The sequence below is a fragment of the Homo sapiens genome, chromosome 12 (assembly GCF_000001405.40).
Source record: "Homo sapiens chromosome 12, GRCh38.p14 Primary Assembly".
Taxonomy (NCBI): domain Eukaryota; kingdom Metazoa; phylum Chordata; class Mammalia; order Primates; family Hominidae; genus Homo; species Homo sapiens.
In genome coordinates, this window is record NC_000012.12 from 87,329,268 (window position 1) to 87,401,356 (window position 72,089).

Consider the following 72,089-nt stretch of genomic DNA (forward strand, 5'->3'; position numbering starts at 1 on the left):
AGACGCCAACAGCCTTCCTTATTATGACAACCAAAAATATTTCCAGACATCACCAAAATTCCCCAGAAAGCAAACTCATCCCCTTTTGAATACCACTGACATAAAGAAATATAATCACAATGTGCCTGATATAGTAGTTATTCAAACTGGCAGAACTAGGAATGGGGTGTATTAGTTAACCAAGTGGTATGTTTTATTAAAGTGTTAGTCCTGTTCTCACTGTTTGATATTGATAATTTCATTTTGGTAACATCCGTTCCTCAACTGCTTTTTCTCTCCTAAGGAGATGGAAGCTTCTGGTAGCTGTGTGAGAAGAGATTGTTATGCAGTAAAAGTGTGCAGAAATGGTATTTGGCAGATAAATACATGTTCACATTCACAGAGAGTCAAAGATAAGAAGTTATTAGTTATGTCCTTTCTGAAAACTCCCTTAAAAAGCCTTCTCAACAAGCCAATCCTGGACATTCCAGAAAAATAAAGTAACCAAATGTCTCAGTTTGCTTGTGATACTGGCTTGTTTATGTCTATTACTCCTGTGTTAAGTATTAATAGCAATTCTTTTCACTCTCAAAAGGATCTTAGTTTGGATATCATCACTCTAAAAAACATAGTCCTGGCCGGGCACGGTGGCTCACGCTTGTAATCCCAGCACTCTGGGAGGCCAAGGCGGGCGGATCACGAGGTCAGGAGATCAAGACCATCCCGGCTAACATGGTGAAACCCTGTGTCTACTAAAAATACAAAAAATTTAGTCGGGCGTGGTGTTGAGAGGTGACAGCGTGCTGGCAGTCCTCAGAGCCCTCGCTTGCCCTCGGCACCTCTTCTGCCTGGGCTCCCACTTTGGCGGCACTTGAGGAGCCCTTCAGCCCACCACTGCACTGTGGGAGCCCCTTTCTGGGCTGGCCAAGGCTGGAGCCCACTCCTTCAGCTTGCAGGGAGGTGTGGAGGGAGAGGCGCGAGCGGGAACCGGGGCTGCGTGCGGCACTTGCGGGCCAGCTGGAGTTCGGGGTGGGCGTGGGCTTGGCGGGCCCAGCACTCGCAGCAGCCGGCCAGCCCTGCTGGCCCCGGGCAGTGAGGGACTTAGCACCCGGGCCAGCGGCTGCGGAGGATGTACTGGGTCCCCCAGCAGTGCCAGCCCACCGGCGCTGCGCTCGATTTCTCACCGAGCCTTAGCTGCCTTCCCGCGGGGCAGGGCTCGGGACCTGCAGCCCGCCATGCCTGAGCCTCCTACCCACTCCAAGGGCTCCTGTGCGGCCGGAGCCTCCCCGTACTAGCCCACCAGGAGGAACGAACAACTCCAGAGATGCTGCCTTAAGAGCTGTAACACTCACGGCAAAGTTCTGCAGCTTCACTCCTGAGCCAGCGAGACCACGAACCCACCAGAAGGAAGAAACTCCGAACACATCAGAATATCAGAAGGAACAAACTCCAGACGCGCCACCTTAAGAGCTGTAACACTCACCGCAAGGGTCCACGGCTTCATTCTTGAAGTCAGTGAGACCAAGAACCCACCAATTCCGGACACAGTGTCAGGCGCCTGTAGTCCCAGCTCCTCGGGAGGCTGAGGCAGGAGAATGGCGTCAACCTGGGAGGCGGAGCTTGCAGTGAGCCGAGATCACGCCACTGCACTCCAGCCTGGGCGACTGAGCAAGACTCCGTCTCAAAAGAACAGCAACAACAACAACAACAACAAACCATAGTCCTTTGTCAGTCTTTAGTCTACTACTTCTGACCTATTAACAGCTCCTGGCCTTCCATTTCTAGTTATCCCAGAAGGACATACTGGAACACCTTGCAGGTAACTACTGGGCAGGCAATTTCACCTGGTATTTAAAAACACGGATTCTCACTTGAACCTGGGAGGCGGAGGTTGCAGTGAGCTGAGATCGCGCCACGGCACTCCAGACTGGCTACAGAGCGAGACTCCATCTTAAATAAATAAATAAATAAATATGTAAATACCTGGATGCTGAGATCAGAAAACATAAGTTCAAATTCTAATTAACTCCATAAATTATTAGGTATGATATTTTGGGTGAGTTTTTTCATCTTTAAAATGGGGTTTTCAATAGCAATTGCTTACTCATAAGATAACATACATAAAATACTTACAGTATTCCTTGATACAATATAAATACCATTTCATTCCTGGTTGATTATCTTGGTCTTTCTCTTTCCATATTTTGCATATTGAAAAAGGGTAATGGAAACTATACATGTTTTTGTTTATAATCTGAAATTATAGCACCAACCTATTATACAGTTCTGATGTTTTCTATCTACTATTTCAATAAAATCTGAATCATATCGTACATGGTGATCATAAACTTTTTGCATTTTGTTTATTTATGTTTATATACTTTCAATACTACATTTAGATGATGATTGTGATAATTACATTATATGTATTATTTCTGGGTAATTATGTTTGTCATTTACATAGTCAGTACTTGAGAAACTGAGTGCAGATAGATGTCTAAGACAGCCCGCAATGATCCCACCTCCTAATAGTCACATCTATTTGTAATCCTTTCCTTCCCTTGAAAATGGGAAGTAACTTGCTTCTAATATGGCAAAGGTGATGGACTATTACTTCTGACATTAGATTACTAAAAATTGTGGCCTTCATGTTGTCAGTAGACTCTGTGTATTGCTTTTTCAGGTTACACACTTTGATGGCACTAACTGCATGTTAGAATTGTGTGGCAAAGAACTGAAGGCATCAGTCCAAAAGCCCAAAGAACTAAATACCGCCAACAACCCCATGAACTTGGAAGTGGGTCCTTTCCCAGTGAGCTCTGGAGATGACAAAAGACAGACAACACCTTGATTGTAGTCTGTGAGAAAACCTGAAGCAGAAGACCCAGCTAACTTGTGCTCAGATTCCTGACCAATACAAATTGTGAGACAAATGTGTAATTTTTTAAGCCAAGTTTTTGATAATGTAATATGAAGTGATAGATAACTAATACAAAATAGAGAACTGGATACATATGTTCACGAGCTATTCTGGCATAAAAATACATTCAATAAAAAACTTGTTGCTACTCTGTATTTCCCTCATCTCATTGACATCATCCTATCCTTTATCTTTCATATAAATATCTGTGTAAAATTTGTCAACAAATGGTGTGAAAATGAAGAGAAAGCAGAACAGTAGAAATAAAAGAGGACTTGTTTAGGTGTTTGCTTTGTTTGTTTTTGAAATAGGAGATTGTTATTGTCTGAATGTTTATGTTCCTCCAAAATTTATATGTAGAAATTCTAACACCCAAGGTGATGGTATTAAGAGGTGGGGATTTGTGGAAATGACTAGTTAATAAGGGTAAGATATTAATGTGATTAGTGCACTTATGGAAGAGGCCCTAGAGAGAACCCCTGTCCCTTCCACCATGTGAAGATGAAGCAATAAGCCACTGTCTATGAGCCAGAAAGCAGGCTCTGACCAGACTGAGCCTGCCTTGATCTCAAACTTCTCATCCTCCAGAACTGTAAATAATGATTGTTTTTTATAAGCTACCTACTTTGTGCTATTTTGTTGTAGCAGTCCAAATGGACTAAGACAGAGTTTCTATTAAACAGTATTAAGCTTAAGTGAAAATTCCAGGGAGAGGAAGAGGTAGATAACAATAAAGGTGGAAGAGATTACCTGCAGAGGACAAGTTCCTGAGAAAGTCAGCTGGGGTGGCATCCAAAGGATCACAGAGGAAGGGGTTCATCTTTGACAGGAGAAACATTTTATTCTTCACTTCTCAGAAGGCAGGAAATGGGGTAATTCAAGTATGCTAATATAATTGCTGGGGAATCAGAAAAGTGAATTCATGAATCAGAGTAGGTTATCTCTGCATTAGCAAGATGAAATCATCTAAGTGTAATAAAATGTAACTGATGAACTATATAGAACATAATTATACCCATTTCTAAGGAAATAGGAAATAGTCTCACTTCCTTTGTTTGCTTTGAGAGAACACAAATATACTACACATGGGTGCTATCTTCCATGCTCCACTTTGTAAGCGTTTTAACATTTGAGGAAATATGAGGAAATGGTGTTTTTATCTGCTATCAGAAATAAGTACTGAAACTGATTCAATGCTGAATCTGCTGCTAAAGAGAAAGATAAAATTGAACCGGTCGTTTGAAGAAATAGTCATGTCTTAACATAGCCTCAAACATAGCTATTTATTCATACTACTATAAATTTGTGTCACCCAGTTATAACGAATCAGCTTTATCCTCGCCTTTGATCCCTGAGGGCACTAAAAAATACCTTCTTGCATATGAACTCAAGAGGATTTTATCCTAGTCTAATTTTCTAATGCTCCTGGCTTCCTGCCCAGATACCCTGAAATGCAGGACAGCTGGGGAAATGACCATACTCTCATCTCCACAAGGAGCAAATGATGCCCTTTTGCAATGTATAGGCTCCTAGGGCACATTAAAATCTGTTCTAGGTATAAGGGGACAAATGGAAACAGAAAGGTTCATGGCAAAAGTGCATAGTATACATACAGAAAAGGTTCCCCAATGCCAGTGTATTTGCCATTGCCGTCTATGAAAGCATTGTTATCAGGGAGCAGTGAAATGAAAACATGAGAACAGCACACTGATTAGTTCATGTTTTTGTCAACCTAAATAATTGTCCTTTATTATGCTATGTATTGTAATTTCTATTTTTGTCCTAAAATATATTTTATTGCACACAGTTTAGGTAATAGTAACTTTGTTCCTACCATTTTTGACAAAATTAGAGTTGTCCACCCTATCATTAAATCCAAATATCTGGGTAATACTAATCTTGGCTAAACTAGATGGTCAGTTTTTATTTTATAACAGAGTTGTTAAGAAAGTGTGCTCTGAAATTAGATTGTTGGATTGATATTTTAGCCCTATGAATGGCTTTGTGATCTTAGGCAAATCACTAAACCAGTCTATTCCTTAATTTCTTCAACTGTAGATAAATTAAATAAATTTCTCATAGGTGCGCAATTATTCCATTCATACATGTATAGTGCCAGGCAAACAGTAAGCAGGCTCAGCCAGGAGTTGTTTATAATCATCTCAAAGCACTGAAACATCCCTAGTATAATGGAACATTTAATTATAATATTCAATGTTATACTAACAATACTAACAATACTAACAGCAATGAAGATCTGAAACATCGAATTGTTTATTAAACCAATATTCATTGTGCAACTATTATGTTCAGATACTGTGCTATAATTTTGAAGTACAAAAGTAAACAAGACCCTCAAAGAGTCTATAAACTAAGATTATTTTTAAATTTTCATCGAAGAGTTTCACTTCAGTTTAAGCCCCTCATCAGGTTAAACTGTAACTTGTGTTTGGAAGTAAGCAATGCTGTAAGATAGAAGTTGAAGAAGGTGAAAAGTTACAGACTGGAGGACACCTGGAGGATTGCTAATGACAAGACTGGCAAGAATTAATCACAGCAAAGCAGAAACAGAGACATAAGTTAAAAGTAACTGATAGATGAAGAGTTTGTTAATTTCCCCACTTGCAACCCTTCCGCATGGAAGTATATTATAGAAAAAGCAGTCTTTCTGCAATTGTTCTTCTAATAGAGTAAATGGTGTCATTCTCACTAGTATTCACATGATGTCTTGGCTTTAAAAAATGGGTAACTGGTAAGGTTCGTACATTCTTTGGTTAAGATTTGGTGCAAATACAATCATGCATTATGCACTCGATCTGCATAGCAGCAATCATCAAAGATTTTAGCCAGTTAATGCAAGCATTTTCTATTTATGAAAAGTGAAGTGAGTACTATAGTATGGTTCCATCATTACCTGAAATATCTCCATCATCCACTGCTCCACACCTAACAATCCATCTTCAGTCTCATTTGGTACTAAAGTTGCTGTACAAAGACACCCATCCACTTTACAAAGTACATAGCTCTTTCTATTGTGCCCAATCACTTTCTTGGGCTCGATTTGGTAAATTGGTACACTGATAAATTTAAAATAAATCTAATACAATTCCTAAAATTCAGGAAAAATGGAAGATTTACTTTTTCTCTCATTCCAATTCCTATAAAAACCACAGTGTTTAGTGCCCTCAGTATGCATTAAATAATTCTGGAAGAACAAATAATCCATGCTTTCTATGGCAAGGAATCTACCTGTGCCAAAGTTAGAGGGCCTTAATGCACTTCTGCCCTACCGTGAACACCTTGGCATTAAATGAGAGGTAATCATATTCAGTTGATCCTGCACTTATTGATTTATGAGTAAGTTTGATCACCTAATTGAGCATGAACTTATTTAATGCCTAATGAATGAAGACAGAACCTAAGGCCTAATTAACCATTTAAAGATATATCTGTGAAATCACATTAGGTAGACAGTAGGTACACATCTTAGGGGCTCATGAGCATGTTGAGAGAAAAATGGAATTAGTTGTAAAAAGTCAAACTTGAAGTTTAGATTGGATTTTTAACAGTAAAAATGATGAAGACAAATGCCTCGGTCAAACCAATTTACTAGAATATACTATTCCTGCCATGTGGGACGAAGACACAATTGAGGTTTGCACTATGCCAAAAGTCTTTATCAGGGAAGGATCCAAAAAGAAAAAGAAAGAATGGATACACTCCCAAAAAGTCCTAGTCTATGATTGAATTGATGCAGTTATTGGAACCTAGCTGATATTGAAGAATCTATCAAACAAAACATTCTCTCTCTGCTTCCTCGTGTCTGGATAAATTTCTTCGTCTATACTTCACTTAGGTCGTTCTGAAAGTATGTAAGTTTTTCCTATCAAAGTTTCTTCTTAAAGAAATTAATGATTAGAGAACTGTATTTAAAAATTCACGCTTGTTAATATTTTTTAAAGTATTTTTTCATATGCGTTACTTGTTTACATGGAATCATTTCTAGGGTTGGCTTTATTTCAACTTCATTATAATTTTAAGCAAAATGTAAACTCAAGGGGATTTTCGTTTCTGTTTTCTGGTATGCAGTATCAATCTAAAAATCACGCAATTTAAAAACAAATTAGTTTGTCCAGGGTGTTAAAGTTGGCAGACACTGGGGAAAAAGCTAACCAACGAATATTCTGAAATAACCCCACCCATTCTGCAAAAGGATTAAAGCAAAGGTCATCAATCTGTTTTTACACTCAATAAGAATGGGTGTCAATAAATACAACTTTAAATCACAACTATGAATTCTTTAATCTTTGGGATCAATTTATGCAAAGAGAATAAAAAGTTTTCAGAGACATAGTGGGATACTCCAGCCTGTAAGAAAGCATTACCTTTGGATAAAAACCAATTATTCATTAGCAGAAAACAGAATGCAGTCCCAGAGGTAGAGTATTATTTCAGATCCAATTTCTAGTTATCTAGATATCGGTGAATATCTTTACTGTCACTGAAAAATATGTTGGCAAATTCACAACATTGATCCAATGTTTGAGTACATTTTTCAGAATCTCTCTTAACAAAAAAGAGTATAAAAAAACTCTATGAAATGCCATAATACTATTCCCCAACTAATATATTTTTAGATGTTTGTAAACATTATTGCTCACAGACAGGTTTCAGTGTGATTTAATGCTACAATGCACAACTGGCTCCTTTTCATAAAAATATCTTTGAACTCTTCATATATAAAGTCTATCTTTTAAAATGCTTATAGTTAGAAAAAATGTTCTCAAACCCAAACTCTTCTCTTCTAAACTCCTATTTAGTCTTTCTGCCCCCCATTTCTCACTATCACCGTGCAAATTCACTATTACAAGCAAAAGAGCTCTTTTGTTTAAAAACAGATCTGTTTTTCATACACTACACAGGATGTGTTCAATCACCAAAGGTATTTATTGAATGCCAGCTATGAATCATGTACTGCGTAGGCTTGGGGACATTGGGGATAGATAAATATCAGTAAGGTTTAAAAGCCTAAATAGGCTTCATGGTTTTCTATTGACTACTCACTCTTTAGTTTGAAACACATAAATCCAATTCCTAACACAGACAACTTCTGCAACTTGATTTCTTTCTTGATTCTACTTCATGCCCTCAATTCTCCATTTACACTAAACTTCTACCATTCACTTGAATATTTCAAGCCCTTTTATTCCTCTGGGCTTTTGTCCACAATATATTCCTGTCTTCCAAAATAAATTATTTCCTTCTAAACCTGTCAGATACTCACGTACTGCAAGACCAAGACAAATTTATATTCTAGTCAATAAAATATTTCCTATATCTTCTAGTAAGAGCCATTCACTTCCTTCTCTGAACTCCTAAAGTGCTTCATTCTTTTCTCATTCAGATTATTATTAAAATTATACTGCAGTTATATTTTTACAGAAAATTAGGAATGAAAATAACTAACCTGCACATTGTGCACATGTACCTTAAAACTTAAAGTATAATAATAATAAAATTTAAAAAAAAGAATATTTAAAATCTTAATGTTATAAAAATAATGTAGAATAAATATATTGTTGTTCATTCAGCAAATATGTTAATAGAAAGAAATGTGGTTGTTTTGTCTTTTCACAACAAAGTAAACTAGAGGGGTAGGGGAAAGATAATGGTTTACCTTGTGATAATATTGAAAAACTCGTGCACCAAATGTAAAAGTAAGAAATAAAATAGCTTCGTACATTCAAATATATAAATATGCATTTTTTCAAACAGTTATTTTTACAGAACATTGAAATTCCTGATACCCAGAGAGGCTAATATTAGCATATCAAAGAGGTAGAGACTTGTTTTTTCAAATTATACTAGAGCATTCAGAAAGTGCTGTCACTCTTGTAGGCAAAAGTACTGGGGAAAAAAAGTCCATTAAAATAAGTAAAGAGAAAGTTTAAAAGCAGGTATTTTTAAGTACATACATGTTAAAATAAATATATAGAAAGAGTTAATGGAAATGGACCACTAATGTATTTGATTATATTAAAATCTCTGCCTGATGTGAGCAAAGAAAAATTAAAACTTAACAAAATTAAAGAATCATATATATTGAAGTATAAAAGGAGGTTTAATGTATCAGCTTGGCTATGCTGTAGCCCCCAGTTATTCAACCAAATACTAGTCGAGGTGTTAGTGTGAAGGCATTTTGTATATGAGATTCAAGTCTGCAAACAGTTGACCTTCAGTGGCTTATTTTAGTTAATCTGTGTGGGCCTGATTCAATCAGTTGAAAGACTTTAAGAGTAAAACTGAGGATTCCCTGAGGAGGAAGAAACTGCCTGTGAATAGCCCATGCCCCAGCATTCCCAGTTTTACCTTCTGCTCATGCCCCAGCATTCCAGTCTGCCCCTCCTAAAGGCAAGCTTAGGGGTTTCAAACTTGCATTGTCACCTCCCAAAATCATGTTAGCCAATTTCTTACAGTATGTATTTCCTACTGGTTCTGTTTTTCTGGTTGATCCCTGACTGATATATGGAGCATAGCGTCTTGATATGTCAGATTTATAATCTCTTTCAGTCAGTACATAGTTATCAAGCAGTTATTTCAGTGTTATTGGCAAGTAATTGAATTCAGCTAATCTCTTGTCAGTATTTGAGAAATCAATCTGTTCAGTTAAAATAGTTTTGTCTCCTGGATGAGTACTTTACCAAGGCCAAATTTCAACTCTCCATCTGGCCTCCTAACAACTTCCTCTTGTAGTATTTCTACTTTGAGCTGGCACATCTAGGTTCATCACAGAACCTGTGATCTCTAACGTATCTCTTCTTCTCATCTTCCACATTAAATTTATCACTGCTTATCAGTTTCAGAAGCCTATTTACAAAGGACTTAGGAAGCCCATATACAAAGGACTTAGAGGAGATTGTGGGCATAATTGTTGCGAGATGAGAAACTTGGTAGACAGTATGTTACATAGAAGTGAGAAAATAGCAGTGGTGTAATTCCAAAAACAGCACACTAGTTCACTTCTTCCTGTTTGCATTGCCATTTTCTTAGTCTATGTGCTCATGCTTTAAGTGATATCTTTGGTCTTACTTCCTCAGAGGAATCTTCACAGACTCTCCAATCCTCAGGTTCATTATAGTGTCTTTCTAATTCATTACAGTGGCTTAACCCTCTTTGAAAGACCTGCAATTATCCTTTAATCTGCTTGGCAAAACTCATATTAACACAGTTATGCTTGTGATTACTGTTTAATATCTCTCCTGTTAGTCAACTTTGATGAGTTCCATGTCAGAGCTGTTTGATTTGTCTTTTCTTTCTTTTTTTATTTTAAACTTTTAAAAATCGAAGGATAATGTTCAGAAAGAAAAGTAAATATACTATAAATGTGGGGCATGATGCATTCTCTCACATAGAACAGCTGTGTAAAGATCACCAATATTTTTATTTTGGTTTATTACTAGCACTGAGAAAGTTCCCTTTATTCTCCATTCCTGTTTAAGGCCTAACTACCATTCTGAGTTTAACTGCATAGGTTACTTTGGCCTCTTTTTGTGCTTTATATAAATAAAATGCTCTATATTAATTAGTCCATTTTCATGCTGCTGATAAAGACATACCCAAGACTGGGTAATTTATAAAGAAAAAGAAGTTTAATGGACCCACAGTTCCACGTGGCTGGGGAGGCCTCACCGATCATGGTGGAAGCCAAAAGGCGTATCTTACACGGTGGCAGGCAAGAGAGAATGAGAACCAAACAAAAGGGGAAACCTCTTAAAAAACCATCAGATCTCGTGAGATTTATTCACTACCATGAGAACAATGTGGGGGAAACTGGCCCCATGACTCAGTTATCTCTCACCAGGACCCTCCTACAACACGTGGGAATTATGGTAGTTACAATTCAAGATGAGATTTGGGTGGGGCCACAGCCAAACCATATCATGCTCTAAAGCTGTTTCACCTTTCAACACATATTTATAAGATTCATCCACACTACTGCATGCAATTATTAACTTGTTTATTTTCATTACAGAATAATATTCCACTGTATAAATAAAAAATAATTTATGTATCCATTCTACCAATGATAGACCTTTGGGTTATTTCCAGGGTTGGTTGTGATCAATAATATTGCTATAAACATTATTGCATGTCTATTCATGGGCATAGGTCTGGATTTATTTTGGAAATATACCTAAGATTGGAAATGCTAGTCCATAAAGTGCATATATTTAGTCATAGTCAATATTGTCCCAAACAAGTTTTAAAAGTGGTTGTACCAATTTGAACTCTCACTAAAGAGTTTCAGTTTCTCCAAACAAGATTTCTTTACAAACACTTGAGATTTTCAGTCTTTTTCACTGTAGCTATTCTGATATGTAGCTATTCTGATATGTAGTAGGATCTGATTATTGCTTTAATTTGAATTCTTTGATGATTAATATATTTAAACACCTTTTCACATGTTTATAGACATTTACATATTCTTTTTATCAAATATTTATTCACATTTTGCATTTTCAGTTGACTTGTGTATATATAGCTATATAAGAAGAGATTAATATCTTTAAGAAATCTTTGCTTACTCCAAGATTAAAAGATTATTCTATCTTTACTTCAAAAAGCTTTTTCCATTTGCTTTTACAATTAGACTTGAAATTCATCTGTAATTGACTTTGCTTATTTAAGATAGATGCTGTCTTTTTAATCACAGATGTATTTAAAGCACCCAGCAATAAATACTGAATTAATATATCTTAAATAACTGAATGAAGAGGTGAATGAAAACATAAGTTTGGGTTAGTTCCAAGAAAAAAAAAAAGGTATGTAGGATAATGTGTGTATAGTATACATTATAGATGGGATGTTCAAAATTCTCTTTCCAAACACATTATCCCTTCTCTAATACAAATATTAAATGTTTATATCCTAGCTTCCATTGCAGCCAGAGAGGGGCATGTGACACTTTTTAAGCCAGTGAAATGTAAGAAGTCGTCCACCGTTGGCATCCCTTTATTTTCCTCTTCCACTGGCCTGTAACAGGCACACGGATATGATGCCTGAGGGTACAGTAGCCATATTATTACCATGAGGTTACAAAAGTGAGGACAAAAATAACATCTAAGAAAAAAAATCTAAGCAAAAATATAACAAGAATCCTGGTCCCAATGATAACTGAACATCTATGCTAATCAATCCCTAAACTTTTTCTTATGTATTACAAATAAATCCCACTTGTGTCATTTGGTGATGCATGTGTGAGATTAATTTTCTTATTTGCAACCGAAGGCATTCCTAAATGGAGCAGACTAAGGAATCCGTATATATTTCTGGTTTGACAATGCCATAATGTTTTAAAGGTGCATTTCCTCATCCACCATGAATGAAGGATAGTGGAAGAAATGTCCTTTCTCTCAGCTTATGTTGTACTCTTGTGAGTCAGAAAATCCTGGCCTGAAACATGAATCCTGGATCTGCAGTCTACTAGCTGTCTCTCTTTTGAGAAATTTACTTAACATCCACTGGTTAATTTGCTTTCTGTAAAAGAATAAAACAATATAGAAAAAACATCTTCTTTGAGAGTGGTTTTGGAGAAAGGCTTATGATAATTTATGAAAGATACCTGACATAAGGCAAGTATTTGATATGTGTTAGGTATTTCCCCTCATTTTTAATTATAAGTACATTTACAGTATGTACTTGAGAAAAGCATCAAGTAAACAACAGGTGAAAACCAAGACTATTTTTGTCTTGGATAAGCTGTCATATTAATAAAGATATGCACTAGTAAAACATACTTTACCTTGTAGAAAAAAAAAGGGGCAGGAATGTTTTCTGCTATTTACGATGTTACATATTGTTATTGGTAACCACAAACTTGAGTTATTATTTTGTGGCAATAATTTTATAAATTATCATGGCCTAAGAAAGTTTATGATGCTTTCAAATATATACAAGTTATTTTCAGAGAGTTGCATGTCTGATATTACCAAGAAATGTTTTCGATATTAACAGGAAAGCAACTCTAATTGTTTGATGGGAAGATAAGTTATTTGCCCAAATATCTATAATCTTATGGGAAATGTTTTTTAAGAATACTTTAATATTGTTTCTGAAGAAGGTAACAAGCATAACTTTGAGATTTATAATCTCATATCTGTAATTTGTGTATGTGCCAATGCATTAATAAAAGCAAATTTATCTTTTTCAGGAAAAAAAATTGAGTCATAACTTAAATAGGTTTATACTAATAAGGTACTCCATTGATTCAAATATTTGATTTCTTTTTCAGGCAAGACAGACAAGTTAAGCAACAAAGAAAAATAGGAGTGATTTTCTAAAAAGACAAAAATGCACTTGAAATTGATAAAGCACCAATTTTAGATGGCATACAAAGCATTAAGAAGATTAAGGGAAAAGAGCAAAGAAATCAGTAAACCTTTACTCGACCTTTTAAAAATTTCATTAGGCTTAGAAATGTTCCCAAGGAAAGAAAAATAACAGATCCTTCTGCCTGTTGTTGTTGATGTTGTTTGAGAATAAATCAAGAAATTATATCCTAATCAGTTGAAGGTTTGCATTTCAGAAAATCAGTGGGCTCTAAGGGAGAAAATCCTGACAAAGCTTATTACTACACAGCCCAATGATTTCAATATTGAAATAAGAAAGTCATACCAAATTTTAGTAGTTTTTAGAGAATATTACAGCAATCATACGCAAGAGACTTCAGAAGCTGTTTAAAAAGTATTATTAGTTTCCTACAGAAAATTCTGTCAGAAACTTTGAAAACTGAAAGTAAAGCCAAAACTTTATAGTAGCCTATCAAGTGGTACAATAGATATATATAATTCCTTAAAGCAAGCTGAGGTACCTGTAGAAATAACAGGGAATAAAAATAATACTTCACTTGGCCGGGCGCAGTGGCTCACGCCTGTAATCCCAGCACTTTGGGAGGCCGAGGCAGGCAAATCACGAGGTCAGGAGATCGAGACCATCCTGGCTAACATAGTGAAACCCTGTCTCTACTAAAAATATGAAAAAATTAGCCGGGCGTGGTGGCGGGCGCCTGTAGTCCCAGCTCCTCGGGAGGCTGAGGCAGGAGAATGGCGTGAACCCAGGAGGCGGAGCTTGCAGTGAGCCCAGATAGCGCCACTGCACTCCAGCCTGGGCGACAGAGCGAGACTCCGTCTCAAAAAAAAAAAAAAAATTCACATTTAGTACTTGCTCCTGTTGAGGCACAGCTGGGTAATTACTTGGGTAAAACATGGAATAAAATGTCTTCTTTTCTTTATTTTTTTTCTTTTTTTGAGATGGAGTCTTGCTCTGTCGCCAGGTTGGAGTGCAGTGGCGCAATCTTAGCTCACTGAAACCTCTGCCTCCTCTGTGCAAGTGATTCTCCTGCCTCGGCCTCCCAAGTAGCTGGGACTACAGGTACGTGCCACCACAGCCAGCTAAATTTGTATTTTTAGTAGAGACGCGGTTTCACCATGTTGGCTGGCATGGTCTTGATCTCTTGACCTTGTGATCCACCCGCCTCGATACAATGCAATTTCTATAAAAATCTTAATATGAGGTCAGCTTATAGACAACAGACACACATCACACAAATGAACTGATAATGTCTTGGGACATGTAAAAACTTCCTGAAAATGTAAAAGGATGAGATCTAGCAATAAGCAGTTATTTTCAAGGAGAATCACAACACTAGGAGATGCACATGTAAAAACAATTACAGGTATAAATAAGAAGTACAAATAAGGTATGTAAAAAATAAGTATACTTTATTTGGTTATATAAATAATTTAAAATCCAAATTCTTCTATGTGTTCCATTATCCCAACGCTCTTCCCCAGCCTCCTTGGCTGATAATAAAAGAAACATCAGTTATTATAAGGCTTCCCTTTTCCTAGTGTTTCATGAATACAAATTCAAGAGACATCTGCGTGCCACTGCATCACATTTCTGTAAAAATCTTCTCAGCCAGTATGTCAACCTCATTACTTAGGAACCAGGACCATTAGATGTACCCATTGACCTCATGAGATGCTGCCAGGGATAGAAGCAAAATCTTTACAGGAAACTGAGTGCATTCATCCTAGATTCAGCCTGGACATGCACTAGTCTAGTTGCCTGCAGAAGCACTGGCTCCTTTACCTTTTCCTTCAAAAACAGCATTTAGATTGACCTGAGTGATGAAATAACCTGGACAACTAACTCCCATGACACAAGTTTACCTATATAACAAATCCTGCACTTGTACCCCTAAACTTAATACAAGAAGAATAATAAGAATAATAAAAATAATTTTTTAATTCAAAAAACCCACAAAAACAATGAGCAGAGGTTATAAGATGGTATAGCTTTTAAAAAAACTTGAGAGGAGAACAAAAGACTGCCTTCATTCTTTTTTTGATTTCGACTGTGAAAACTCTTTGACAAATAAAAACACAAACTCCCCAGTTTTACCTTTGGATTGGCAGAGGAAAAAAAATAAGAGAGAAAAACAAAAGTCCAAGAATTAAGCTTCTAGTATTTCCCTGGTAGCTTCTGACTAGCCCAGCTGACCTAAAGTTTATAGATTAATTGGTTCTATGCAAGATATAGACGATACCATCAAATAATAATTCAAGTGAAAGAGAACATTGGAGACCTCTGTTTAAATCAGGAGATCTAGAAGCCGTTTTTATCAGTGGGTAAATTAGAAAAATATAACTTCACCTGTAGAGGGAGATGTTGGAGATGTCTTGACCCTCATTTTGGCTCTGCACTGAGAGAAAATAAATCAGAAATAAAGAAAGAGATAAAAGAAATAGGAAAGAAAGACGGAAGGAAGTCTCTTCTAAGAATACCTAACCACAAGCTAGAGTTGCAGCATGTGACCGTAAATCCAAGCATGTAATTTACTTTTAAAAAGCTCCAGTGAGGTAGTGCATCACGAGGATTTAACAAAAATGAGAAATATTCTCTTCGAAAAAAGGATGTTAAACCCATCATCCAAATTATTCCTACATATAAAGTTCCAAGAAATATTAGCTTATAATGACAAATTTTCCAAAAAAAAATTAAGATGACAAATGATCCAGAATGATCTAAAATAGAAAACAGGTGTGGAATCAAACTCAAGGACATTAGAGATAGCAAAGCTATCAAATAAATAATGTAAAGGTAAGCATGCTAAAAATGTTTTAAATTATAAAAAGAGAATAGACTATAAGATTAATTGACAACATAATTGTCATAGTTGACAAGAAAGACTGAAAAAAAATAATTCTCATATAATTAAAAAATACATAGTAATTTTAATTAGAAACTCAATAGATGATTTAAATAGACAAAGATGAAGAGAGAACATTAGAAAATGGATATAGATCTGTTTGAAGAAATTACCCCTAATAAAGCACAGAAAAATAAAGACATGCAAAAATAAGAAGATTAAGACAAAGAACAAAAAGGTCTAACATATATCAAAATTGAGTTTAATATGAAATAATAGGAGAAAGTGGAGGGAAGGATTAGTAAAGAAGATGTTTGAGTCAGCATGTTCCAAAATTCAGGAAAGATAGCAATGTTTAAATAGAGAAGCTAAAGAGTTCTCAAGAAGGATAAGTTAAAAGAAGCTGAGATAAATGCATTGTAATGAATATACGTAATTCTAAAATCAAGAGAAGATGGTTAAAATAGTTAGAAAGAAAAGATAGCTTTTTCCAAAGGAAAAGCTATAAAACTGTGACTTTCCAACAGAACAAGAGAAGCTGGAAGACAATAGAATTATTTGTTTTCAAGGTGCCAGGAGGAAAAACTGTCATATTTGTATATACTCAAAGTAAGTATCTCAAGAATGAAGATACAATAAAGATATTAACTGACTTACATTGAAGAAATTCCTTAAAAACAAAATTCAGGATACAAAATATGAAAGATAATTGCTTAAAATGTATGAAAAATGTTAAGAAAATATTTGGGCAAATTAAAGCAAACACCAAGTTAATAAAATATAAACAATGTCTAATTTGTAGGGCTAAAGAAAAACAACAAATAAGAATGCTGTGTAACAATTAAGACACTGAAATTAAGATTCTAAGGTTCTTGGATTTTTCATGAGGTAGATAAAGATACATGATTAGGGCCGGCCGCGGTGACTCATGCCTGTAATCCCAGCACTTTGGGAGGCCAAGGCGAACGGATCACGAAGTCAGGAGATCGAGACCATCCTGGCTAACATGGTGAAACCCTGTCTCTACTAAAAATACAAAAAATTAGCCGAGCGTGGTGGTGGGCGCCTGTAGCGCCAGCTACTCGGGGGGCTGAGAAACGAGAATGGCGTGAACCCGGGAGGCGGAGCTTGCAGTGAGCCGAGATCTACGATTAACTTTAGTCTTTTGAAAGTTAGGCAAGCATATAACCACAAAACGAATGTAAATAGTTTCTATAACTTTCAATCTTCTTGGAGACAAAATAGAATGAGGTAATAAAACAAAGCAAACCACACAAAACTCAATTGAAATAAAGCAAGAAAATAAGAAAATGAAAGCATAGAAAAAGCTTAATAAATAGAGGCATTGAAATAAGGTGGCAGAAATAAAATCAAATATACCAACATATTCATATCAATATACTTATATACAATAAATATAAATACATTATTTAGTTAAAAGACCAAAATAATCTGGACTTGTTTATAGAAGACATGTATGAAGTATAAGATAACAAAATGGTTGAAAGCAAAAGGATTGAAAAGATGTGGCAGGAAAATGCTAACCAAAAATCTCATGTGACTATAACATAAGACAGAATATAAATTAAGGTTAAAGCATTATAGGACACAAACATACAACCATACATGCACAGTTTCTATATAATGTCTAGGAGCTAAATTCAACTGGATCATATAACAATTCTAAACTTATTTTTATCTAGCTTAAAGCTATGCAAAACAAAAAGTATGAGAAGAATCAAACAGACACATCTACTGTCGTAGCAGATAATTTGAACATGCTTTTTTAATTAATAAATGAACTAAACAGAAAAATCAGGAACTGTAATGAAGATCTGAGTAAAATAATTACATCAGATAAGGTAACAAGTCTCCAAATCTCACTGATTCCTAATTGGTGAACTACTCTTCTCCAAGCAGTGATTCCAGGGTGCAGCCTTCCTTCTTGTGGCTCCACCACTCTGTCGGTCAGTACTGCTCAACTGGGGGCAATTTTGACCCCTATGGGAAATTTGACAAGACCTGGAGAAAGTTCAGGTTGTCACACTTGGTCTCTATTGACATCTAATATATTGAAGACAGAGATGCTCAAAACATCCACAGAACACTGTTTCCTGTTGAGGCATAGGGCAGCTCCCACAATAAGAATTATCAGGCACCAAATGTCAGTGCTGAGGTTGGAAACCCTGGTCTATAACCTTGGAGTCCTCTATTGGATCTTCCGCATCTGGCCAGCAGATGGGGAAGAATAAGCAACCTCCATTGGGGAAGTTTTTGTGAATCAGATCTAGTGTCCAGAATTCCTTACAATAAATAAAAAAGGACACAAAAATAAAAAAAAAAAGGCATAAGGAATTAAAGTGTATCACTAAAAGTGGCCAGTATATATGAATATGTACCCAAATTCATTAGTAAACAGGAAACTGAAAATTTTAACTACAATGGGTTTTCACCTGACATTCACCAGGCTGACACTGATGACTGAGTATGCCAGTTATGGCAAGGATGTGGAGAAACAGGAATCTCATATATTTTAGTCCAATTGGAAATGTCTGCATCTGATATAGGTATCAATTTAATGTTACCTATTAATGTGAAAATGCACATTCTTTATTACCAAGATTCTCTATTCCTAGATATTGATTGTTTTGGGTAGTGCTTTTCAACATTGCCTGCAGATTAAAATTGCCTGGGAAATGTTTATTAGATGTCGGTGCATGAGTACCACTACCAAAGTTACTAATTCAACTGAGCCCAGAACAGGTCCTCAAGCAACAGATTGTTGAGTGTACAGTTGAAGTTAAAATACACTGCCTTGGGAATTCTCCTCTCCATGTACACAACAGCATCATTTATAATAGCAAATAAGCAAACAAAAACTCTTATATACACAAGCTAGTAACTCCTGTCTATAAAAATTGAAACAGGCAAACACTGTGGTTTAGTCATACAATAAAATATGAATCACAAAAATGAATCCACAGCTAAACCTGCCTCGAATTGAATTTTAAACCATAATGAGATCTTAAAAGACACAAAATTCAACAAAAAATTGTAAAACGCACTGTAAACACATACCATATAGTTCTCTTTTCTCTCTCTATATATGTATATCTGTTTGTTTACATATATATCATTATACACACATGTACAAACATATACACACACAACATAACCTGTAGTAAAAATTGTAATAAAAAGCAATGAAATAACTTCACAATTCAGGATATGGGAATCTTTGGAGGAAAGGAGGGTAAGAGTTTACAGAAAGGCACACTGGGAGCTACAATAGTTCTTTTCATGCATTTTATGTTCTCTTTTTAAGCTGTACTTTGGGCATACGGTGTCATTTTTACTATCGTCCTTTAAATCAAAGATATAACTTATATAAACCCTTATTTTTTATATATTTTGAAATAATTTTAAATAACAAAAAACATAATACCTCAAGAAAGCATTCTACCACATCCTTTTTCAAGTCCTTTTTTAGTCCACACAAGAAAAGAAACCAAACAAAGTGTTTTCAATCCTTTATTGCACCTACCTCTCCCAAGAAGTGGAACGCAGATTAACTTTTTTGTTCCATGGTGAGTTTCTCAGACATAAATTATTTCTCCCCTCAACATGCAAAGGAGAATCTATCTGTCTGTGAGGACTGTATTTACCTGTGATCTTGAAGAGCTAGGTATTTTACTTTGATTTACGGCAACTTTGTTCCTTTCAAAATAGCACCATCCAATCTAGAAGTCAGAATGGGAGGTTGGTAATTAGCCATATTTGGCGTGAAGGTACCTACATAATGATTGCATTTTAACAGGAAGTGTGGGCTGCTTCTCAACCTCGATCTTTCTCATCCATAAAATCACTAAGATCTTCCAGATTTCTAGTCTGTAGCAATGGAAATGTAGCCCCTCTACTCAGCACTCACTAGTTGACAGGGGAATATTGTAATATAAGCCACTCTCCTCACTGAGGCCTGGGATGTATCCTGGTTTTCAAGTAGCTTTATTTGTCCCTTCCTGACCCTGGCTGCCTGAGGAGACAAAGCTTTGGGTACAGACTGACCTTGACTCTTGGAGGACAAGTGAAGCTTGTCTTTTTGACCTCTTTCTGTCTTCCTGAGTGCAAGCAGGCCACATTTCCCATTACTAATTCTATGTTCTCCTCATGAGTAAAATATACAATAAGTCCATCTTTCCCCAAAGGACAAATAAAAAAACAAGGGCTTAAGGACTGCTTTAAAGTATTTGCAGCTATTTTGGAAATGTTCCTCCTCTGAGGCTGAGAAGAGTTCTCTTCAACTTTCAGGATGACTCCTAGATTCTGCATCAAGTCAGCAGTCAGTTACAAGTTTACTGGGTGTGCACACTTGGCAGTATATCTGCATCCCTGCACCTTTTTAGCCCTGTCTCAGGAAAGGCTGCTCAAACCTGACTTCCAAAAAGCCTCCAGAGTGGCAACTGCTATAAAAAGTTTCAAAATCCTCAAATTGGCAGGGTCTAGTCTGGTGACACAGAAATCACCATCTGTGCCTGGCTTTCCTCCTGCATGGAGAAAGGGACTCTCTTTCTCCTCCTCCTTTTTCTTTACCCTATCTTCTGAGCGACGTTAAGTTCTGACAGGGTGGGCTTGGTGACTAGCATGCTACTCACTTTTGTTCCTGCTCTCACGTGTTGAAAATGAACCTGAACCATGCCTCCTAAATCTAAAACCCCTGAGATGGGGGTTCTCTGGGCTGTGGGATCTAATTTAGTTTTAAATTGAGAACTTTTTCCCCAGCCTTCTGGCAGTGTTCTCTGGTTTTTACTACGCCTCAAACCCTAGACTCAGATAGCCAATCACAATTCCTGAAGTTGTTTGCTTGATAAACAATATGTCTTAGTCTTAGTCTGTCCCAGCTGCTATAACAAACTACCATAAACTGAATGGCTTATAAAAAAGGATATTTATTTCTCACAGTTCTGGAGGCTGGGAAGTCCAAGATCAAGGTTCTGGGGGATTCAGTGTCTGGGTAAGGGCCAGTCCCCTTGATCCCAGATGGCACCTTCTCATTACATTCTCACATGGCAAAAGTACAAAGGAGCTTTCTGGAGCATCTTTTATTAAGACACTAATTCCGCATGTCCTTTTATTAGGACAAAGCCCTCATGACCTAATCACCCCGCAAAGGCCCCACCTCCTAATACCATCATGTTGAGGGTTAGGATTTCAACATAAGAATTTGGCGAGAAAAGAAACACTCAGTCCATTGTACACAAATACTTTTTTTTTTTTTTTTGAGACAGAGTCTCACTCTGTCACCAAGGCTGGGGTACAGTGGTACAATCTCAGCTCACTGCAACATCTGCCTCCCAGGCTCAAGCAATTCTCCAGCCTCAGTCTCCCAAGCAGCTGGGATTACAGGCGTGTGCCACCACGCCCAGCTAATTTTTGTATTTTTAGTAGAGATGGGATTTTGCCATGTTGGCCAGGCTGATCTCAAACTCCTCACCTCAGTTAATCTGCCCGCCTCGAGCTCCCAAAGTGTTGGGATTACAAGCGTGAGCCACCATGCCCGGCCAACATTATATTAAAGACTGCCTCTTTAGCACTCATTTCCTAAGTGTTTGTCAATTTTTGGTTTCCAGTGTCTGTTATTGCTGTACCATATTAGTAGTGAATCCTGGCTAAGATTCCAATGCTTTTCTCCTGCTGTGGCATTTTCTTCTGACTTGAAACCATTCATTTCTAGCAAGACATGGCTTGTGCAGAGGTGAAACAGCCTATATAACTGCTTGACAGTACATCCAGGCTTGGGGCATGAGCATGATTATACCCCCAGAGTTTTGGCAATATTGTTCACTACATGTTTGTCCCTCTCCAGGACAGAGATCATTTTTTGAACATTCAAGGTTTCTATCTTTTTCTTTGGTTTTCCTCTCTGTGTTATGTTTGAGACTCACAGAGAAATTAATCTTCTCAGAAGCCTTTTTAAGTTTACATTATTTAGTTGCTTAATTTCCCTGACTCTTCTGTTGCCTATGCTTTACCCGCTCAGGTTTTTTTTTTTAAACTACCTAAACTATACCTTCGAAGTTAATCTCATCATAGTTCACTTTTATTTGCCAAATCAGTAGTAACTTTGGAAATTCCACATACAACCTGCGCACTAATTTTCCAAAAGGTTCACAGATGGCCTAAAATTGAGGTTAGCTTCAAATTCAAGGATTGTAATCAGCACATAGTGCACGTAGGTACGCTGCACAAGCATTCTTAGCAATTCTAGAAACGATACCACATTTAGTAGGTCTAAATCTTACTTCCTAGAAACCTGGTATAAAATAAATTTATTTTATAGAACGAGAAATTACCAGCACATCATGATCATTAGTCTACAGGCAAAGTCTTTATTCCTGTAATATTGTAGGAAACTGTTGACCATATTTTTAAGTGTGAAATCTGCCTCTGACTTCAATAAATTTAAGACACAGTTGATACTTCAAAACAAATAATTTCCTATTTCAAACTATTACCTGTTATATGAATTTGTGAAAGACTACAGACATTCTGCAGCATAGACTATTTTCTCTGGTTATATAAATAAAACAGAACTTGCATGACCTTATATACTTGCTTGACTTTTTTTGTGTTTAGTTACATATCTTTATCAATCCATTAATTTATACATTTAAAGGGTATGTGTGTGCATACCAGATAGAAATATACAGAGATAAACTGTCTGAATTTGTATAGTTGCCTTATAGCAATAGCAGAGGCATATAATACTTAAAAGTTTGGAAAAGTGATGACCACTAGCTAAAATCACATTTCAAACTATATTTAAGTTAACACTACTTAAATAGGTTTCCACAGTACTTTATCCACAGGGTGGGTGAAAATTTAATTTCAAATAATACGGAGGTCCCCTCTTTTTCTTTGGGTTAGGCGATTGGAGCAGCTTACCTGAGGCTCAGAGTAAAGGTGGAAGGGCTTTTAGTCTTTAACCCATGATGGTTGCACACTGTCCACATAGTTAAAACCCATATCCATCTTTCAGTAGTCAGTGGCTTTGTCTCTTCTGTGCAAGACTGGTGCAGGAGAATCTTTTCAAAGGCTGTAACTTTATTTTCTCGTGTGCATTCTCATTCGATGAACCATATCATGGAGCCCTTGATGCTCCTCTGAGTGCTGTGGGGGATAAGGGTGGTAGATGTTGGCACAAGTATCCAATATTCAACGTAACTTACCATTCCCATCCCTTTCTATTATAAGACAATTTCTCTTCAGTTTTGTTGCCCTAAAACAAAAACAAAACAGTACTCTTACACTATCTCTCCTCTGTAGACACTGAATAATCACAGAGTTGTCTCTTTACATGGGATTAGCCTTTTTAGGAAAGCACTTTTTAAAAATCTAGCACTTTCTTTTGTGTCTCTGTAAATGCATTAATTAATCCATTCAAAATGCATTAATTAATCCATTCCACAATAGCTATCAGATACTGTTCTAGGAACTGAAAACACTATAGTAATCAAAACAAAGTCTCTCATGGAATGCACATTTTATCAGAAAGAACTTAAGCATCAAGTAAATGAATATATAAACATATCATATGTCAGGTAATATAAGTGCTATGAAAACGAGTAAAGTGAGTTAGGGTGTTTTGTTGTTAGAGTGAGTAGTGGAAGCTCTTTCTTTTAGGTCAAGAGATCAGGGAAAGTGCTTGTGATAAGGTATTAATATTTGGTCAGAGAGCTGATGATGGGAAGAGTCAAGCCATATGACTATTTCTGGGAGGATATTTTAGCAAAGGGAAGAGTATTTGTAAAGACCCTGAGATAAGTGTGTGATTAATTGATTCCAGAAAGAGCCAGGGCCACTTTGTCTGGGATTTACTCGTAAATGAAGGGTGGGAAAAGCTCAAAGCAGGACATAATGATAAACCTGTGTCCTTATGCATTGGATTCTCTCCATAAAAGTGAGATTTAAGTTGGCTATAGGTGCTCATTGACAGGTCTGGCTTCGAGAGTTAGCTGGCTATCTCTTCAAGGGAAAGAAAGAAATGTAGCTGATAGTCTTCTCTCCACATCTTACAAATCAATTGCCAATGATTATGGGTTGTAATAGGAATTTTTTTACAAGAACAATACAATGGAAATACAAGATCTGCCATTTAATCAAATCCATTTTGTAATGCAACTTACTTTCTAGTTCTTGTTCAAGTGTTTATTAAAATTTAATACAACTTTCACTTAACATTATACAATATTTATTTTTTCTTTTTTTTTTCCTCCATGTTTCCCAGCTCCTCTCCAACCTGAATCTCAACATCAGGTAACCTATAGCTTAGTGTAAATCTTTACATATGTTTCTCCATGTTACACAAATACAAACATACATATAAAAAAGTATTAATTTTCTGTTTTAAGTCATTTATTTGTAGAAAGATAGCATTACAGGGCATCTAATATTTTGGTAAGAATTTTTCTTCATTGACATTGCACCGTGGAAATCTATCCAGGTCTTTTTAATAGCTGCATTATAGTTATGTCAGTTTCCATATTTGTGGTACTTTGAATGATGAAAAAAACATAATACGTATGTTCTTCTGTACTGGCACCTTCACTCCTTTTGTATATGTATTACAGTAATATAAAGGAAATGTTTAGTTTTTATCTTGGAAGATATTGTTAGCTTATCTTTCAAGTGGACCATGGTAATTTATGTCCTTGCCAGCACTGGATTTTTAACATGTGTTTGTCTGTGCCAACAAGACAGGTAAAAATTGATACATCATTGTTGCATTTTATTTTTACGTTTTTGTATGTTTGGTTATTTGAACTTTGCTCCTTTATATATTGCCTCTTTATCTCTTTTGAGCATTTTTGTGTTTGGGGTATTATTCCTTCTTATCAATTTGAAATAGGTTTTTGTATATTTTGGCCCATTAATTCTTAGGTGATTGCATTATATTGCAAATATTTTACTCTGTTTACCACTTGCTGATGATATCTTTTGCTATGAAAATATGTAAAATTTTGTTCATTTATATTTATATATTTTCTTTTATAGATTCTGATTTAAATTTTTTAAAATGTTACTGCGTTAGCTGTTACAAGAATAATTAAGTATTCATTGCAAAATACATGAAAGTATAGAAAAATATTATGAAGGAAATAATTACAAATCATGATACCAGCCCTCCAGAAAGTCAACATTTTAATGCATAATGTCCCAAAATATGTAAAGATAAATGTCTACATATAAGTATAAGCATTTTACATGTATATCTGTTTTTGAACAAAAATGAAATTAGACTTCATGTTTTGTAAGTGTGCATTTTATTCTTTTAATGTGTTATAATGACAATTCCTTATCCATGCCATTAAATATTTACCAGTGCAATCCGTCAACATGTTATTTAACCTTAGGAATAGTATATCATACACTAAAAAACACAAAATTCATGTGCATGAAGAAGGCTTCTGTTATTGCGGCATTTTTAAGATGTGCAACTATTATTCCTTTAGCAAAAAATGTTGTGCTTGCTCTTATTTATCTTCTTAGGATGAAACCCTAAAAAGATAATTATCATATTTAAGGTTAAGGGCAATTTTAATGATTTTGAAAGATTTTGATACCTAATGAAAAACTGACTTTCAGAAAGGCTATAGTGGTGTATACCAAAGTAGCAATAAATGGCATACGCTTAGATCCACATACTCATTAATACTGACTTAAAACAATGTTATTCTATTTATCTAGTGATGAACAAAATTCAGGTGAAACTTGCAGTGAAGCGTACAGAATTGTTCTTATTTTATTAAAAAGATTATGCTAACAAAATAAAAGAACACAAATAATATACTAACGATGTCATTGGTGCTGCTGTGGTTGATGTTGTTAATGTAGAGGCTAAGAAAGGATCAAGAAAAAAAATGAAACCTGTTAAATATCTCACCATCATACATTTTACTGTTGTTTTCCTTATCTGAATGAAGAAAGAGAATTCAAATACCTTTCAATTATTTAAAGAAAAATACAAGGAGGTTAAAAATAAAATACGTAAATTCCAACTTACTTGGGTAGAACATAATTTTTTAAATGTTGATAACTCCAGCAAAAGTCGTAAAAGAAAAAAAAAACAGGATTATGACTAGGAAGCAAATAAAAACTACAAATAAGAAAGGACAACATGAATTCAATAAGTATCAATGTGAAAATTTCCTCCTTTAAAAAATTCTCATTATGTGTAAAAAGTATCCAGCTATATTTCCTTTTCTTTCTGAAAAGTATACTGAGGCAATGTATTTCTTACTGTCTCTTGCTCTTGCTCTCTTTGGTTAATAGAACTTCCCTCAATGCCTGAGTTTCTACAGACCTTGGTAAATTATGTGCCATAGACCTGCGACTCTTTAACGCTCATTCTCACAGTTTTATCTTTCTTAGGAGGTGGGAAAAATATGAATACAACAAAGTGTAAGTGTTAGCTATTTTTCTCAAGAAAGCTTTGCCAAAATAAGTATATACTTTTCTCAGAAATATAAGTTTCATATAATTACAGTAAAATGGAGCACGCAGTGATTACAAAGTTCCAGTGAGAAAACTTGGTTCAAAAATTCGATCGGCTTGCTTTTATTGCTTATATTGAAAGACACGGAAGTACCTACTATGAAACCTGTTTTAATTAGGTAATAGAGTTATAATGAAATGCTTTTCGGGAGAGGTTTTAAAATATTTTGAACGTTGCTTCCCTTTGAGGAGGTGATATATTTGGTGGTAAAACCCTCTCTCTACTGCTCCGTAAAATGTGGAGGAACCAATTAGCAGAGTTTTGAAAGAGTCCCTTGCATAAGAAGATAACAGAAACCAAAATGATAATATATGAAAATTATGAAATCGTGTTTTAAGAAGAAAACAGTAATAGAAAAGTGTTTTATTTTATCTCTAGGTATATTTTATCTTAAAATTTCTGCCTCAGAAATTAGGCCCAACCTGAAGAAGAAATCTACTCTTGACTTGGCATACACATGAACTACTTGGTGAGAAGGATATGGCAAAGAAGTTCACACATTCAGGACCTCTTTATGAAACTGAGTTGTTCGGCTCATATTGCTAGGATTTGTTGGAGCTAAAGAGCAGTCCAAAATGAAGTGAAGAGAGAGAAAAATATTGTAGTGAAGAGAATCTAAGAATTTATCATTTCTTTTACCTGTCCATTCTCTGCTTGTCCTAGGAAACAAAGGGGTTGTCCCTCCTGACGGATAGCGGGAGCTGTAGAAAGGTTGTCATGAATGTCTAAGCAATAAAGGATCCTTGGCATTTTGTCATTTCCAATTCTTTTTGTCTCACATTTCCTGGGATGCGAGAGATATTGCAGAGTGGGGTAAGGGTGCGGATAACAGCTTGAAATTTTTTCCTTCCACCCTTGCTTCTGTTACAGAAAATTCTTGAAGTTGTTCAGCATTTAGGGATCATCTAGGTGGCATGCAGAAGCAAATCAAATAGACTGAGAGTAGGAGACAACTTTTCTACATTCGTGATAGAAAACAAAACCTGGCATGGGGAAGGTTATGAGCCATCTACAATGGAAGATTCTCAATTGACTTGGTAATCAAAAAGATAACTACCTAAAGTATCAATGAATAGAGAAAGCCCTCTACATTTCAACTTGGAAATGATAAAGAATTCTAATCCAGAAAGAGGATAAAAGTCGATATGTTAGATATGGGTTAGAAGTGGGAGAGTGAGAGAATAGAACCAAGACAAACAAACAAAAAATGCCCTGACTCCCTGAAATCTTCCTCTCTCTGTAGGGATAGCTAATAAAAAGAAGCCTACAGACAATAAAAGTTAAAATTCTATGCTTACACACATCTTGTTATCACTTTCAACCATGAGCAACTGTTTAATATGTGTGACTTAATCTTTCTGTTTTTACAGATAAGGACGTGTAATTTCTGAAATAGGGCAGGGAACTTGAAACTGTGAGTTGAACAAATGCATAAACTAATTAAGTTAAAATTAGTGCTGTGAGGCTCAGTCTCAAAAAATTATTGTCTATGTGTTAAAGTCACCTTCTAAATATATAATTAAAAATAATTAATTCGAACATGAAACTCTCATTGATAAAAGAGAAGGAAAAATCTTTGTGAAACTTTCTTTTCAAGGTTGCATTATGATTTTCCAGGAATAGTTACGTGTTTGTATAAAACCGTTTTCATATTCGTTTATTCCAAGATGATTTCCAACCTAATAAAACTAAAATGCAGTTAAACATTCGACTGGATATTAAAGCATGATTTGTTTTTCAAAAGAAACATGTACCTTTTGAGCTCCCAACCGAAAATTGTAGCATGCCAACAATTAGAAAAAAAATGTAATTTTTTTCTTTTTATTTGTTCTAAAATAAATAAATAAATAAGGATACATATGCAGAACGTGCAGGTTTGTTACAAAGGTATACATGTACCATGGTGGTTTGCTGCACCTATTGACCCATCCTCTAAGTTCCCTTCCCTCACCCCCAACCCAGCAACAGGCCCTGGTGTGTATTGTTCCCCTCTCTGTGTCCATGTGTTCTCAATGTTCATCGACAACTTATGAGTGAGAACATGTGGTGTTTGGTTTTCTGTTCCTGTGTTAGTTTGCTGAGGATGATGGCTTCAAGCTTCATCCATGTCCCTGCAAAGGACATAATCTCATTCCTTTTTATGGCTGCATAGTATTCCATGGTGTATGTAGAACACATTTTCTTTATCCGGTCTACCGTTAATGGGCATTTGGATTAGTTCCATGTTTTTGCTATTGTAAATAATGCTGGCAATCCTGTAAATAGGTTACATGTGCATGTGTCTTTATAGTAGAATGATTTATATACCCAGTAATGGGATTGCTGGGTCAAATGATATTTCTGTCTCTAGATCCTTGAGGAATCACCATACTGTCTTTCACACGGTTGAACTAATTTACATTCCCACCAACAGTTTAAAAGCATTCCTGTTTCTCCACAGCCTCACCAGCATCTATGGCTTCCTGACTTTTTAATGATAGCCATTCTGACTGGCTTGAGATGGTATCTCACTGTGGTTTTGATTTGCAGTTCTCTGATGATCAGTGATGTTGAGCTATTTTTTACATGTTTGTTGGTCACATAAATGTCTTCTTTTGAGAAGTGTCTGTTCATACACTTTGCCCAATTTTGATGGGGTTGCTTTTCTTTTTTTGTAAGTATCTTTAAGTTCCTGGTAAATTCTGGATTTTAGACCTTTGTCAGATGGGTAGATTGCAAAAAATTTTCCCAATCTGTAGGCTGTCTATTTACTCTGATGATAGTTTCTTTTCCTGTGCTGAAACTCTTTAGTTTAATTAAATACCATTGGCTTTAGTGGCAATTGCTTTTGGCATCTCTGCCATGATGTCTTTGCCAATACCTATGTCCTAAATGGTAATGCCTAGATTTTCTTCAAGGGTTTTTATGGTTTTGGGATTTACATTTAAGTCTTTAATCCATCTTGAGTTAATTTGTGTATAAGGTGTAAGGAAGGGGTCCAGTTTCAGTTTTCTCCATATGGCTAGCCAGTTTTCCCAGCACCATTTACTGAATAGGAGATCCTTTCCCCATTGCTTGTTTTTATCAGGTTTGTCAAAAATCAGATGGTTGTAGATGTGTTGTGCTATTTCTGAGGTCTCTGTTCTTCTCCATTGGTCTATATGTCTATTTTCATACCAGTACCATGCTGTTTTGGTTACTGTAGCCTTGCAGTATAGTTTGAAGTCAGGTAGCATGATGCCTGCAGCTTTGTTCTTTTTGCTTAGGATTATCTTGCGTATACAGGGTCTTCTTTGATTCCATATGAAATTTAAAATAGTTTTTTCTAATTCGGTGAAGAATGTCAATAGTAGTTTGATGGGAATAGCATTGAATCTATAAATTACTTTGGGTAGTATGGCCATTTTCATGATATTGATTCTTCCTATCCATGAGCATGGAATGTTTTTCTATTTGTTTGTGTCCTCTTTTATTTCCTTGAGCAGTGGTTTGTAGTTCTCCTTAAAGAGGTCCTTCACATCCCTTGTTAGATGTATTCCTATGTATTTTATTTTGTTTGTAGCAATTGTGAATGGGAGTTCATTCATGATTTGGCTCTCTACTTGCCTATTGTTGGCATAAAAGAATGGTTGTGCTTTTTGCACATTGATTTTGTATCCTGAGACTGCTGAAGTTGCTTATCAGTTCAAGAAATTTTTGGGCTGAGATGATAGGGTTTTCTAAATATAAAGTCATGTCATCTGCAAACAGAGACAACTTGACTTCCTCTCTTCCTATTTGAATACCTTTATTTATTTATTTTGCCTGATTGCCCTGGCCAGAACTTCCAATACTATGTTGAATAGGAGTGGTGAGAGAGGGCATACTTTTCTTGTACCAGTTTTCGAAGGGAATGCTTCTAGCTTTTGCCCATTCAATATTAATTGGCTGTGGATTTGTCATATATAGCTCTCATTATTTTGAGATATGTTCCATCAATATATAGTTTATTGAGAGTTTTTAACACTAAGGGATGTTGACTTTTATCAAAGGCTTTTCTTAATCTATTGAGATAATCATGTGGTTTTTGACTTTGGTTCTGTTTATGTGATGGATTATTTATTGATTTGTGTATGTTGAACCAGCCTTGCATCCTAGGGATGAAGTTGACTTGAATGCGGTGGATAAGCTTTTTGATGTGCTGCTGGATTCAGTTTGCCAGTATTTTATTGAAGATTTTTGCATTGATATTCATCAGGGGTATGGGTCTGAAGTTTTCTCTTTTTTGTTTTGTCTCTTCCTGGTTTTGGTATCAGAATGATGCTGGCTTCATAAAATGAATTAGGGAGGACTCCCTCCTTTTCAATTGTTTGGAATAGTTTCAGAAGGAATAGTACCAGCTCCTCTTTGTATTTCTGGTAGAATTCAGATGTGAGTCCATCTGATCCTGGGCTTTTTTTTGTTGGTAGGCTATTAATTATTGCCTCAATTTCAGAGCTTGTTATTGGTCTATTCAGGGATTCAACTTCTTCCTGGTTTAGTCTTCGTAGAGTGTAGGCATCCAGGAATTTATCCATTTTTTTCTAGATTTTCTAGTTTATTTGCATAGAGGTGTTTATGGTATTCTTGATGGTAGTTTGTATTTCTGTGTGGTCACTGGTGATATCCCCTTTAACATTTTTTATTATGTCTACTTGATTCTGCTCTCTCTCTCTCTTCTTATTAGTCGAGCTAGAAGTCTATCTATTTTGTTAATCTTTTCAAAAAACCAGCTTCTGGATTAATTGATTTTTAGGAGGGTTTTTCATGTCTCTATCATCTTCAATTCTTCTCTGATTTTAGTTATTTCTTGTCTTCTGCTAACTTTTGGATTCGTTTGCTCTTGCCTCTCTAGCTCTTTTAATTGTGATGTTATAGTGTCAATTTGAGATCTTTCCAGCTTTCTAATGTGGGCATTTAGTGCTATAAATTTCCCTCTTAACACTGCTTTAGCTGTGTCCCAGAGATTCTGGTATGTTGTCTCTTGTTATTCAATTTCCCTGTAATGGTGCGGTTTTGAGTGAGTTTCTTAATCCTGAGTACTAATTTGATTGCACTGTGGTCCAAGAGACTATTTATATGGTTTCAGTTCTTTTGCATTTGCTGAGGAGTCTTTTACTTCCAATTATGTGGTCGATTTTAGAATAAATGCCATGTGGCACTGAGAAGAATGTACTTTCTGTTGATTTGGGGTAGAGAGTTCTGTAGATGTCTACTAGGTCCACTTGATCCAGACCTGAGTTCAAGTCCTGAATATCCTTGTTAATTTTCTATCTCATTGATCTGTCCAAAACTGACAGTGGGGTGATAAAAGTCTCCCACTATTATTGTGTAGGAATCTAATTCTCTTTGTAGGTCTCTAAGAACTTATTTTATGAATCTGGGTGCTCCTGTATTGGGTGCACATATATTCAGAATAGTTAGCTCTTCTTGTTGAATTGTTACCTTTACCATTATGTAATTCTCTTCTTTGCCTTTTTTGATCTTTGTTGGTTTAAAGTCTGTTTTGTCAGAGAGTAGGATTGCAACCCCTGCTTTTTTTTTTTTCTGTTTTTGCTTTCCATTTGCTTGGTAAATTTTCCTGCATCCCTTTATTTTGAGCCTGTGTGTGTCTTTGCAAGTAAGATGGGTCTCCTGAATACAGCACACCAATGGGTCTTGACTCCTTTTCCAATTTTTCAGTCTGTGTCTTTTAATTGGGGCATTTAGTCCATTTGGCCCATGTGTGAATTTGATCCTGTCATCATGATGCTGTTTGGTTATTTTGCACACTAGTTGATGCAGTTTCTTCATAGTGTCATTGGTCTTTATATTTTAGTGTGTTTTTGCAGTGGCTGGTACTGGTTTTTCCTTTCCATATTTAGTGATTCTTTCAGGAGCGATTGCAGGGCTAATGAAATGGTGGTAACAAAATCCGTCAGCATTTGCTTGTCTGGAAAGGCTTTTATTTCTCCTTCACTTATGAAGCTTAGTTTGACTGGATATGAAATTCTGGATTGAAAATTCTTTTCTTTAATAATGTTGAATATGGCTCCTGATCTCTTCTGGCTTTAGAGATTCCATTGAGAGGTCTGCTGTTAGTCTAATGGGCTTCCCTTCATAGGCGACCTGGCCTTTCTCTCTGGCTGCCCTTAACAGTTTTTCCTGCATTTCGACCTTGGAGAATCTGATGATTATATGTCTTGGGGATGATCTTCTTGTGGAGTATCTTAATGGTGTTCTCTGTAGCTCCTGAATTTTCATGTTGGCCTGTTTTGTTCTCTGTATTTCCTGAATTTGCATGTTGGTCTGTTTTACTAGGTTGGGGAATTTCTAGATAATATCCTGAAATGTGTTTTCCAGCTTGTTCCCAGCTGGTACTCCAATCAATCATAGGTTTAGTCTTTTTATGAAGGCCCATATTTCTTGGAGGCTTTGTTCATTCCTTTTCATTCTTTTTTCTCTCTTCTTGTCTGCATATGTTATTTCATTAAGGTGGTCTCTAAACTCTGATATCCTTTCTTCTACTTGGTCAATTTGGCTGTTGGTACTTGTGTATGCTTCATGAAGTTCTTGTGCTGTGTTTTTCAGCTCCATCACATCATTTATATTCCTCTGTAAACTGGTTATTCTAGTTCGCAATTACTCTAACCTTTTATCAAAGTTCTTAACTTCTTTGCATTGGGTTAGAACATGCTCCTTTAGCTCATATAGTTTTTTATTACTCATCTTCTGAAGCCTACTTCTGTCAATTCATCCATCTGACGCTCCGTCCAGTTCTGCACCCTTAATGGAGAGATGTTGCGATCATTTGGAGGAGAAGAGGCACTCTGACTTTTTGGGTTTTCAGCATTTTTTCATTGATTATTTCTCACATTCGTGAGTTTGTCTAGTTTTGCTCTTTGAAGCTGCTGACCCTTGGATGGGGTTTTTGTGGGGGCCTTTTGTTGTTGTTGTTGATGATGATGATGTTGTTGTTGCTTTATGCTTGTTTGTTTTTCTCTCAATAGTGTCCCTCTTCTGTAGGTCTGCTGCAGTTTTCTGGGGTTTCGCTTCAGGCCTTGTTCATCTGATTTGCTCCCATGCCTGGAGATGTCATTCAAGGAGGCTGGAGAGCAGCAAAAATGGGCACCTGCTCCTTCTTCTGGGGACTTCTGACCTCTAGGGGCACCAGCCTGATACCAGTAGGATCGCTCCTGTATAGGGTGTCTGACAAGCCCTGTTGGGGGAGGTCTCACCCAGTTGGGTGGCATGGGGAGCAGGACCTGTTTAACTAAGTATTTTGTCCCTTGGTGGAGAGGGTGTGTTTCACTGGGGCAAAACCCACTTGTCTGGGCTGCCTGGATTCCTCAGAACTACCAGGAGGAGAGGCTAAGTCTGCTGGTCCACAGAGACTGCGGCCACACCTCCCCCTAGGAACTCAGGGCAAGGGAGATCCGAATCATGAACCTGAGCCTCTAGCCGAAGTTATTGGAGATCCTGCCAAGAAAGTCCCACCCACTGAGGAAGGATGGGTCAGGGTTAGACCTACAGAGGCACACTGGCTGCAGACTGCCACAGCCAGTGTTGGGCTGTGGGGACAAGTCTTGGGACCAAGCTGTCCAGCCTCCCTGGCTTCAGCAGGGGAAAAGCACAGACCAGAGCTATAGCAATGGGTGCCCTCCTTCCCCCACCCAGGGAGCTTAGCATGTTAGGCAGTTGCGAGTCCCAGTGCTGGCTGCTGCCCCTCGCCCAAGAAGCTCAAATGGTTTAGACAGCAGATAGGGGCAGCTGGTGCTGGTCACCCCTCCCCAGAGGAGTTCAGTAGGCTTAAGCAGATTCCACCTGAGAGGGGGTAAGGATCTGCGCATTCCGGGGTTGGGATGCTAGGCCCTGGTGGCAGCGTGGGTTCACGAATGGGATCTTCCAATCTGTGGCTTGCACAGTTCCATAGAAAAAGCACAGTTTGCCCCGCTGGGTGGCACTCTCACTCACTGCCTCCCTTGGATGGGGGAAGGGGTTTCCCCTTCCCCATGTGATTCTCATGTAGGTCACCACACCACACTGCTCTTCCTTCTCTCCGTGGGTCACATCAGCATTCTAGTCAATTTTGATGAGAGAACCTGGATACCTTGGGTGCTGGTGAAAGATTCACATACATATTATGGTTTTTTTCTATGGGAGCCTCCAAAAGACACTGTTTCTAGTCAGCCATCTTGGCTCCACCCCTCCAAAATTGTAATTTTTATCCCAAGCCCTCATGCTACAAATCAAAACAATATAACCTTACCAATTGAGAATGAACTTGTAAATTCAAATTTTTTCCCCAGATTTTCCTTTCATTCTCTAATTCCCAGGTCCCAGTTTTTAGAAGTCTTAAAGTTAAATGAGGATGGGAAATAAGACGAGATTGGATCTGGTCCTCTGTCTACACCAGTTACTCATCCTGCCATATGCTGTGGAACTCTCTGTATCCCTCATCTCCAGTCTTAGGTCCAAGCCTCGTCGTCTTATCTGCTCAGCCTTTTCAATCCCATAAGGCCCAAGCACTGCATCTGTAGCACCCCAGGTTATAACAATCCTTGTAGCTTTATTTACACACAAAAGATGTGTGGCCGGGTGTGGTGGCTCACGCCTGTAATCCTAGCACTTTGGGAGGTCAAAGTGGGCAGATCACCAGGGATCAGGAGTTCAAGACCAGCCTGGCCAACCTGGTGAAAAACCATCTCTACTGAAATACAAAAATTAGCTCAGCATGGTGACAGGCGCTTGTAATCACAGCTACTCGGGAGGCTGAGACGGGAGAATCGCTTGAACCCAGGTGGTTGCAGTGAGCCAAGATGGCACCACTGCACTCTGGCCTGGGCGGCTAGATATGCTAGCAGATTGAATTAGCAGAATTTCAAATGTTATGTATTTGAACCAAGAAAAGACTAAGATAAAAGAATTTCCAAATTCTCGGTAAAATAATTTCTAAACTTAAACTAATTGCAATAGTTTCTCCAGATAATTGTTTGCAATTTGTAAAAATTACTCTGAAATGTATTTGGATAACTAATAGGCTGCAATAAATATTTGAATTTTAAATTTGGAGCAATGAGGAGCTTAATGACTCCTTTAGATAATAATACAAATAAATTAGCCATGGCATAATCACTGAAGTTATTGATGAAAAAATTGAGATTGATGAGGAAATTGACAATCAAAAATAAAACACAGGTCTATTTAATAATCTAATCTTTGATAAAGTATCAAAGTTAGCGAGGAAAGAAGAAATGGTTTAATAATATGTTAGAATAGTTGATTGACAATTTGGAAAAAAAATCTCAAACCACATATCAGGCATAAAATGAATTAATTATTCAAACATAAAATGCCAAATAAAATATGAATTTAGCATTAAATGAGGATATTCCAATCCTAAAATACAACAACATTTCCCATAAAAATATTAATAGAAAATACATATGAGGTTAAGGAGAATATTAAATATCTTGGGGAGGGTGGAATGTGAGGATGAGACTGATGTGGGAGTGCAATGCCTTTCAAGTTAGTGGCAGATGTTAATGCAAGTGATTCACCAATTTGGCTCAAAAAGACAGAGATCATGGAAGAGTGACAATTTAGTGAGCTAACTTGTTTCCTTAATGAGCTTCCAAAAAGTCTGTTAGTTTGTAATTAATAAGGTCTAAGTCAGATTAGTCAGGAATCTATAGGCTTAACATGTATACAATTGCATGCCTCTTTCAAGAATAGGCAGGTGAAAGGTTAGAGAGCTTAACATGTGTACAGTTGCATGCCTCTTTCAAGAATAGGCAGGTGGAGGGTTAGAGAGCTTAAACCACTAACTATTCATATAGCTAGTCAAGCAGAACTATTATAGTTTTGAAATTAGGCGACTTTAAATTGACAACAGTTTTTTCTTTCTATGAGATGCTATATATTGTAAAACAATGGTGAAGACATTTTAGTACACCTAAAGACCTGGGAACAAATTAAAATATTTTTCCTAATGCCCATTTATTCTCTAAGCAATTTCACAACACATTCACATATTACCATGTTTTTTATTTGTATTTTTTGTTTTTGCTTTTGTTTTTTAAACCAATTGCTTTTAGTTTTTTTCTTGTGTGGGCTATCTGTCTGCTTTTTGGGAGAACCCTATGAAAAGTTTGATCTGCTAAATACCACTATAGTTTTGTAAATAAATACAAATAAAATATTTTGTTTGTAAATAAATACAAATAAAATATTTTGTCACATTTAGCCAGTGGTCTTGATGTTATGCTAACATCTTCAATGCTTTAAAGAGTGTGTTTGGTAATTATATTCAGACAAGACTTGAGATGTAGATTCTTAGGTCCATTGCATATTTAAGCTAGAGAAGATAATATCACTAAAGGAAAGGGCATGAGACAGAGCCTTAAAGAAAAAGATTTATGAAGTGTTTATCCAAATGTGATCCATGAATCATCCACATGAAAATTCTCTTGGTGCTTACAAAAATGTTACACCTGAAGTGGGGGGCAAACCTACTAAATCAGAATTTGTTAGTCAAGTCTAGGAGACTACATTTTAAAAAAAAACACGCTCTTATTATTTTATATATTGAAATATGGGAAACACTCAGTTATAGGGTTGCTAAAGGAAGAGGAGCCTGTGATGAGGAACTTAAAAGACGTCATCAGAGGAGTGGAAAAAGTATTTCAGAAGAGAATTCATTTCATGTGTTGAATCAAGTAATTAAAGATAGTAGAAGTGAAGGAAGAAATGGAATAATGAAATCATGCTGACATACTAACATTCATAAAAAAGTCAAGCACTGTTGGAATAGGAAATTGTGTTGAGAAAGTCAATATCAATTCAAAGATAGAGCAGTTTCTAACTTTCATTGAAGTCATGTTGTAATGTGGAAAACCATGCATACATATAGTGATAATGACAGGAAATAACCATTAAGAGCAATTCAGGGGTTACTTAATAACATGGCAATAATTATCATAGCATAATCTAATAGGTTATAAAGCAATTGACCAGAAAAAAGGAATAAATAGATTCAATGATGAACTGGACCCTTCTATGAACTCTCAAAGGCCAAATGTATATCTCTTAGGTTGAAATAATGCTGGGAAAAATATATACACCACAGAATCAGAAAAAAGGCTATACATCAAGCTCTTTCTAACACCACTATCCCTGAAATGGCAAAAATCTTTCCCTAAAGAGGAACTCTTAAGATGTCTGGACAAGCCAGAGTAATGTTCTTAGGAGGGAATATAAACTTAAAAGGATTGAGTATGTAAAGTTTAGCCAAGAAAAATTTAAGGGGGAAATGTAATAATTATCTGGAATATAATAATTATGCAGATAGATTAAATATCATTGAGAGAAATAATTATAGCACAGTTTCATGAATAAAACAATGACCAAAGTAAGCAGTGTTAGTATAATTCAGCAAAACATACTAAATGTGAAATATTTTAAAATGTATATTATTAAAAGCTTATTGTTGCAATGATATCTGAATATTAAAAATACTTTTACCTCACCACAGAAATTAGAAGAACAAAACACATAGAAAAACTTTTTTTCTTTTCTATTAGTATTCTGATTATCATTATTGTTACTAATTGACAAAATTTTAGGTATTTTTCTATACGAATAAAGATTTTATTAGTATAAATTTGATATAATAAATATGAAGCTGAAGGATGTAAATATTCTGTGTTCTGCTTAAGTGAAAAAATTTCAATTATTTCTAATGTATGATATTTTTCTTTTGAATAGTAAAATATTCAGAAATCAAAAAGAAAAGAAAAGAAAGCACATTTTCACAACTATAATTAGGAAGGAAAAACTAATTACTGGAATACCTTCACCATTAAGGTTCATGTTTCTAGTAAGCTTAAATTGAATTATCTCCAAATCTTCTCACTTCTTAGAAGGGACATATAATTTTAAAATACAGGAAAATCCCATTTCAGGTTTCATAAGGCCTATTTTGTATTCATTCTCATGCTTGAATTTCTATGACTATGTCAAAGGAATAGATATATTTAGGGCTGAATGAAATTTCTTTATAATGTTTTCCATGGACTGAGCTATTTTCAGAACAATTGGGAACCATTATGCAGCTATATACAGAGGTTTTATAGGCCTTTTGTTGAAACTTTAAAAATGTGATGTTACATATGGGAATATAATATGCCATTTTTGATATAAATTCTTTGCATTTTAATGTTGAGTAAGTATTATGCATAACTTGGCTAGTTCATGCTCAAGGCTGTCACCTCTAAATAACTCAGATTTTTTTAAAAGAAAACACAGTACCATGCATTTAGAAATTTATAATCAGTTCAGTCTGAAGAGTATATCTATTTTAGTACAAGTTCTAGTGTTATTACATTTCATAAGATAGCCTTTATTTAAGACTTTGTTGTTCCTCCATTCTTTTCAGTAATAACTGGTTTCAATGAAGAGTGTATTATGGTATATTATTAACCCATTTACTCTTGGACTTTCCTCCCACCTACCTTTCTTTCTGCCACTTTAAGCTGTCAGTCCATTGTATTCAATGGAGCATCAGAAAATACCAAGTTCTTTCAGCAGCACAGCAGGTGCACATTTATGAAGCGTATCTGATATATTCAGCAACAGTCAACAGATTAATGTCACTGCTCACAATCCTTGTTAAGAGAAAAGGGGAAACAGTGATATAAAAATGAAAGTGCTATTTCCTTCATATATTTAAAGACAATTTTAGAAAATGTGGTGAAATTGTCTCTCCAGATTCCTAAATGATAGCCTGTATCACTTTTTTTCCAACCTAATTCCTAGACCCATTTGACTTTAAATCTATTAATCATGTGTTCATTTATTTAAAGTAACCTGGACTATATAAGAGGCTAAAGATGAAGGGATATGAAATATGGATTTTAAAGATAACAATCATCGTCTCAGTCTATCTAAATGGGCTTCTATAATTCCCAAACTAATTATAATATTGAATACTTCTTTCCTTATTTCATTAATTACAATAACAATATATAATATTTAGAAACATATATATGGATATATATACACACACAGGAAATGTACGGAAGAGATTCTTAAATATCTTCTAATTTCTCTTCCTTTTTATTTTCCTAACATTCATAGTAATCGTGCGTGTGTATGTGGAGGGCGGGGGGTGTTAAGCTTGGCATTTCACTGCTCAGGACAGCTTATATTTCCTAAACTTTCTTTCAGCTTGATGTCACCTTGTGACTAATTTCTGGCCAATAAAATATAAGCAAAAAACTTGTGAGGCAGCTTCTGGACCTTTCTTAAAGAAAATTTCATGTGTTCTTTGACTATAATTCTACATTCCTATCTTCATTCTATTGCCTGTAACATTCAGATTGTTATCTTACACCACGAGGTCAAAAAGGCATGATATGTACAATAAGATAAAACAAGTAAATGGATAGATGAGGCTGACAGCGATTTTTTTACTGTCAGAGAGGTAAATTACACATAAGCAAGAAAGGAATGTTATAAAAATAATATGGTACTCAATTAGAGGCAGTGACATAAGAATGAATTTAAGTTTGGTTTAGGTGTGTGTGTGTGTTTGTGTGTATATATATACATGTATGCATATATATGTGTGTATGTCCACACAGAGAAGATACTTAGAATTATTATTCTAAGTATTTGTTATTATTACCTAGTTCTACTTGCTAAAAGAGCCTAGAATCAGTGACACCTCAGAAGCAACAAGCACACCTAATGCGCAAGTCTTGATTTCTAAGTATGTTTTTCATAAAAGGAACTAAAGCTTATTGGAGAAACGACTTATTCTAATTGGGACAAGAAAAATGTAATTCTGGAGCATCTTTGAATGTAAGGACTTTCTAAAAAATACAAAAGGATGGTAACATGTTAAGAGAAATTGAAGGCAATCTGAAGTAGCTCCCAATTGTCATAACTGGGAAATCTGAGCAACAAAATGAGGAATGTAATAATGAATTACAACTCAAAGTGTAAAATAAATACCAATGAGCCATAATGATAAAAATAAGTAATTAAATGATGAATAAAATTAGATAGAAGAGGTAAATATTCCTTACTTCCTTACAGACTTCCTCTTAACATATGTAATGTCTCCCCACTCCAAAAGGAGCTTAATCTCTTCCCCCTTAAGGATGTGCTAAACCTAGTGACATGCTTCCAAAAAATAGAATACAGTATATGAAAAAGGAAACAAAGTAATTTAAGAGTGAAGAAATCTAAAAAACACGGTACCATAACCAAGTGATGATTGATATCATCAATAATAATGTGTATCCACTCATGTGATGTGATGAGAAGGGCACTTCACCTCTGTAGTATTCTTGCCAAAAATCAATAACCCGAGTTTAATTATGAAAAAATATCAAGCAAACCCAGATTGGGAGGCAGTCTGCTGGCTATCTGACCAGTATACCTCAAGGTCATGGGAAAGATGTGAAGATTGAAACATTGTCACAGACCAGAGGAGACTTCATAGACATGACAAATAAGTGTTTATTGTACCCTTGATTGGATCTTGGAACAGAAAGAGACATTAATAGACAAGCTGGTAAAATGTAAACATAGTCTGAATTTTAGTTAATAGCAATGTACTGATATTGGTTTCTTACACGGTTAACCGTCAGGGAAACGTGGTGAGGGGTATACTTTAAATTTCCATATTATCTTTGTAACTTTTATTGAAATCTAAATGTACTCTGAAATTAAAATTTTATTAAGAAACAAACAAAAAGTTATGAGGTAATGGTGCAACAAAAAGAAAGAAGCCTAGATCCTGACCCCATGGAATGTCTTACAGCCCTGGCCTCTGACTCTGAATTCTAGATAACAGAAATAAACTTGTATGAATAATTGCTACTTTGGGTATTTAATTCCCAGCCAAACTGAAACTCACATTCGTCTAGTAAACAAGCATGAAAATGACAAAAAAATCACCAAAAAATTTCCAGAAATTACAATGCAAATGCAATGTGTTTTAGTTTTTTTTTAAACAAAGTAAATTATATTATGTATATTTAGGTATACAACATGATGTTATGGGATACATATAGATGGTAACAGGGTTACTATGGTGGGGAAAATCTATCATCTTATGAAATTACCCATTTTTCTTGTTTTTGTGGCAATAAAAGCTAAAATCTACTCATTGGGCATGAATTCCATATACTGTACAATTTTATTACCTTTAATCCTCATGTTGTACATTAGAATTCTATACTTGTTCATCCTACATATCTACTACTTTGTATCCTCTGGCCTACATATGCCTATTTCCTCCCCAGTCCCTGGTGCTCATAACCAGTTTGGTTCTCTATCTCTGTGTATTTGATTTTTTTTTTTGATTTCACGTATAAGTGAGATCATGCAGTAATTTTCTTTCTGTATCTGGCTTATTTCATATAGAATAATATCCTCCAGGTTTATTCATGTTGGGGCAAGTGGCAATAGCTTGTTCTTTGTCAGGACTGAATAGTATTCCATTATATGTTTGTAGAACAGTTTCTTTATCCATTTATCCATCCATCAATGGACGCTAGGATTGTTTCCACATTTTGGCTATTGGAAATAATGCTGCAATTTACATGAGAGTGCAGATATTTTACAAGGCATTAATTGAATTTCATTTGGATATAGTATATACACAGAACGGAAAATGCCATGTCATATGGTAGTTTTATTTGTAATTTTTTAGAAACCTCTATTTTCTTTTTCATAATGGTGGTACTAATCTACATTTCCACAAACGGTGTACAATAGTTCCTTTTTTCCCCACACTCTCACTAACATTTAAAATTTGGCTTTTGATAACAGCCATCCTAAAGGGTGTGTGGTGACATTTTATAGTGGTTTTGATTTGCAGTTCCCTGATGATTAATGATGTGGAGCACCTTTTCATATACCTGTTTAATATACCATTTTTATGTCTTCTTTGAAGAAATGTCTACTCAAGTCTTTTGTTCATTTTTTTAATTGGGTTTTCTTTTCATTGAGTTGCATGAGTTCCTTATAAAGTTTAGATATTAACCCCTTATCAAATATATGGTTTGCAATTTTTTTTTCCCAATCCATAGGCTGCTGTTTCATTTTGTTGATTCTTCCCTGTGCTGTGCAGAAAAATTTTAGTTCGATCTAGCCGTATTTATTTTTGTTTTTGTGGCCGATATTTTGTGGTATAATATCCAAAAAAATCATTATTAAGGACAATGTCCAGGAGCTTTGACCCTATGTTGTCATCTAGGATGTTTTGTGTATGGTGCAAGGTAAGGGTCCAATTTTATTCTTTTTTTGTTTTTTTTTTTTGTTGTTGTTTGTTTGTTTTGTTGTTTTAATAGAGAAAACATCTCATTATGTTGCCCAGGCTGGTCTCAAACTCCGGGGCTCAAGCAACCCTCCTGCCTCGGCCTCCCAAAATGCATGAATTACAGGCATGAACCACTGCACCCAGTCCAATTTCATGACTTTATTCATGCAGAAATCCAGTTTTCCCAGAACCATTTAGTAAAGAGAATATTTTTTTTCTCATTGTGTCTTCTTGGTGCTCTTGTTGCAAATTAGTTGCTCATATATGTTTGCATCTATTTCTGGGCTCTCTATTCTGTTCCACTAGTCTATGTGTCCATTGTTATGCTAGTATCATACTGTTTTAATTGACATAGACTTGTAATATAATTTTAAATCAGGAAGTGTGGTATCTCCAAATTTGTTTTCCTTTCAGAGAATTGTTTTAACTATTTGGGGTTTTTTATTATTCCAAATAAATTTTGGAATTTTTGTTTTCTATTTCTATGAAGAATGCCCTTGAGATTTTGCTATGGATTACACTGAACCAGTATGTTGCTTTGGGTAGTTTAGGCATTTTAACAATTTTAATTCTTCTATTCCATGAGCATAAGATATCTTTCCATTACTTGTGCCTTCTTCAGTTTTTGTCATCAATATTTTATAGTTTTCAGTGAGCAGATCTTTGAACTCTTTTGTTAAATTTATTCCTAATTATTTTATTTTTATGTTATAATAAATAGGATTATTTTATTGATTTCTTTTCCGTATGTTAACTTTTGCATGTTAATTTTTTATTCTGCAACTTTATTGAATTCATTTATTATTTCTAACGTTTTTCATGGAATCTTTGGAATATACATATAGAATAATATAATCTGAAAATATAAATAATTTTAGTTCTCCAATTCTGATTTGGATGCTTTATTTTTTCTAATCTGATTGCTTCTGTCAGTACTTCCATTACTATGATAAATAAAAGTGGCAAGAGTGGGCATCCTTACCTTGAACCCAATCTTACTGGAAATGCTTTTCATTTTTTCCTATTGATTATAATGTTAGTTGTGGGTGTTTCATAAATGACATTTATTAAGTCAAAAAACTTTTTTCTATACCAAAACAGTTGAGAATATATTTCAAGAAGAAATGTTGGACTTTGTTGAATGCTGTTTCCATATTAAATAAAATAATCTTGTGGCTTTTAACTTTTACTCTATTAATGTGATGTAGTACATTGGTTGATTTGCATTTGTTAAACCTGCTTCACATGACAGAATGAATCTCACTTGATTATAATGTATAATCTTTTTGATGTGCTATTGGAATTGTTTTACTAATATTTCATTGAGGATATTTGCATCAATATTCATCAGAGACCTTGATTTGTAGATAATTTTTGTCTTGTGATGTCTTTGGCTTAAGTATCAAAGTGATTTTGGCCTCATAAAATGTGTTTGTAAGTATTCCCTCTAGTTCTATTTTCCAGAAGAATTTAAGAAGTATAGGTATTAATTTTTTTGAATGTATGTTAGAATTCAGCTGTGAAGCCATCTGGTTGTGAAGATGTTTTGCAGGTAGGTTTTTTAGTACTTCTTCAATCTCTTCATCTGTTATTGGTCTGTTCAGTCTTTCTAATTCTCTTTGACTCAATCTTGGAAGGTGTGTATTTTCCTAGGAACTTATTTATTTACTCTAGGTTATCTAATTTGTTGTTATATAATTATTATTCAGAGTCTCTTACGATCATTTTTTTATTTCTGAGGCATCCATTGTAATTTATTCACTTCCATTTTTCATTATTTTTGCATTTTCTCTTTTTATATTAAACTTGCTAAGCATTTGTCAAATATTTATTTTTAAAACTCTTAGTTTTTTCTTTTTATGATTCTTCTGTTCTCAATTTATTTATATTCTGATTTTTATTATTTCCTTCCTTCTGCTAATTCTAAATTTAGTTTGTTCTACTTTTTCTGGCTTCTAAATGTGTAATGTTGGACTATGTGCTTTGAACATCTTTTTAATGAGGCATTTATTGATATAAATTTTCTTTTTGAACTGCTTTTTCTGCATCCCATAGGTTTTGGTATGTTGTATTTTCATTGTCATTTTTCTCAAGATATTTTTAAATTTCTCTTTTGATTTATTCTTTGACATTTTGATGGCTCAGGAGCATATTGTTTAATTTCAACATATTTGTGAACTTTGCAAGCTTCTTCCCATTATTGGTTTCCAGCTTCATAACCTTCTGGTCTGAAATGATACTAGATAATATTTAAATCTTCTTAAATTTGTTAAGACTTTTTTGTGGCCTAACTTATGGTCTGTCCTGGAGCATTTTCCATGTACATTGGAAGAAAATGTGTATTCTGCTACTGTTAGATGAAATAATCTGTATATATCTATTAAGTCTATTTGATAAATAATTGAATTCAAGTCCGGTATTTCCTTATTGACTTTCCGTTTGGTTTATCTATTTATTGTTCAAAGTGGAATACTGAAGTTCCCTATTATTAACATATTGCTATCTATTTCTCCCTTCACCCTCATTATAATTTGCTTTATGTACTTAGGTGCTCCAATGTTGGATACAGAAACATTTGCAGTGGTTACATCTTTTTTACAAACTTACCACTTTATTGTTAAATAATAACCTTCTTTGTCTCTTGTGACAGCTTTTGTTTTGAAGTCTATTTTATCAGATATAAGAATAGCCACCCCTGCTCTCTTTTGGTCACTATTTACATGGAATATCTATTGTCCTTTCATTTTCCACTATGTTATCCACAAAGCTTAAGTGGGTCATTTGTAGTCAGCATATAGTTGGATATTGTTTCCTTTTTTATTAATTCAGCTATTTTACGTCTTTTGAGAAATTAATCCATTTACATTTAGTGTTCTTATTGATAGCTAAGGACTTACACTACCATTTTGTTATTTTCTAGTTGGATTGTAGCAGATTTCTTCCTCTCTTGTTGTCTACCTTTGTGATATTATATTTTTCTATGGTGCTAAGCTTTGATTTCTTTTTCTTTATCATTTGTATATCTGCTGTAGCTTTTTGTTTTGTGGTTAATATCCAGCTTACATAAAACATTTTATAGTTATAATCTACTCATTTAAACTGATAACTTCTGTCACATAAAAAATGTTATACATTTACCATCCCCACAGTTGATGTTCAGATGTAATAATTTGCATCCTTTTATATTGCATATTCCTTAACAACTTATAATACCTTTAGTTATTTTTGACTATTGTGCCTTTAACTTTTATGCTGGAGATATGTATAATTTATAATTCATCTTTACAGTATTGGAATATTTTGGATTTCACTATGTACTTTTCTCTATCAGTGAGTTTTATATTTTCATATGTATTGATGATGGTAAGTATCATCCTTTTGGTTCTGCTTGAAGAACTTCCTTAAGCGTTTCCAGTGAAGCACGTCTGGCCATAATGAATTTCTTCAGCTTTCGCTTATCTGTGAAAGACTATTTCTCCTTCATTTCTGAAGAATTTTTTTGGCATAGTAGTAGTATTGGCAAGCATTTTTGTTTTGGTTTAGTTTAGCTTGGTTTTTGATATTTTCTTTCAGAACTTTGAATATATCATCCCATTTTCTCATGGTCTGCAAGACTTCTTCTGAGAAATCCACCGATAGTCTAATGAAGATTTCTTCATCTCTGACATGATGCTTTTCTCTTGCTTCTTTTAAGATTTATCTATTTGTCTTTGACTTTGACAGTTTGATTATCATGTGCGTTGAAAAGAAAAAACCTCTTTGGGTTGAATCTATTTGAGAACCTTTGAACTTCATGGATTCAGGTATCCCTATCTTTCCTAAGACATGGAAAGTTCTTTTTTTTTTTTTTTTTTTTTTTTTTGTGAGATGGAGTCTTACTCTGTCACCCAGACTGAAATGCAGTGGTGCAATCTTGGCTCACTGCAGCTTGCATCTCCCAGGTTCAAGTGATTCTCCTGCCTCAGCCTGCCAAGTAGCTTGGATTACAGGTGCCCACTACCATGCCCAGCTAATTTTTGTACTTTTAGTAGAGACAGGATTTCACCATGTTAGCCAGGCTGAACTCGAACTCCTGACCTCAAGTGATCTGCCCGTCTCAGCCTTCCGAAGTGCTGGGATTACAGGCTTTAGGTATTCTTTTTTTCTTGTCTTCCTCAATGTACTTTAGTTTTAAATCTTATTTTTAGCAACCCATAAAACCCTATCAGTTAAAAACATTTTATGCTTAACTTTGTTCATTTTAATTCACATGTCCTAATGAGCAATAAGCTAAGATTACATATCAAATGTCCCTCTATTAATAAAGGAAACATAGATGCTTCAAACATGAGAATTTGGAAAATTGAAGCTCTTCTGAGATTCTCACATTTTTAGAATAACATTTACAAAATTAAGCCTGAAATTATGTTAGATATTGTACTAGATTTATTTAATTTATGGTCCCAGCCAATAACTTTCCTGTCCTTATATCCTGTGGAATGTGAATTCTCAAGTTCCTTACTTCAAGAGGTAAAGTTTCTTTTTTCTTTTTTTCATCATCTCTTGAATATGAGCTGAGCATAGTATATACTTTGACTAATGAAATGCAGCAAAAGTGAGTTGTGTTATTTTAAGATCCAGGTCTCAGAAACCTTGTGTGCTACTGTTTCCATTGGATTTCTGCCTCAGGCCTGAGACCAAGTCTGGACTAGCCTGTAGGAGGATGAAAGAATATATGGAGGAAAGCTAAATCTCGAGCATACAAGCCCCAGTCAAGATCAGCAGAGCCTGTTCTACAGAAGGAAAACTGCCTAGTTAACCAATAGGCTGGTGATAAATAATAAATTGTTTTATTTCTAGAGTGATTCGTTATTCAATGACAACTTACCAATACAAAGCTCTATTCTTACATGTTGACTGCATATAAATCTCTCATTCAAATAGTCCACTCCCAGAGCAGTGTCTAGGTCAAAAGATCATATAGAAAAATAAAAAATAATGTAAAAATAGCTATAATAATGTGAATGGATCTATAAAGCAGTATTTTTTAATCTACATTTGTCACCCAGTCACCAAACTTAAATACCATGAGGCCCCACTCACTCCAAACTTCAATCCAATTCCAATTTACACACATTCTTCAATTTTTACTCCTATTAATTCTGCATTATACATTCTAAAACAACTCTACAAAAAATACAAAAATTAGCAGGGTGTGGTGGCCGCACGCCTGTAGTCCGAGCTACTGGGGAGAGTTAAGGTTGAAGGATCACTTGAGTGCAGGAGGTTGAGGCTGTGGTGTGCTGAGATCACACCATTGCATTCCAGCCTTGCACTCCAGCCTGGGTGACAGGGAAAGACCACGTCTCAAAACAATAAAAAATATAAAATAAACTAACTAATAAGTTCAGCAAGGTTGACAGATTCAAAATCAAAATACAAATATCAATTATATTTCTATACACACACTGAACAATCTGAAAATGAAATTAAGAAAGTAATTCAGTTTATACTAGTATGAAAATATAAAATAGAAATAATATAAAAAAAGAAGTGCAAAACTTACACTCTGAAATCTACAAAACATTGTTAAAACAAGTTAAACCTCTAAATAATTAGAGAAACATTCTGTATTTATGGAATCAAAACACTTAACATTGTTAAGACAGCAACACTCCCAAACTGTCTACTGCTCAACAGATTCAATGCAATCCCTATCAGTACCCCAAAAGATTCTTTGTCGAAATTGACATGCTGCATCTAAAATTCATATAAAATTGCAAGGGACCCAAAATAGTCAAAATAATTTTGAAAATGAATAACAGGGTAGAAAGCTTCACACTTTCATATTTCAAAATCTAAGACAAAGCAACAATAATCACCACAGTGCAGAATTGGCACAAGGATGTAAACAAATGGAATACAATTGAGAGTCCATAAGTAAAGCCACACATCTTTGGTCAATTGATTTTTAATCAGGGTGTCAAGATCATGCAATGAGAAAAAGAATGGTGTTTTCAACAAATGATGTTTCGTCAACTGTGTAGCTACATGCAAAGGAATGAAGTCAGACCCTTAACTAACACATACACAAAAATTTTCTCAAAATAGTCAAAGACCCAAATAGAAGAGCTAAAGCTATAAAACTATTACAAGAAGTCATGTGGTAAGCCTATATGATGTTGGGTTCAGCAATGGATTATTAGATATGACACAAAAGGCAGAAAAAAAAGATAAGTTGGACTTCATCCAAGTGAAAAAACCTTTTTGCTTCACAAGACACCATTAAGACAGTAAAAAATACAACCCATAGACTGGGAGAAATATTTGTAATTCATACATCCGATAAGGGACTTGTATCCAGAATATATAAATAACTCTGATAACTCAGTAACAAAAGGACAATCCAAATAAAAATGGGAAAAGTATTTAAATAGACATTTTTCCAAGTAAAGTATACAAATAACCAGTAAGCATGTGAAAACATGCTCTATTAGACATCAGGGAAATGTAAATCAACCCACAATGAAATACCACTTCACACCCGCTAGAATGGCTAGTATAAAAAAGTCATACAATAACAAGCATTGGCTAGTGGTAATGTAAAAAATGTTGCAGTCACCTTGGAAAACAGCCTGCACTTTCTTAAATTATTAAACAGAGAGTTACTATATGGTCTATCTATTCTAAGTTACATGACACTTAAAAATCATATCACTAGTTATATACCTCTATAATTCTTACATAACTAAGAATTATATACCTAAAAGTAATGAAAACATATATCCACATACAAATGTGAACACAAATGTATATAGCAGCTTTATTTATAATAGCCAAATTGTGGAAACAGCCCAAGTGTCTATCAGTTGATGAATGAATAAACAAATGGTTGTATATTCATATGATGAAGTGTAATTTGGGCATCAAAAAGGAATAAAGTAATCTTGGGTGCTGGGGCAGAATGCTATATATTTGAAATCAAAACTCATGTGTTGAAACCTAATCCCTAAGTTGATGGTATTAGAAGGTAGAGCCTTTCGGTGGTGATTAAGTCATGAGGCCTCAAACCTCATGAATGGGATCAGTGCCCTTATAAAAGAGACCTCAGAGAGCTAGCTAAATCTCTCTACCATGGTAGGACACAGCAAGAAGGCACACTCTGTAAGCCAGAAAGAAGAGCATCACCAGACACCAAATCTGCTGCTGCCTTGATCTTGGACTTCCCAACCTTCAGAACTGTGAGAAATAAATGTCTGTTGTTTACAAATAATCTAATTTACAGTACTTAGTTATAAAAGCCTGTATTGACCAAGAATATTGCCTATTATATAATTTTATTCAGATGAAATGCCCAGAAAAGGTAAATCTGTAGAAACAAAATCAGATTACAGTTTTCCTGAGACTGGGTAGAGGTTGATAGCTAAACGGTACAGGCTTTCTTTTCAAAGTGACAAAAATGTTACACAGTTGACAATGGTGATCACAGTTGCACACATCTGTGATTATGCTAAAATTCACTGTGCACTTGAATGGTCAAATCATATAGCATGTACTATATTTCAATAAAATTGTCAAAAAATAAATGATGACTTGGGTTTTTTTTAAATTGCATCATTTATTCTTGTGTGATTTTTCTTTGTAACTCCAAAGAGCAGAGTTTGAGAGTTTCTATTGATTCCACTTGGTATTTTGTGTTTTTCTTTTTAAATATTCCTAGTGACTGTGCAGTATTATTACATTGTGATTTAAACTTCCATTTTTCTGATGGCAAATAAAATAAGCATCTCTTATGTTTACTGTGTAATTTTGACACTCTCCTTTTGTGAAGTGCCTGTTTAAGGCCTTTATCCATTTTTCTGTTGTGTTTTTTGCCTTTCTCTTAAAGATTCATAGAAGTTCTTTATATATTCTGAAGGCAAGACCTTTGTTTGAAATACATACTGCAAATATCTGCTTCCATTTTCTTGCTTGCTTTTACACCCTTTAATAATGTCTTTTACTAAACAGAAATTATTATTTTAATATAGTCCACATCACAACTTTTTTTATAGTTAACGCTGTTGATAGCCTAAAGAAATTTTGCCTAGGCCAAGGTCATGAAGATACTCTCCCGTGTTTTCTCTTTGAAACATGAATGATTTTTTTTCATATTTTCATGCAAGTAAATATATAGCTTGAAATAGACATCAATATTTTGTTTCCTTTTTCCATATGGGTATCCAATTAGCCCAGAATTAATTGTGAAAAAAAGTATGTCTTTTCCTCATTAAATTGCTGTGATACCTTAATCATAAATTAAATAACAATATATCTTCAGGTCTATTTCCTGGCTTCTGTTATTTTTGACTTGTAAGAATTGTATATTTGGCAGTTGTTGGAAGCAGTAGTGTCAAACAAATATTGTTTTGGGCAATATAGTATTGATCAGGTTATTTATGTCTTTACAGATTTTTTAAACTATATGTTTTATTAATTGCTCAGAAAACAATGTTAAACTATCTGTGAAGATTAGAATTATTCTATTTTTCCATTTATTTTTTGAAAATTTCCACTTTGTGTATTTTGATGTTATTTATTTTTCAAGTGTAAAAAATAATAAGTAGATTATCTGGGATTTTCTTCACATGCAAGTATTAAATTTTAGATTTTATTTTTAAAAACCACTACAGGACTATTATTTTCTTTTTTTTTTTTCAATTTATTCTTGGGTGATTTTTTGTAACTTGTATACATAAGATAACTGTCCATTTTATCTAAGTTGTCAAATTAATTGAAATTATTTCTTTTTATTATTACATTATGATTTTATCATCTTTAAGTTGATAATTAAGTTGTTTATAAGTGTATTGCATAATTTTGCAAGTTTGGAGATTTTCTAGGTTATTTCAATGTGGTCAGAAACTATAATTTAAATTATATCAATTCATTGCAATTGTTAAGGCTTATTTTATAAAGCAGCATATTGTCAGTCTTGATGACTTTCTTATGTGCATTTAAATAAAATGTACTTTTTGTCATTGTTGGATGCAGTGTTCCATACATTCCAATTAGAACAAGTTTGATTTCAGTGCCCTTGTTTCACTTTTCCATTCTTATGGATGTTTGTTTCTTTTGTTCACTTTCATCTATCAGCTACTGAAGGAGATATGTTAAAGTGTCAAACTGTGAATGCGACTATCTACCCCATTTGCTTTTACAAAATGTTGCTTTACATATTTTGAAGCTCTGTTATGGGGTATATGCAGGTTTTGAATCAAAACATGTTCTTCATGGGTTGATATCTTCATCTTCCTGAAATGTTCCTTTTTAGGTCTAGTGATGCTTTTTGCATAAAAATTTGAGGCAACCAATAGCACTAATAAGTATATACAGTCAGGGAGAGAATTAATGAATTGGAAGTTAATATTGAGATATCATGCAGAGTGTTGCACAGAAGCACGATACTAAATATAAAAGGCAATTAAGGCATGTGGAGGTTGAGATAATATTTTCTAACATAATTACCTTTTATATGTTTTCCCCAATTCTCTATTTTTTTAATATATTTCTTTTCACTCATGGATTTACCAGCTGCCATATTTTCTATGTATGTAATAGCCATGCATAAAAAGTCATGTTTTTGTTTTTCTATAAGAGCCATATGTCACTCAAATTCATGTTATTTGTGTTGCAACATTTGTAGCCCCAATTGTTGAAACCTGGGCAAGGCCTATCTCATGCCTTTGACCTCACCATTTCAGACTTCCTCTTTTTACACTGTCAATTTCTCTTGATTCTTATGGTTTTAATATTTCTGAGTTCCTAGATTCCATCAACATGAAACTACAACAAAACCATTATTTTCTTGGCAAAACTGTGGACATTTCCAAATATATACCATGCCCCCTCCTCCACCGGGAATCTACTCTATAACCTCAGCAGCCTGATTTGTGTTAGATGATGACAAGTTTGGCAGCAAAAGCTATTTTAAAAGGAGTTAGTGAAGAACAGTTGGTTTAAGTTTTACCTTTACCTGATTATCAGAATCATACTTTGATTAGCTCATATGTAGTTACCTTTTTAAATGCAAGATGTACAACGCTTGTATTTTTTTCCTTATCTGTCATACTTTTTGAAACTATGTTTTTTTCTTATCCACATGAATAAAATCAAGTACAATAGTTGCCCTTTATCTATAAAGGCAGTTTATCTATAAAGTAAAAGAGTTTTACTTTCCATGTTTCAGTTGCTCACAGTTAACTGCAATTCGAAAATACCAAATGGAAAATTCCAGAAATAAACAATGTATAAGTTTTAAATTGAAAGCCTTTCTGAGAAACATAAGGAAATCTCATATCAGCCCACTCCACTTTGTCCCACCTGGAATGTAAGTCATCCCTTTGTTCAGCATATCCAGTTGTCACTTAGTAGTAGCCTCACTTATCAGATCAACTGTAATGGTGTCACAGCCCTTGTTTTCAAGTAACCCTTACTTTGCTTAATAATGGGCCCGAAGCACAGAATGAGTGATGTTGGCATAATGTTATAATTTTCCCATTTTATTACTATTGTTCCTAGTTTTGTACTATGCCTAATTTATAATTAAACTTTATTAAATGTATGTAAGTATAGGAAAAAATATAGTATATGTAAGATTAAGTACTTTCCGCGGTTTTAAGCATCTGTTAGGGTTCTTGGAATGTATTCTCCCGTGGATAAAGGGGGACTACCGTGTTTGTCTAGCTCTGCTTCTTCAAAGGTTTTAACAAGTACAGAACTGTGTTATACATTTCAAACTTAGTTTTTTAATCACCTAGTAGCATTATGGGTTTCAGTTTAAAGAAATATCACCAAGATAAGAGACTTAGTGAAATTTTACTACTTATTGAGAGTGAAGAAGGCAATTTCAGGCAAAGCCAGATATCTGATAGTAAATCTAATTAGCCCCGTATCAGCTCTTCTTTGAAAATACAAGCACCATGCTGTTAGCAATAAACTGAGATTCTAATGCCTTTCCAGGACTCCCAATTACAATGTTAAATCCAAGTGTAAATAATTAAATGTACATATATTTAACCTGAATTGCCCAATGGCCATGCTGTCATCACTTTCTGCCTCCCACTAAACTTTGTCAGTTGTTGGTAAAATAGCAACATGGTAATAAAGAAAAGGCGGAAGCAAAGGTAGTTAGAACATGATAGGCTCCACAGTGCTTAATCCATAAAGCAGGAAACACAAATTGGTGAACTGGAGTGATGACATGGTTACACTGAACTACAGAAAGAGGCCCCTTAGGGGACTAGCAGGAAGTAAATTGGGTTCTATTTTGAGATGATGGTTCATTTACATTGTTGTAATTATTTAAATAATTAATTTCATAATGAGAGAAGCTTATAAAAGCCAAAGACATGCTGAGCTGCAAATCTAAAATTCTCTGACGCTAAATCAGAGGCGTTTGTCTTCCATAATACGTACTTTATTATTTTAAAAATGGTATATAGTCTTTCAGTATTGCAGAGGCTGACTTGATAGGGTTTTCTTCTAACCCAGACCAAGCAGAAAGAAGTTTTTTCCTTGCCAAGAAAACATGAAATGTTCATTCACATCCAGCTTAGGCAGCCAAGAGCCCTATAAAAAATATAAGGAGGATATGCAAGGTCAGGACCAAGGAGTCTGAAGGAGCAGAAACTTGCCAGAATGCAGTGAATCTGGTCTGTAAGGCAACTGTCAGTCTATAATAAACAGGTCAGACTAGGTGTGAGTCAGAGCATATTAGATAAAGGCAGTGAGTTAAACACTGCAAGGTTAGGTGAGATGGATAACCCTAGAGTCTCAGGAGGTTTTGAAAAACAGAAGGTCAGCAAAGACTGAGAATGTAGGAGAGAAACACTACAAAATCAAACACATAGAAGGAAAATCAACTTGACTTTATGGCAGATTTATTTTTTTTCTTGCCCTGTCAGAAGAAAAAAAAAAAAAAAACGAGTGTAATTCTAGGCATGAGCACTTAAATGAGACATATAAGGGGAAAGTTTGAAAATTCAATAAATAAATAATTATTTTTCTAATCTCTTTTGTAGTCTCTCCTCATAGGGATATCTTTACCTCCAATTCTTCGGTGATGTTAACACTGATATACTCTCTCTCCAAGAAACTCAGCATTTGCCCTGCTCTCAATTCTGTGCATGTAACAATAATAGCTTCATTGTTCTAGTTTTGTCTCTATGCCGTTGACCTTCACTTTTATTGCACTTTAGCCATTTGCTTCCAATACTGCACCCTCAATTTTCTCATTTCCTGAACTGCTCTATCCCTGAAATCGTAAACACATGCTATTCCACTTTCAAGCAACAACTGCCTATCCTTCACCTAATTTCAAACCTCATCACTGTTCTTCAACCTCACCAAGATTTACAGATACTTTATTCCTGCTTTCTCTAAATCTTTGCAGTTTCTGTTCTTCCTTGCTTCCTTCTTTGGTTATTTCTGGGAAGCAGGATAACATAGTGGTTAACGGGATAACACAGTAATAAAGAATGCCTGAGTTTGAACTCCAGCTTCTTCGCTCTTTAGAGTCAATCTAAATAACAGAGAGAGGTTTTCTTAAACAATTATCTATTCGAAAATAAGACATTGCAATGAGAACATGCATACTATAGTAAAAGATGTGCATATTCATGGAAGTAAAAGAAGACAAAGGTTTTTAAAGGAAAAACATGAGTATTATATAATTATTTTGCGAGAATTATTCTTGGCTATAAGGATCAGTAACAAGGGTGGCTCCATTCTGGGGCTGGACAGGCAGTTGCTGGGAAAATGTCTTCCCAGAAGTGTTTTTTTTGTGTAAGGTTGTAAGGACGTTTGTGAGAAGTTGTGGTTTTTGCAAAGTATTTTCTGGTAGTTTTTGTTATCAAGCACTTGCGCTTGAGAACCCTCTCTTCATGGCCTTTCCTGGCTCTGTTTGTCAGGGTTTGTTTTATGTTTTTGTTGTTTAACATAAATAACTCCATTTTTATTCTCACAGCATTCACATTTCTCCCTTTTGACGAAGATCTTTCTCTAAAAGCCTCAATGATTAAGCATCCTGTAGTTAGGTTTGGATTGTTCATCAGCATCAGGGTGGACCTGTCCCAGGTTTCTGGTCTGGTCCCAAACTGGAAGAAGTAATTGGCAATGTCAAAACTCTTTTAGCAACTAGAGAGGTTTGAAGGGAGAGACTTTCAGGTTAAGTCCACCTGGAGTCCATTATGAAGTTCAATTTTGTCTGTTCCATGGTCTTTTGCTATCATCTCAAAGTGCTGGGTTAGCACTAGTCTGTTAGGAGTTGTACTTCTGCAAAAATTTACTAAGTAACAGATACAAAGCTTTAAAAGGGAAATACAAAGCAAAACTAATAAGTTACATGACAATCCCAGTTTGCCTAATGATTTTGAGCTGTGAATTTAGGCTTAAAGGCTAACAATTGAATAAATCAAATGATCATTATCCAGCCAAGTGAAAAGATAGGCATTAAGAGAGCTTGTCTCATTATGACATGGAGCCTTATTCTGATGTTTAGATAAAAGCTGTCTACAGTGTGAAAACATCAACTTCTCATTCTGGTTTGCAGTTTGAATGTTTCTGGCTAGGACATGGGGCAATTTGGTGAACTTTTGTGTGGCCCATACATTAAGCATGAAACTTGTGTTTTAAAATTATAAAATGATTCTCATCCACAAAATACTCATATATGACAGTTCAAAATTAATTGCTTCCTAGGTTTGCATGAGAAAATGTTACTAAAAGTTAAAATTCCAACTAATATAATGCAATTCTGTATATAAATTGTACCTAAAAAGTAAGATGTGTTTTAATGAGAAAAATCATATGAAAGGCATAAATATGTGCTCTTTATTGAGGAAAAATCTTAATTTTGGCTAATTTAGATATTCTTTAAAGTTTATTTCAAAAAGTAAATTTAGGAAGGAAATAGAAACAAGATGGAAAGGACCCAGTAGGTAGGAAAGAGAAATGTGAAGAAAGTTATGAATGTGAAAAAGCATTTTTGTTAAGAAAAGTCAAAAATAAAAATAATTTGTATAAAAAAGAAAATTTTGTGGTAAATTTTTGTCCTAAATTAAAATGACTGTTTATTTAAGAAAGAGGAATTATAGGACAAAGCAAAAGTCCACACATGTCATCAAAGGTTCATGCAGGTTGCCAAAGGTTTGTGAAGGATGCAAAAGAAATTTTGTGTATGCCCTAGTTGGCTATAATTTGAAGGGATGTATTTATAAGTCTTTGTAAAGATTGATGTTTGATATTAAAAATACACTGATGCAAAACTAATATTTAGTGTTTAACTTTTACGTTCAGGGGTACATGCACCGTATGTACAGGTTTGTTACGTAGGTAAACGTGTGTTACGGGGGTTTATTGTACAGGTTGTTTCATCACCCATAGTTATTTATTTAGAAACAAGACTTTTCTGAAATATTGATCTACTCTCAGAAAATCTGCAAAAGATTTTGATCTTGAATTTCTGTAGCTTTTTTCTGTTTTATGGACTTCATTTAATTTCCCTAGTTTCAGGTTTGTAATGCTTCTTTTTTATTTAGAATGACAATTTTATATCTGGAGATAGAATTTTCCTCTTGAAGCTTCTCAGATTCATATCTCAGAAGTTCATGTGATTTGCAGTTCATGCATCATTGCCTTCTGCTCTTCGTCTTTCTCCCCTTGAGAAGGTCTGAGACAATAACTTTCTTCAACTTTTTCATTAGCTCTTGTAACATTTTCCCCCAGTTCTAACTCTGCTCTTAGGGCCTGATGCTGAAATATTAATCTTAATACCTAAAAAAGCAATCTTTTCCTCTGGTAAAATTTGATTCTGTACTCTTAGCTTTTTTTGACATGTCTAAATTGTTTCATCTAACCGGGAAATTTTACATGCTTTTACTTTTTCTAAGATCTGTGTATTCCCCTGCTCGAGGTACTAATTTTGTCATTTACATTCCTCAATAATGTGGTACACACTCACAACCTTGGACACACATTCTTCTGGTTAAATTCAAATACCTTTTCATCAGGTTCAACTTCCAGGAGTCACTTATGGAAAAAAACAAAATGTACACAAACAACAAAATGTACACAAACAGCAAAAAGCAACAATAAAAAAAATTGACAAATAGAGCTAGGAAAGGTAATAAAGAGAAGATTCTCATGCATAAATGCCTCATAATAAAAAGCATCACAAAAGACCACAATCTTGCACAAGTGCCATCACAACCTTACACAAAAAAACAACTACTGGCCAGGCGCAGTGGCTCACGCCTGTAATCCCAGCACTTTGGGAGGCCGAGGCGGGTGGATCAGGAGGTCAAGAGATCGAGACCATCCTGGCTAACACGGTGAAACCCCGTCTCTACTAAAAATACAAAAAATTAGCCTGGTGCGGTGGTGGGCGCCTGTAGTCCCAGCTACTCGGGAGGCTGAGGCAGGAGAATGGCGTGAACCCGGGAGGCGGAGCTTGCAGTGAGCCGAGATGGCGCCAGTGCACTCTGGCCCGGGCCACGGAGCGAGACTCCGTCTCAAAAAAAAAAAAAAACAAACAAACAAAAAACTACTTCTGCAATGACATCTGCCTAGCAACTGCCTGTTCAACCCCAGAATAGAACCACACTTGTTCTTGTAGCCAAGGTAATAATTATCTCAAGGTAATTATGTAATCATCCTCACTTTTTTCTTAAATCTTTGTTTTCCTTTACCTCCCTGAATATGCACACATTTACTATGGTGTGCATATTTCCATTTCCAAATAAATATCATTTTATTTTAGAGAGCAACTCCCCCTTTGTTATTTAAGCTGATATAAATGGTGTCCAGAAGAAGACCTCAAGAAAGATCACTTCTGGTAGAAATTAGCCATTTCTAGAACTAGTGTGTAGTACCCATTTGAGCCCTTAGAGCACTCTGCTTCCATAGCTCACCTTTTCTTCCATGGTGAGTCTTCTTTCAGGTTGAGCCATCCTCTTTTTGCTTGAAGATTTTGACTTTATTCAGGATCTGATTTGGAGAAGGGAGTCTTACCAGACAACCTTCCATCCCGCCTGAGATGGTGAAAGACTGCCTTTTCTGGAAAGTTTGTATCTGGTATAAAGACAAATGTCTTTCTGGTGTGAGTGCTCTTATTTTTACAGAATTTATGTTCTGTCGGTAAAGCATGTATTCTTTGACAAATTTACTTTGGGTTTTTTCTGAGACCAAAAATAAACATTTTAAAAAGCCGGTACAGAATGGCTAGTTAAAAGCCACCAGGGCAGCAGCTATCACCATCTAAAACACTGGTCCAAACTCCTAATATCCCCTGATAGAATTTATGGGATTTCCTTTGCTCTCAAGTGATTAATATAAAATGGAAGGGGATTCATAAACATTAACACATGCCAGGTTTTCTGGGACTCCAGCTGGCTACATATTATGACGCATTCTCATGTACATTTTTATATTGAATTGATGGGAAAATTAAAGAAAATTCAGAGCTCAAATGATCATCATTAAAACTCTCTGTGAACATCTCCAACTACAGAATTAATATGTGGAGCCTGTTAAGTTCTCTTTCTACTTTTTTTTTTCTGCCTACTTTGAATCTGCTGACTCTTCTGCAGGTGTTGTGAGAAAACTCATTCTTACGGCATTTTAGCCAAGATAAAAAAGACTTTTTAAAGTTTTAAAAGGCATTCAAATTAATGGTTTTAAAAATTACAACAGTTCAATGGCAATCAACAACCTAGACACTTTTTGGAAATGTAAATTTAAGTTTGCCTGACTAACAATTGCTGAGAATGATAGAACAGTTAATGATAAATTGATGGTCTAAAAGAAAAGAAGTAGATAAATGTTTATAAAAGGATCTCAGACCATACAGTTTAAAATCTTAAGCTCAGTGAAAAAATATAAAGTATCTCTGTCAAGTATAAAAATTGCTTTGTCTACCAACTTTTGGCTAATAAATTTGACAATCTAATTGTCATTTGGATGAAACAGAAATAGTTCTAGAAAAATATGACTTATCAATACTGAACAGAAATAAAATAAATATTGTTTGCCATATTTCTGGGGAACGCATGGCTTTTTCTGCCGCTCAGGGACCAGAAAAAGTGCTAAAGGAAATAAAATAAAAGTGCTAAAATGCTTTCTCTCTTGCATTGACTAATCAAGCAATCCAGACTGGCAAAGAAAAGATAAGATTTGTTACTAAAAATTTCATACCACTTAAAGATTTTATTTTTCTGGTGCAATTCAACTCATCATTGCTGAAACTGAAAATTTAACCCTAAAGTCAACTGAAACTAAAAATAGGGGAGAATAAGGATAAAATATATTTCTTGAAACCAAACTGCTTTACCCAAAATTTTGGTACACGGCCCTCATTAGATTATCATTTCTATTAGTCTTCAAATTCTCTTATCTTTTTACTTCTGCTTTGCTGCTTTTGGAGAGCCTCTCCTTATTTTTTATTTAGTTAACATAACTGTGTCAGCTGAAAATGAAGTTTAGCCATGTGAACAGGTCCTATTTTGTCAGAAATATAACTTGAATCCAACGGTCTTTTATAAGTTGTTGAGTTTGTATTACTATCTCATGTTTAAAATTTTAAAATAAAAGCCATGAGATTTGTATCTATATGTGTGTGTATGTGTTTACGTGTGTTTATGCATATGTACATGTATTATATTACAGTTGTGCCTACGTGGTAAAGATTTTGTATAGTCAACCAGAAATCCCTTAAGGAATTCTACTCAGATTGAATTAGATGAATGAATGTTTGTGTAAAATATACAATAATCCAAATGACTTTTAGTTCATGTGACTTATGTTAAATATTTTTTTAAATAAGCTGGTTTTTAAATTATTGGTAAAATAAAAATAGAAGTGTCTTCAGAATTGTCAGCATACACTTGTACCTGGGTTTACTGTTCAGAAAGCTTTACATTTGTCTCTAATAGATGCTTTAAGGTGCTGGGGTTTGAAAAATGTTTTTAAAGAAAAAAAATGAGAATGATTACTTAATTTTTTGAGATAATTATAATTGGACACAAGAACGTATCACAAGGATGGCACCAGTTCGAGGTTGGACAGGCAGTTGCTGGGCAGATATCTTTGCAGAAGTATTGTTTGTTTGTGTAAGGTTGCAATGGCCTTTGTGCAAGTTGTGTTTTTTCCAGAGTCTAATGTAATAATTTTTGTTATCAGGTATTTATGCATGAAAAACCTGTCTTCAGAGCCTTCCTGAGCTCTATTTGTCATGGTTTTGGTTTTGTTTGTTTGTTTGACATAAGTGATTCCACTTTGATACTAACAATTTTCACATTAGATATGTGACATTTAGGAACACCCTTAATATCATTAAGACTCAATTCCTTTCTAATAAATGATTGTAAAATAGTACTAACTTATATGTCTGTAATAAATATTAAAGAGGTATTTACTATAGGGAGATTAGCACAGTGCCTGAAACACTTTAAACACACAATATATTTTACCTGGTATTATTGTTAGCCTTTACCATGTTTTATCATCTCTACTATTTTAATATAAAACTTATATGTTAAATTACTATTAACTATTTGCCTTTCTATCTTTACTCAATATCCATGGCCAGCCTCATGCAAGTGTATAACTTCATCATCAAATGCTAATGAATTCCTTCTCCATCTTTAGTCTGAATTGCCCTCTTTGAGCTCCAGCACATGTATCACACATTCTATAGGACTAGTATGGTATGGATATCACACCAAATTTCAGCCTTAAAATAGTCAAATATGAATGTATCACCATATTCCCTTCACATTATCACGCTCTTCATGATTTTTCCAACCTTGGTGATTGTGAAAACCAATGATGCACCTGCCAAGGAAAAATATTCAGAAGTTCGAATATTTATTCTCCTAAAATACCTATATCTAATTACTTATTTAATTCTATACATCAATATTTCACATAACTTTTAAAATGTTTCTTCTCCTAATTATCCCTACCTTAGCATAATCCTTCTTTTTTCTTCTGTGGATTACTGCAGTAGCCTTTCAAAAGTTGACTCCAGAATTTCTTCTCTCAAAACAAAGCAAAATTCATCTTTACTGCTTTCAGAATGCTTTTTTATATAATAGAAATCTAATAATAATATGCCTCTGCTTAGATTCTTTCAGGGGTTTGGCCAGGTGCATGGCTCACGCCTGTAATCCCAGCACTTTGGGAGGCCAAGGCAGGTGGATCACGAGGTCAGGAGTTCAAGACCAGCGGCCAACATGGTGAAACCCTATCTCTACTAAGAAGACAAAAATTAGCCAGGCATGTTGACATGCGTCTATAATCCCAGCTACTCGGGAGGCTGAGGCAGGAGAATTGTTGGAACCTAGGAGGCGGAGGTTGCAGTGAGTCGAGATTGTTCCACTGCACTCCAGCCTGGGCAACAGAACAAGTCTCCAACTCAAAAAAAAAAAAAAAAAAAAAAAAATTCTTTCAGGGGTTCACTATAGTCTTCAAAGAAAAAAAAAAAAAACCTTAGCATATATATGCACCCTGTTTTCTCTGTTTAGCAGGGGGGAGTTAAACTGCTAGGACTCACTCAAATCCATGCTCATATACACTTCTTAGCTCTGTGGCCTCCTAAATTACTTTACCTACATAATACATAATAATCTAATAATTTAACTCCTAACTACTTTTTGATGTACCTTTATTTATCTTTCCTTGGGCTTAAAATTCTTTAATTCTATTTCTCATCTATTTACTTTGGTAGCACGTGATAAATGTTGAATGGGATGACTAATAACTTGTGTTAATTGCTTTATAATAATCATTCATTAGATTTTCTCCATAAGTCTTTGTGGTAGGTATTGTAATCTCGACTTAAACATGGGAGATACCATGAATTACAGAGGTGAAGGTATTTCTCAAAGTCAAATGTCTAATTAGTAAGATAATTATGATTCAAGTCTAGATCTTTCATTCTCTAAATTCTCGGCCCTTTTTACTTCTGTTTTGCAGTCTCTTAGAGGAAAAACAGCTGACACAGTTATGGGTGCCTCTATTCCTATTTCTAACTAAAACCCTAAACTGTAATGTGGGATTAAAAATAGTACAGCTGAATTTAGTTTTCAACTGGGTAAGCACATGAGAACTTCATGCCACTCGGTCAGTGTTCCTCAAAAGTTTCACTTATGGGAAATTTTTATTAGCCTCTGTAAGGGTGATTTAAAATATAAATCTTCAAACCTAGATCTCCACATTAAGAATTACCTGGGTTATTTTCCAAGAGAATTCTAATGGACATGAAGAGAACCGCTGGCCAAAAATGAGAAATTAATATACAAGATGTAATCACGAATTGCCCAGTTCCTAAATGTGATGCTCATAAAGAAGATGCTTATTTCCACATGCTTTTATCAACCTTAGGACTGGAAAAAATATCAAGAAAATAACTACAACAGTCATTGCATGGAGTCTGCCTAAACTGAAAAAAAAGGAAGAAGAAGGAATTAAATTTTATTTTTTTATTGCTGAGCCTATGTGGTATATATTGACAAAATTCATTGATATCCCTTTCCTTTCTATGTCCAGACAAATAGGAGAATTGTCCCTTCCCACATATGAAGTAAGGCAAGGATATATGACTTGCTCTGAGCACTTAAATATGAGCAGAATTGATGTTTGGCATTTCTGTGTGGAGTCATTTAATTGGTTTTGCTCGTCTTTCTAAGTATCTCTTCTCTGATTCCATGATCACAAGATCATATCTACATGTGGATGTACACAATAAGCCATCACATAAATAGCCACTCTTCTGGAGAAATGCTGAGGCTCACACTGAGCATCAAAGAAGAACTGAACCTGTAAGATTTATTTTAAATTTTTTGTCTCATTTTTTGTCACTATAACATAAACTGTATCAGTATGCCGAATGATATAGGATATGTTTATATTATGTTTAGTAAGTGAATTTTATTAAAATAAAACAACACACACACACCCCACCTCAATTCACTGAAAATATTCTTCCAATTAATTTCACTAAAGCAGACACAATTGGTCAGCTAATTCACTTTGAAGACTAGATCCAGTTACACCTAGGAAATAAAAAAATTCTGGCTTTATTTCAGAGAGTAGTCTCCAAAGAAGTAAAAACAATTAAGTGAAATAATCTTCAGTGCTGGAATCATCAAGTAATTAGATTAGCTTTAGGATGCATACCACTATACTAGGTGTCATGGGGTTTTCAAAGCTTAAAATTTATCTCCTCTGAACTCTTTGACTCAAAACAACCTTAATTACAATAGTGTTTCCCAAGACTAAACCTTATAATGCTATTCAGGACAGAGTTGGTTATTAAAAGATTTCAAAGATTTTATGGATATGTGTACGATTTTTTTTTTTTTCAGACAGAGTCTTATTGTGTCACCCAGGCTGGAGTGCAGTGGCGTGATCTTGGCTCACTGCAACCTCCACCTCCCAAGTTCAAACGATTCTCCTGCCTCAGCCTCTCAAGTAGCTGGGACTACAGGTGCCTGCCACCATGCCTGGCTTTTTTTTTTTTTTTTTTTTTGTATTTTTAGTAGAGATGGGGTTTCACTATGTTGGCCAGGCTGGTCTTGAACTCCAGACCTCGTGATCCACCCATCACATCCTCCCAAAGGGCTGGGATTACAGGGATGAGCCACCACACCCCGCCAGTATTATGTTTTAAAAAGCTATTATATTGTGGTGATTCCAAGATGGCCGAATAGGAACAGCTCCAGTCTACAGCTCCCAGCATGAGCGATGCAGAAGATGGGTGATTTCTGCATTTCCAACTGAGGTACTGGGTTCATCTCACTGGGGCTTGTCGGACAGTGGGCACAGGACAGTGGGTGCAGCACACCGAGGGTGAGGCGAAGCAGGGCAAGGCATCGCCTCACCCGGGAAGTGCAAGGGGTCAGGGAATTCCCTTTCCTAGCCAAGCAAAGCAGTGACAGATGGCACCTGGAAAATTGGGTCACTCCCACCCTAATACTGCGCTTTTCCAGTGGTCTTAGCAAATGGCACACCAGGAGATTATATCCTGTGCCTGGCTCGGAGGTTCCCACGCCCATGGAGCCTCACTCATTGCTAGCACAGCAGTTTGAGATTGAACTGCAAGGCAGCAGTGAGGCTGGGGGAGGGGGGCCCACAATTGCTGAGGCTTGAGTAGGTAAACAAAGCGGCCAGGAAGCTCAAACTGGGTGGAGCCCACCTCAGCTCAAGGAGGCCTGCCTACCTCTGTAGACTCCACCTCTGGGGGCAGGGCATAGCTGAGCAAAAGGAAGCAGCAACCTCTGCAGACTTAAATGTCCCTGTCTGAGAGCTTTGAAGAGAGTAGCGGTTCTCCCAGCATGGAGTTTGAGATCTGAGAATGGACAGACTGCCTCCTCAAGTGGGTCCCTGACCCCCAAGTAGCCTGACTGGGAGGCATCCCCAGTAGGGGCAGACTGACACTTCACATGGCTGGGTACCCCTCTGAGACGAAACCTCCAGAGGAACGATCAGACAGCAACATTTGCTGTTCAGCAATATTCACTGTTCTGTAGCCTTTGCTGCTGATACACAGGCAAACAGGGTCTGGAGTGGACAGACCTGCAGCTGAGGATCCTGACTGTTAGGAGAAAAACTAACAAACAGAAAGGACATCCACACCAAAACCCCATCTGTATGTTACCATCATCAAAGACCAAAGGTAGATAAAACCACAAAGAAGGGGAAAAAACAGAGAAGAAAAACTGAAAATTCTAAAAATCAGAGTGCCTTGCCTCCTCCAAAGGAACGCAGCTCCTCACCAGCAACAGAACAAAGCTGGACGGAGAATGACTTTGATGAGTTGAGAGAAGAAGGCTTCAGAGATCAAACTTTTCTGCACTAAAGGAGGAAGTTTGAAGCCATCGCAAAGAAGTTAAAAACCTTGAAAAAAGATTAGACAAATGGCTAACTAGAGTAACCAATGTAGAGAAGGCCTTAAATGACCTGATGGAGCTGAAAACCATGACATGAGAACTACATGATGAATGCATAAGCTTCAGTAGCTGATTCGATCAGCTGGAAGAAAGGGTATCAGTGATTGAAGATCAAATGAATGAAATGAAGTGAGAATTTTAGAGAAAAAAGAATAAAAAGAAATGAACAAAGCCTCCAAGAAATATGGGACTATGTGAAAAGAACTAATCTATGTCTGATTGGTGTACCCTAAAGTGACGGGGAGAATGGAACCAAGTTGGAAAACACTCTGCAGGATATTATCCAGGAGAACTTCCCCAATCTAGCAAGGCAGGCCAACATTCAGATTCAGGAAATATAGAGAACGCCACAAAGATACTCCTTGAGGTGAGCAACTCCAAGACACATAATTGTCAGATTCACCAAAGTTGAAATAAAGGAAAAAATGTTAAGGGCAGCCAGAGAGAAAGGTCGGGTTACCCACAAAGGGAAGCCCATCAGACTAACAGCTGATCTCTTGGCAGAAACCCTACAAGCCAGAAGAGAGTGGGGGCCAATATTCAACGTTTTTAAAGAAAAGAATTTTCAACCCAGAATTTCACATCCAGCCAAACTAAACTTCATAAATGAAGGAGGAAAAAAAATCCTTTACTGACAAGCAAATGCTGAGAGATTTTTGTCACTACCAGGCCTGCTCTAAAAGAGCTCCTAAAGGAAGCACTAAACATGGAAAGGAAAAACCGGTACTAGCCACTGCAAAAACATGCCAAATTGTAAAGACCATCGAGGCTAGGAAGAAACTGCATCAACTAACAAGCAAACGAACCAGCTAACATCATAATGACAGGATCAAATTCACACAAAACAATATTAACCTTAAATGTAAATGGGCTAAACGCTCCAAATAAAAGACACAGACTGGCAAATTGGATGAAGAGTCAAGACCCATCTGGGTGCTGTTTTCAGGAAACCCATCTCACATGCAGAGACACACATAGGCTCAAAATAAAGGGATGGAGGAAGATCTACCAAGCAAATGGAAAACAAAAAAAGGCAGGGGTTGCAATCCTAGTCTCTGATAAAACAGACTTTAAATCAACAAAGATCAAAAGAGACAAAGAAGGCCATTACATAATGGTAAAGAGATCAATTCATCAATAAGAGCTAACTATCCTAAATATATTTGCACCCAATATAGGAGCAACCAGATTCATAAAGCAAGTCCTGAGTGACCTACAAAGAGACTTCGACTCCCAAACAATAATAATGGGAGACTTTAACAACCCACTGTCAACATTAGACAGATCAACGAGACAGAAAGTTAGCAAGGGTATCCAGGAATTGAACTCAGCTCTGCACCAAGCGGACCTAATAGACATCCACAGAACTCTCCACCCCAAATCAACTGAATATACATTCTTCCAAGCACCACACTGCACATATTCCAAAATTGACCACGTAGTTGGAAGTAAAGCACTCCTCAGCAAATGTAAAAGAACAGAAATTATAACAAACTATCTCTCAGACCACAGTGCAATCAAACTAGAACTCAGGATTAAGAAACTCACTCAAAACTGCTCAACTACATGGAAACTGAACAACCTGCTCCTGAAGGACTACTGGATACATAACGAAATGAAGGCAGCAATAAAGATGTTCTTTGAAACCAATGAGAACAAAGACACAACATACCAGAATCTCTGGGACACATTCAAAGCAGTGTGTAGAGGGAAATTTATAGCACTAAATGCCCACAACAGAAAGCAGTAAATATCTAAAATTGACACCCTAACATCACAATTAAAAGAACTAGAGAAGCAAGAGCAAACACATTCAAAAGCTAGCAGAAGGTAAGAAATAACTAAGATCAGAGCAGAACTGAAGGAGATAGAGACACAAAAACCCTTCAAAAAATCAATGAATCCAGGAGATGGTTTTTTGAAAAGATCAACAAAATTGATAGACCGCTAGCAAGATTAATAAAGAAGAAAAGAGAGAAGAATCAAATAGATGCAATAAAAAATGATAAAGGGGGTATCACCACCAATCCCACAGAAATACAAACTACCGTCAGAGAATACTATAAACACCTCTATGCAAATAAACTAGAATATCTAGAAGAAATGGATAAATTCCTCAACACATGCACCCTCCGAAGACTAAACCAGGAAGAAGTTGAATCTCTGAATAGACCAATAACAGGCTCTGAAATTGAGGCAATAATTAATAGCTTACCAACCAAAAAAAGTCCAGGACCAGACAGAATCATAGCCGAATTCTACCAGAGGTACAAGGAGGAGCTGGTACCATTCCTTCTGAAACTATTCCAATCCATAGAAAAATAAGGAATCCTTCTTAACTCATTTTATGAGGCCAGCATCATCCTGATACCAAAGTCTGGCAGACACACAACAAAAAAAGAGAATTTTAGACCAATATCCCTGATGAACATTGATGCAAAAATCCTCAATAAAATACTGGCAAACCGAATCCAGCAGCACATCAAAAAGCTTATCCACCATGATCAAGTGGGCTTCATCCCTGGGATGCAAGGCTGGTTCAACATATGCAAATCAATAAGCGTATTCCAGCATATAAACAGAACCAAAGACAAAGAACACATGATTATCTCAGTAGATGCAGAAAAGGCCTTTGACAAAATTCAACAGCTCTTCATGCTAAAAACTCTCAATAAATTAGGTATTGATGGGATGTATCTAAAAATAATAAGAGCTATTTATGACAAACCCACAGCCAATATCATACTGAATAGGCAAAAACTGGAAGCATTTCCTTTGAAAACTGGCAGAAGACAGGTATGCCCTCTCTCACCACTCCTATTCAACATAGTGTTGGAAGTTCTGGCCAGGGCAATTAGGCAGGAGAAAGAAATAAAGGGTATTTGATTAGGAAAAGAGGAAGTCAAATTGTCCCTGTTTGCAGATGACATGCTTGTATATCTAGAAAACCCCATCGTCTCAGCCCAAAATCTCCTTAAGCTGATAAGCAACTTCAGCAAAGTCTCAGGATACAAAATCAATGTGCAAAAATCACAAGCATTCTTATACACCAATAACAGACAAACAGAGAGCCAAATCATGAGTGAACTCCCATTCACAATTGCTTCAAAGAGAATAAAATACCTCGGAATCCAACTTGCAGGGTATGTGAAGGACCTCTTCAAGGAGAACTACAAACCACTGCTCAACAAAATAAAAGAGGACACAAACAAATGGAAGAACATTCAATGCTCATGGATCGGAAGAATCAATATCGTGAAAATGGCCATACTGCCCAAGGTAATTTATAGATTCAATGCCATCCCCATCAAGCTACCAATGACTTTCTTCACAGAATTGGAAAAAACTACTTTAAAGTTCATATGGAACCAAAAAAGAGCATGTATTGCCAAGTCAATCCTAAGCCAAAAGAACAAAGCTGGAGACATCATGCTACCTGACTTCAAACTATACTACAAGGTTACAGTAACCAAAACAGCATGGTACTGGTACTGAAACAGAGATATAGACCAATGGAGCAGAACAGAGCCCTCAGAAATAATACCACACACCTACAACTATCTGATCTTTGACAAACCTGAGAAAAACAAGCAATGGGGAAAGGATTCCGTATTTAACAAATGGTGCTGGGAAAACTGGCCAGCCATATGTAGAAAGCTGAAACTGGATCCCTTCCTTATACCTTATACAAAAATTAATTCAAGATGGATTAAAGACATAAACATTAGACCTAAAACCATAAAAACCCTAGAAGAAAACCTAGGCATTACCATTGAGGACATAGGCATGGGCAAGGACTTCATGTCTAAAACACCAAAAGCAATGGCAACAAAAGCCAAAATTGACAAATGGGATCTAATTAAACTAAAGAGTTTCTGCACAGCAAAAGAAAATACCATCAGAGTGAACATGCAACCTACAGAATGGGAGAAAATTTTTGCAATCTACTCATCTGACAAAGGGCTAATATCCAGAATCTACAAAGAACTCAAACAAATTTACAAGAATAAAACAAACAACCCCATCAAAAAGTAGGAAAAGGATATGAACAGACACTTCTCAAAAGAAGACATTTATGCAGCCAACAGACACTTGAGAAATGCTCATCACTGGCCATCAGAGAAATGCAAATCATAACCACAATGAGATATCATCTCACACCAGTTAGAATGGCAATCATTAAAAAGTCAGGAAACAACAGGTGCTGGAGAGGATGTGGAGAAATAGGAACACTTTTACACTGTTGGTGGGACTGTAAAGTAGTTCAACCATTGTGGAAGTTGTTGTGGCGATTCCTCAGGGATCTCGAACGAGAAATAACATGTGACCCAGCCATCCCATTACTGGGTATATACCCATGGAATATAAATCATGCTGCTATAAAGACACATGCACATGTATGTTTATTGCGGCACTATTCACAATAGCAAAGACTTGGAACCAGCCCAAATGTCCAACAATGATAGACTGGATTAAGAAAATGTGGGATATACGCCATGGAATACTATGCAGCCATAAAAAATGATGAGTTACTGTCCTCTGTAGGGACATGGATGAAGCTGGAAACCATGATTCTCAGCAAACTATCGCAAGGACGAAAAACCAAACACCGCATGTTCTCACTCATAGGTGGGAACTGAACAATGAGAACACTTGGACACAGGAAGGGAAACATCACACAGCGGGGCCTGTTGTGGGGTGGGGGAGGGGGAAGGGATAGCATTAGGAGATATACCTAATGTAAATGACGAGTTAATGGGTGCAGCACACAAACATGGCACATGTATACATATATAACAAACCTGCACTTTGTGCACATGTACCCTAGAACTTAAAGTATAATAAAAATTTATATATTAAAAAAAGCTATTATATTAAAAAGCAAATGCAAACAATGTAACATAATACAAATTGTTAGAAGGCATTCAATTTATTCTTACTTTTTATGTGCTAAAATTCTTACTTTATGTTTGGAATATCTTTTACATACAATCCATGAGGAATGGGTTTAAATGGGTTCTATTTAAAATTTGAAGTATCCAGAAATATGTAGTAGAGCAGCTGCCTTGAAATAACTTCCTGCATCATTTTACTCTTGAAACAAATCATCTCATTTATCTAAGTATTGACTATAAAAGTCAATGGAAAAGTTGATCTTTCAATACTTGTTATAGGAATTGATAATATTAAGTCTATGTGTATTTGGTGGGGAGTGACATCTTATTTTTCTTCCTCAGGAAGCATTTAATGTCAGTCTGTTCTGGAAGAATATGGATAACAAAGACCAAACAACAAAGACGACCTTTCTTCCACCTTGCTTCATGGTTGTATTAGCTTAATGAGGCAAGTTGTCTTGTTATTTCTTCCATAATTATTTACATTGAGTTTTTTTAATGTGCCAGAAAGTGTTGAGACACTAGGGAGTATGTGGTACATCAAACAAGACAGAGTGCCTGACTCTGAAGATGTCTTCATAGTAGTGTCACAGATGAACATTAATCAATCCCACAAAGTAATTTAAATGTAAAACTGTTAAATGATTCACAAAGGCAAGATATAGAATATTATAAAAGCATATAGTAGAAAATTGCCTTAATCATGGATATCAGAAAAATCATTCTTAAGTATGTTACACACAGACTAATTAGGAATTCATTAAACAAAAGTTCACACACAAACATGTGCACACTTAGCATTCCAGAAAGAGGAGATTGTAAGTGTAAAGGCCTTGTTTTGAGAGGGAGTTTGGCAATTATGACACATTAAAGCATAACAGGTATGGCTGCTGAAGTGGAGCAGTGTAGGGAAATGTAGCTTGAAAAGAGACCAGACTTCGTCTGATCCCACAAAAGTGTTTATAATGAAAGTTGGGTTACTTTGGCATTATTTCGTTTTGATCCACTTACAACATTACTGGTGCTTGGAATGATGTCAATAATATTAATGTCCAAAATTTATCATTTGGTATAATAGTAAAAGCATCATTGTGTACCACATGCAATTCATATTTGTGATAGAAATGGGTTTTTTATTATTTCTTCACAAATTTTTCAGAACTTATTCTTTTATAAAATAACTCCAATTAAAGTATTTCAGTAACAATAAAAATATTATGTGTCTTCTCATTGTCATCTCCAATAACAAAGTTT

General features: G+C 35.5%; 2 long non-coding RNA genes across 2 annotated transcripts, besides 1 other annotated feature; one reads left to right on the forward strand and one right to left on the reverse strand.

The window, feature by feature from the left end:
- Positions 1 to 1,471: 1,471 nt before the first annotated feature.
- LOC105369879 (uncharacterized) lies at positions 1,472 to 3,054 on the forward strand. The gene is made up of 2 exons (NR_135020.1): positions 1,472 to 1,798; positions 2,663 to 3,054. It is a non-coding gene; the product is annotated as an uncharacterized LOC105369879 (long non-coding RNA).
- Positions 3,055 to 3,649: 595 nt separating this feature from the next.
- LOC107984478 (uncharacterized) lies at positions 3,650 to 58,957 on the reverse strand. Its single transcript, XR_001749242.3, has 3 exons — positions 58,903 to 58,957; positions 23,055 to 23,279; positions 3,650 to 3,797 (listed from the first exon to the last, which is right to left on the reverse strand). It is a non-coding gene; the product is annotated as an uncharacterized LOC107984478 (long non-coding RNA).
- Positions 33,801 to 34,302: an enhancer, noted in NCBI's record as "H3K4me1 hESC enhancer chr12:87756845-87757346 (GRCh37/hg19 assembly coordinates)". NCBI's record gives its function as "activates a minimal SCP1, AML or CMV promoter by ChIP-STARR-seq in primed H9 embryonic stem cells {active_cell/tissue: H9 hESC(primed)}" and the evidence as "EXISTENCE:reporter gene assay evidence [ECO:0000049][PMID:30033119]".
- Positions 58,958 to 72,089: the final 13,132 nt, after the last annotated feature.